The following is a 72,089-nucleotide window of genomic DNA, read 5'->3' on the forward strand; positions in this document are numbered from 1 at the left end:
ACAAGTAAGGAAGGCATTTCTTTCTTATAGGTACATTTATAGGTACTATTTATATAGGCACTATTACCTTAACAGATCAGGCCTCCAGATATCTATTTAGAAGTGATCTTTGCTTCAAGGGGACGTAATCCCAGGTATGTCTAGGAAGATTATCACACGGGCTGGATCCTGTACAAAAATGGGATTTAAACTGGAAAAAAACCGCAAAAGCGTATTGATTTTCAGGCGATGTGTGACATTAAACAGGGCAGAAAGTGTGTGTGTGTGGGGGGGGGGACCTGCAAAACTGGTTTGTTTTTCAGAGGAGGGGTTAATGAGCATTAACCTGACATTAACCTGGATGGAAAGTTGACAAAATGTGCCACTTTTTACTTTTGGAAAATCCCGAAAGTAAATAGCGGTGCATTTTGTTGACTTTTCATCTGGATTAATGTTGCGTTAACCCCAACATCATCTAAAAAAACCTACCCATTTTTACGGTGTGTGTGTGTGTGTGTGTGTGTGTGTGTGTGTGTCTGGATTGTAAATCCCATTTTCTATATGGGATTTGGGCAATCTGCCACAGTGAGACAAACTCCTATGTCTGCCTGCCAGGCAGCTGTTCTTCTGAGGAGGCAGGAGCTCTGCACAAAATGCCCCAAAATATCAGGTCTAGACTCAAGCTAGATGACTGCACTACACTCTTATATAGGGCTGCTATTCCACTTTTAGCTGCTCTCTCTGCCTCCTGTTGCATTCTGGGATATGCATTTAGAATCCTCAGCCAGAGAGCTCTTAGGCTCACTAGACTACAATCCCCAGAATGCAACAGGAGGCAGAGAGAGCCACTATAAGAATGTAGGCCTTTTTAGAGTGTAAGCCTGAGGGCAGGGAACCGTCTAATTAAAAAGACTGTATGTACAGCGCTGTGTAAATTTAGAGCGCTTTATAAATAAAGGATGATAATAATAATAATAATAATAATAATGGGGCGATAATGTAGTACCACTCACCTTAAAACCTGGCAAATGAAACTTCTCTCTTTTGTTTGGACCTGGGAACGATGCCCTCCTCCCCCAACAGAACCACACTGGAGAAATAACCCGGTTTGGCACCGCTTTAACTTGTTGTCTGGCTCAAGGCTATGGAATCCTGGGAGTTGGAGTTTGTTGTGGGCCTGGAGCAGAGCTTAAGGAAGGAAGGCCCCACAACATACTCCTGTCAGGGATGATGGGAGTTGTAGCTCTTCACCTCTGGCTCGAACTCACCACCTTGTTACGCACCGGCGCTGACCAGTTTTGGCCAGTGGTTAAAGCTTTGCTCTAAAGCAGCAGAGTTACAGAGAATAGGCTGAAGACCCTGACAAACTCTCCAAGCCTTCTCACTCTTGCTTCCACAGAAGTCTTCCCACTTCTTCAGGATCCAGCTGGCTCTTGTACCTTCACCCAAGACACCAGACAACTCAGTAGTCTTATATAAAAGATCTACTTTATTCTACTATATACAGCCCCAAAACTATCCAACACAACTCCAATACAACAATACTCTCCACTACTCACCGCTACTACCCACACAATACATCAGGATTCATAGTCATTATTATAGTCCTTGGATCATACCACCCACTCTTGTCAGTTTCCACCCAGTGGGCGTGTATATCCACTCTGATTGGTTCTCTTGTTTCTACCCACAATTAATGATTTCATCATTTCACCTTGACCACTTAACAATTCTCAGGTGTGTTCAATTATCCACTTTGCATTTCTGTCCTTGGCATTTAGGACTTGTTAATTGTATTACCTTATACACCTGTGTGGCTTCTAATTGCTTCTGCTGAGTCACCCTGACTCTCACATACAAGTTTTATTTCATTCACTGTATATCCCATGTTGCTTTTTCCTTAACAACTCCAACTCCCAGGATTCCATAGCCTTGAGCCAAGACACATTTAAATTGGCACCAAACTGGGTTACTTCTCCAGTGTGAATGCAGCCAAGGAATAAGTCATTCAATTCAATGATAGCATGAAAAGGCACAAAACACAAGAGGCCTGTTAATGGGTGTTATTTGCTTCTAGCAGCCACTTTTTGGTTCCTCCTCCTTGGGCTGGAGGCCGCCCAGGCCTGAGGTGGCTCCGCCTCGGGCCCAGCCCTGGACTCCTGGCCCAGCTCAGGCGGAGAAGCGGTGAGTGACTGCCGAGGGGCTGAGGGGGAACCAGGCCCCAGGAGGGCCTTGGGACGTGGGTCTCTGGGGGAACCGAGACCAGGCGCCGTGAAGTGGAGGGCTTTGGAGGAGAGATGGGGCACAGGGCCGAAGGGAAAGCTTTATATCTCACACAGAGCATAAAGCAGTGGCCTTTAATAAGCCCTGCTAAAACAACCGACAGCACTTGCCCAGAGCAGTGAGCCTCAAACTGTGCCCTTTCATAAGAGACTTTGGACTTCATCTCCCAGAAGCCTCAGCCACGGGGGCCAATCGCATGGGGTTCTGGGAGGTGGAGTCCAAAAGCCCCTAAAGGGCACAGTCTCAGGATCACTGCTCTGGGCAAGTGCTGTCGGTCCCAAATGGGGTGCCAAGCTTGAACCTACTGTGGCAATCCAAGCACTAAAGCTTGAGCTGGTCAAAAGCAGGGTCTGGGCCTGGCTGATGATGGTTCCGCAGCTGTGTCTGCCTGCTGCCAGCAACAGGGAAGATCAAGGGCAGCTGCCTCTCTAGCATTCCTTACTGTAGGACTCAAAGATACAGCCATCTTAGTCTGTGGAATCAGTATGGAGACAGATCTTGTAGCACCTTTGGGACTCACTGAAAGAAAGAAGTTGGCAGCAGGAGCTTTCCTAGACGACAGTCTACTTCCCCAGATGCATTTGCATTCCTCAGATGCTCCCTCAAATGCATCTGAGGCAGTAGAGTTTCATCTACAAAAGCTCCTGCTGCCAACTTCTTTTTTCCAGTGAGTCTCAAAATTGCTTGCTGTGGCCTGTTAGAGACTGCCAAAATAAAGCTGCTTGGGGTCTCTTTGGAGGTATGCTATTTAAATGATGCATGGGTCCTAAGAGTCCGGAGGTCGCGCCAAAGCCACACTCCATTCCTAAGCACTGGAGTGCAGCTTTGGTGCAGCTTCCAGATTCTTAGGATGCATGCATCATTTAAACAGCATACCTCCAAAGAGACCCGAAGCAGCTTTATTTTGGCAGTCTGTAACAGGCCTGTGTTTGGGGGTGAACAGCAAAACGAAGAGCAAACCATTCTGCCTTACCAACTATCTCCAGCATGTTAAAAATAAATACAAATCTAGATGTTCAACCATCAGAATGGAAATAAGGACAGTGGAGGCTGGTGAAAATAAAAATCATCCCAGATGCATTTTGAAGAAGCTTTTTTATGATCTCCAGAAGTTAAAAATGATTTTCTTTATTTATGCAAGGTTTACCTGACCTGATTGTTTCATTTCAAAAGTGCATATTGTTAGTTTAGAATAAAAAGTGTTGAATGCCTTTTCTCTTTTGTGGCAATGGAGCCTATCCCATCCTATTTCTACATCTACTACCAAATTTTCTGTGAAAGATGTTATGCCAGGAACTCATCTGTGTCGCCCGCTGAGGCACACCTGTGCTTCCACAGCCAGTATCTGTGATCACACAAGTTCACCATGTGAATGAATTCTGCCACAAATACATGAGGATCCTTGGTGCATGCTCTCTTCAGTGGCTTTGGTTTGGGGGTTAACTGAGAGTTTGGACAGAATGCCCAGTAGGCAGGCCTTTACTGGGCCATCAGGCCAGAAATTGTCTATACTGCTGGCTTATGGCTTTGACTGGCTCCTGTTAGCTGGGGAAAGGGCTTGCTGAAAAGCCCATTGCATAAGTGAATGATTGTGGCTGGATTCATTTTCTTATGTATATACTAAACAGATATGAGCTTAATTTGGGAAAGAAGAGATGCTTGTGCACAGTCTGGTCAGAGAACCTTGCTCTTTATGGACTGCCTTTGGTTTTTCAGTAGTGAAAACATATTATAAATGTTCAGAGAGGTGACAGAGTTGTTGCATATTTGCTTTGGGATGGAAACAAGTTCTGGGGCACAGAGACAAGGTTCAAGTTAAGTCTTGTGATGGGTAAGAGGAAGGGATAGAAGAAAAATATCAAGGCAGTAAACCACTTGATTCATTTCCTGCATGTAACAACCCCTGGCTTTAAACATTCAGGATAGTATGTGCATATACTTCCAGGTAACACAAAGGGCAGCCATACCCTTCTGTATGTCCAATGTCCCCTTTATGCTCTTTGGGTTCATGATTCTAGGGCGACTGCCACACTGCAGAATGAGTGCATTCTGACACAGCTTTTACTGTCCTGGGCTCCATCCTTTAAATCCAGGGATTTGTAGTTCGTTGTGGCACCACTGCTCCCTGCAAGAGAAGGCTAAATATCTCACAAAACTACAAATACCAGAATTAGATAGCATTGAGCCATACCGGTTAAAGTGGTGTCAAACTTCATTAATTCTTCAGTGCAGATGCAACCTTTACCTGGAGGCCACAGGCCACTGAATGAACTAGTCCTCAGCTATGTTTTTCCATTTATTTTAGTAAATAAGTGCAATTCAAACATCACTCTTTATTACTCTACTAAAAAGGCAAACCATGCATGGGTGGCACTGTGCAGGATTAATTGCATAGTTTTACCCATTTTTAATCTTGTCAAGAAAATGACTTGTTTGGGGTGATTTTTAGCACAATTAAAATCCTTCCAAATCACATAATTGCCCAAATGAGCAACTGTAAAATTGTATCCACACGGTTTGACTTCTTGGTCTCCAGTCATGCTCTTCCCAAAGTTTTAGTTGGACCTATCATTTTATTACTGACATGGTGACTGAAAATCTGTACAACATTGGGGAGAGGCAGCTTGTAGTTGTTAAGGGAGGCAAATGTAAAAATAGTAGTAGAGTTTGAAGTTCAACTGCAGAGGTAAAAGGAGATAGCAGAAGGGGAGGTGCACACTATAGCTTTGTGTTTGAGATTCCTACTGGAACAGCTCTTAGTGAACCTTCCTTCTTAGCTGGGTGCTCTGCACCTGGACTTTGCTTGTAAACCAAGTTGGCACAAGAGTCAAAGTACAATGCTCTTGGTTGCTGGGAGAAAGGTCACTGCAGGTACATGGGGCCTGTCCCAGAGCAGTATTTCAAGTACTGTATTCCAGTATTTCAAGTTCAGGCATTTCCTTTTGCCATATTGCTGAAATTTTCAGCAATTGCTGACTGGATTACAGCAGCCAGGGCCTTGAAGTAAAGGTTTGTGTATGAGAAACTCCCACCTCAGCATAGGGTAGAGTTTAGTGGTCCCAATTCAATAGCTAATTCTAATTTAAATAATTTGTTGTGTGATAGATCAGCTTTTATGCAGATCCCACTGACTCAGTGCATCTCTGTTCCGATTAGTACTAGCAACTTGATTTATACCTAGTCAAGATGGAGTACAAAAGAGACACATCTTATGTTGATACCTGATGGTGTAGCAAGTATGCATCCAACTGTGACCCTAAAACACAGTGCTAATTTTGTTTTCTAGCAAAAGTTAAAATCTGGATTATTTCATAATCCCTGCTCACTTCAGTACTTTCATCATTTATGTTGGTGAATGGAAAAACAAGTACCATTCAAGATTTGATTCTGGATGAGCATACCAACTTGGCTTGCATTACAGAAGCCAGTGGATGAGACTGGGCAGGGGTGTGTGTGTGTAAACTTTGTCCACCAGGATTCTGTGTGCAGCAGCAGACGAGGAAGTGGAGTTTCAGTCGTCTATCATGAATCCATCCACATGACCAGGTGCCATATCCCGGTGCGCAGGTTTTGAGTGTGTATACCTAAAGGTGATTAGCTGGGACAGAACAGGGATTCTGTTGGTTTATTATCCACCTTGCTGCTCAGCAGTCTCCCTTCCTGAGCTAGCTGAGGTGGCCTCAGGGCTGGTGTCGGAGTCTCAACAGCTAGTAGTGTTGAGAGACTTCATTGTCCACACTGAGACTGCCCTCTTGGGAGTGGCTCAAGACTTCATGTCCTCCATGACAACCATGTATCTGTCCCAAGTGGTATCTGCTGGGCACACTCTGGACCTTGTTTTCTGTGCTGCATGGGGTGATGGTGATCTTGTTATGGAGGAACTCTCCACAATTCTGTTGTAATGGACAGATCGTATCTGCTCAGGCTTAGCTTCAAGATGTCTTCATCTTCAAAAAGAAAAAGAAAAAAGGCCTGAGTAACCACTGACCAGTCAGCTTGATGCTGATACCAGAAAGGGTTCTAGAACAGATAATTAAACAGACTGTGTGCACTTGGAAAGCAATGCTGTAATTACTAAGTGCCAGTTTGAGTTCCTCAAAAACGTGTCATGCCAAACTAATCTTACATATTTTTTTTGGTCAGAGTTATAAACTTGGTAGATCAGGGGGATGCTGTGGATGTGGTATATGTTGATCACAGTAAGGCTTTTGACAATGGCCCCCTGATATTCTTGCAAGACAGCTGTGGGCTAGACAGTGTTATAGTTAAATGAATTTGCAATTTGCTGACATATCAAATACAGAGAGTATGTACCAACCAGGGTGCTCTTCATCCTGGAGAGAAATGACTAGTGGGCCCCCAGTGTTGTTTAACATCTTTATCAATAACTGAGATGATGGAATAGGAGGTATGCTTATCAAATTTGCAGTTGACACCAAACTAGCAGCCATTGCTAATATCCCATAGGATATGATCGGAATTCACAGTGGCCTTAACAGATTAGAAAGTTGGGCCAAAACTAACAAAATGAATTTCAATGGAATAAGGTACTATGCTTAAGCAGGGGAAAAAAATGAAAGGCTCAGATATGGCTTGAAAACACTATGTGTGAAAGGGGTCTAGGAGTCTTAGCAGACCACAAGCTAAACATGAGTCAATAGTGTGCCAAAAAAGCCAAAGCAGTTCAGGGTTGCATGAACAGGAGTATAGTATTCAGATCAAGGGAAATAATAGTATCACTCTATTCTGCTTTGGTCAGACCTCACCTTGAATATTGTGTCCAGTTCTGGACACCACAATTCAAGAGTGATATTGACATGCTGGAACATACCCATAGGAGAGTGACCAAAATGGTGAAAGGTCTAGAAACCATGCTGTATAAAGAACTTAGGGAGCTGGTTATGTTTAGCCTGGAGAAGAAAAGGTTAAGAGGAGGCATCATATCATGTTTACATTTTTGAAAGATGGAGCAAGCTTGTTTTCTGCTGCTCTGGAGACTAAAACACAAACCATTGAATTGAAATTACAAGAAAAGAGATTGCACCTAAACTTTAAGTGTAAGAGCTTTTAACAGTTGAACAGATTGCCTTGGAGATGGTGGACTCTCCATCTTTGGAGGTTTTAAAGGAGAGGTTGGATAGTGATCTTTAAGGAATGCAGTAATTGTGTATTCCTGCATAGCAGGGAATTAGATTAGATGTCCCTTGTGGTCTCTCCCAGTTCTAAGATTCTATGATTCTGTGACTATAGGGTCAGCCTCCGCTGTGGTCTTGCTTCTCCTTTTGTATTACAGTTAGCATCTTTTTCCCCTTGTCTTCAGGAAAGCAAGCTCCAGAATGTAACTTTTACCAGTCTCTTGTTTCCAGAGTAAGCAATGCTTGTATATGTTTGTATTTGCAATTTTGGAGCAAAGACTGACCTTTCCCTTTTAATCTCTTTGCAGTGCCAAGATGGTAGTTCTCTCTAAGGAATACGGTTACGTAGTTCTCACTGGTGCTGCCAGTTTTGTCTTGGTAATGCACCTTGCAGTAAATGTTGGGAAAGCACGGAAGAAATATCGAGTGGAGGTGAGCATGGAAGTGTGGATATCTCGGTGGCTATCTTTAGAGACATAAAATAGAGCTAATGAAAAAAAATAATTTCTCCAAAATTTCATGGAATTTAAGCAGAAGTGTTTCAGAAGATTTATCACACCTACCTTTATTCTGCGGGGGGGGGGGGGGCATTCACAATGGGAAAGAAATGGTAACTGTTGTGCTCCTTAACACACAAGGATATGATTATATTTGTTATGTTTATATCCTTCCTTTCCTCCATTGAGCCCAAGGCAGTATATTTGGCTCTCCACCTCCATACTTTATCATCACAACAATCCTATGTAATAAATCAGGTTGCGACAGTAATATAAAGGTCCCCCAAATGATCTATATAGCTCATTGGGGACTTGAACCCAGATCTCCAAAGTCCCTGTCCAGTGCTCTTCCCACTAACTACATGGGTTCTGGTAAGGGGAGGATTTTAAAATACTGAGTGAGCATATGCAAATTTTGTTTCATTTATTAACTTTGAAAATAACGAGTAGATAAATATAGGGCTGTGGCTCACAAGAGTTTTCCTTACAAATGAGAGGATGTTAAAATATGTCAGTAATGTTGTTACAATTCTGCCATTTTTGAAACAATTCAAATGGAGAGAGGGGGCTGAAAAATGCCTTTGGAGTCAGGGAGAGAGAGGCAGGCTGACTAGTACACCCTCTGGTCAGCATCATGTTAGTGACTTATGCATGTCTAAATCCTTTTTTGAATGGGGCTCAGAGGGCTGTTCTCTTGCCCTTGTGATCCATCCAGAAACGTTCTATACCTGGCAGCTGCCAAGCCCTAGGAAGGGTGTTACTGCTCCTCCATGAAGATCCACCTGCTCTGGGCTGGGGACAATGGAAAGAGAGCTGCACTTCATTTGAAACTGATTTTTTCATTTCTTCTTCCATGACTGAACTGAGACCAGCTGTACCTCTACAGCTATGGTTCCAAAAATGGGTGACATGCCCCCTTGGGGGCAGTGGAAAGATCCAGGGAGGAGGTGAGGGAAAAGGTTGTAGCAGGGGGGCCTTCAGTTAAAGTATTTGTGCACAAGAAAGACAGGGAGAGCCAGCAGCCTTTATGACCATGGTGGGGATGAGGAATTAGAGCACATGACAATGGAGGAGAAGCAGTGGCAAAAAGGAGCTTCACATTTGGGACTCTGCTTAAGCTTCATGAGCTTCACTAGGACTTGTCTGGCAGGTTGAAGCTGTACCACTGCTCCTGCTTTATTTCATCACACAGACCAAGGGAAGAGGTAGCAGAAGAAATAATTTGGGGGGGGGTGCAGACTTGAAGCTGTTTGGGGAAGGCCCATCTCTGGGGAAGGAGTGTCTGGGCCCGATTTTTCAAAAGAGTCCTTCACCTCTGTCAGATTGCGAGTCCTTCCTTGCCAGGGAGAAAGCCAGCTGCACCCCCTCCTCCCCGGCAAAGGTTTGAGAGTCTTTCCTCAATGGGTAAAGCTTCTCCCTTTGCACCTGGTTACCGTGGAAGCAGCAACCAAGCAGCTGGTCAAGCAGCAACCAAGAAGGCTCTTATCTTCTGTGGCAAGTGAAAGGCTTCTTGATTGTTGTTCAACTGGCTGCACACTTGCTGCTCCTTTTGCACCTGGTGACCCTGGAAACAGCAACTGAGCAGTGACTGAGAAGCCCCTTGAATTCCGCCTGGAAATGGACTGGTAGATGAAGTCAGACAGCATGTAGAACCCAGAACTTGCAAAAATATTTTGTAAATTGAAACAAATATTTCAACTAATTATTATAAATCATTAAAATAATAATTGAAACTAATTACAAAGCTAATAAAGGGATAACCTGCTATTGTTAATGTTGTGCAGAGAGATTTTGTTCTTCATGTTGCTCAGTACTTTTCATTTCCTTTAAAAAATCTATCTAAAAATGTAAGAATAGCATGCAGTTTGAAAACGAATCCCCTCAAAATGCTTCTGAAGACATTACCTTCCTATCGGTAGTGGGTAAACATTGCTAATTACATGTGAAAAGGTTAAAACATTGTTGTTTAATATGTTGTTTGCAAAATGAATGTCATGCCCTCATAAGCTCTTAAAGTAACACGTAATGCACTGTTTTCAAGTTCTGCCAGATCCCACAGAAGGGCCACCCATTATTAACTGAAAGGGACTGGTAGCAGTTGTAGGGGATGAGGCAGTCTCCCAGATAACCTGTGAACCAGATTAGCTATTCCTTCCTAGATACTCTGAAAAAATTGGCTGAGAAAGAGCCTGGGCTGGCCCTTAGTTTCTTTGTTTCCTCTATTCTGGAGTATTAGAAATATAATGTTATTCACTAACCTAGTGAGTATCTTAAGGTTCTTGCTCTCAGCCTTCCTTCTTGCCAAATTAAATTATAAAAAACTTTCACTCACATTTCAGGAAGATTTTGTGCACTGTTTCTTTGACACAGAAGTATCAATTTTAATATTTTTACATTTGTAATGGACTTTCTAGCCTTAAAAAATGATTAAGGTGGTGGTGGATAACTATGTATATACTTGTCCATGTCATCTCCTCAGATGAGATAATGTTTGAAAGTGAGGATTCGTTTCTTGGGGAGGGGGGAATATGCTATAACAGTTTTCACCATGGAGTGTAAAACTTCCCTGTGGTGTTCAGTGGTGAAAGACACACACTTTTTTGTGCTCAAGGCTATTTGTGCCCATTGGTACTTGATATCCCCTTGAAATAAACAGTGAGGGCTCTGCCTAAGCACAAATTCTACTCTAATCTGAACCAGGCCTGAAACAGAGGGAGGCAACGCCTTGTCGGGTCATCAGATATTGCTTTCAGACATATGGCTTGTGGCTCCAGGGATTTTTGTCATGGAAAAGACTTGGAAAAACAAAGGAAAAAAAGAATAAAATGGTCTTGGCTACTTTTGGAAAGCTTTAATACTGCAGTTGGGAAGACAGCCAAAGGTTATGTCTGCTCAGCTCTCACTGGTGAGTCAGAAGCCTGACTCAAAGCCTTAACTGCAAACAGTTGGTGTTGGAAAAGTGGCCGCTTTCTTCTTTTTCTTCTTCCTTTTTTTTCTTTTGAAGAGAGCAACTAAATCACCAAGAAAGAGGCCACACAAAAGAAGGCAAAAGTACACGAAGCCCATTTTGGGTAGAGAGGCAAGGAACAAATAAATAAATAAATAAATAAATAATGCTTATTTGAACATATAGCTCCAATTTACCAATAATTATTTCCACCTGAGGTTGTCCTGATTTAATTGTTTTCATCACACTAAAATTAAAGCCAGTCCAGAATCCCTTTGTTGACTTGCAGATGGATTTTAGGTATAAATATTGGTCCCTAAAACTAGTTTCTGCACATTCACAGTACTCATACAGTTGTCCTAGGCTACACTCTATGTATAAAAATATGCTGCCCTCAGACCTCCCCAGTCTGAGCCACTCCAGCTTTCCATTGGATAGGTAATATAGCCCCCCTGCAAACTCCTCAACTCCAATTTCCATATTTCTATTTTGGTCAGCTCTGAATGCTGTGTCTGAATTAATTTCTTGTGTGTGTGTGTGTTTGTGTGTGATTGCACTCTACATTTTTCTAAATAAAATTCTTAATTCACTCCAGACTTGGAGTTCTTCTCAGTTATTACTGGTATATACAGGTGCAAATGGTCCTAAAGGTTTCCCAGCCTCTTGCAAAAGCTAATTTCCCCAACAATTAAAGTAATATTATTGTATCTGGTGGGGACTGCCCAGCATCTCACATTTCTTTGGGTAACACTTTACCTTCTTCTGAAGTTGAGAGTGACTTGTCCAAGGTTATCTAGTGGGTTTCCATGGCCATCCAGGGACTGGTCTCCAGCATTTTAGTCCCTTGTTCAAACCCCTACACCACACTGGATCTCACATGGTTTATGCAAGTGTGAAATATTAACCTGACAATAAAAGCACAGTAGGGTGTTCATGGTAGCAACAACTTATTTCCACGTGCGCATATTGGTGAGATTATGATTGTTGCTGTCTACATTTGAAGTATCCTTCAGTCTCCTAATTCTACCATACTCACCAGTTGAAGGGGTGTCAGCATTTGCTAATTTATTTTCCCCTCAACAGTACCCAAACATGTACAGTACAGACCCTGAAAATGGACACATCTTCAACTGTATCCAGAGGGCACACCAGAACACGTAAGTATTGCCTGTTGCATTTATTCTTGGTTTCTTCGTTCAGTGCTGGCCCAAGCCTCCCATTGCACTGCCCACCCTGGTGAGACAATATAGAAATGGCACCCAACTACCACATGAAAAGAAAATGCAATGGCAGTGAATTCCCTACTTTCCATTTCCCCAATAAACCCCCTGCTCATCTAGAAGAAACGAAGATGCTGGTGTGGTGGCAAGAACATGAAGGTGCAGTGACATCCTACACTGCTATCAGTAGCTATCTCTGCATGGAGCAAGGCCTCCATGGCTGTGTAGTGTCTTTGGCTGTTGTTTATATCTTGAGGAAGGGAAGAGTACTACACCATTGTCATCCTCATTGCCCTTCTCTCTTGATGGATCAAAGGTTGCTCAGGTAGGCAATTGCTCATTGGATGAGAAGAGAACCAACTGCAGCTGGGTTTTTTCCCCTTCGGCAGCTGGGCACCCCTTCTGCATCTCCTCCTCCTCTTTGCTCTGTGGAATAGTGTCCAGTTCTGGGCATCACAATTCAAGAATATCAACAAGCTAGAATGTCTGCAGAAATGGGCAACCAAGATGATCAAAGGTGTGGAATGACTTAGGTAGTTGGGCAAGTTTATCTTGGAGAAGGAACGACTGAGAGGTGGCAAGACTGCTATCTTTAAATATATTAAGGGATGCCATGCAGAAGATGGAGTGAGCTTGATTTTTGCTGTTCTAGAGACTAGAATATGAACCAGTGTATTGAAATTTCAAGAGATTCAATCTAAATATAGGAATAACTTCTTTACTGTAAGAAGTATTTGACAACGGAATATACTGCCTTGGAAAGATGGTGGACTCTCTTTCTTTGGAAATCTTTAAACAGAGGTTGAATGGGCATCTTTTAGGAGAAAAAGAAGTCCCCAATAATTTGTGTTTGCATTTTCAGGCTAGAAGTGTACCCTCCCTTTTTGTTCTTCCTTGGAATAGGTGGGATCTACCATCCGGTAAGTAGACACTTTAGGCCTTGTTCTTCATTCTTACAGATGGATGTGACCTTTCTGCATGGCTGATCTTTGTTATAAATATCAAAGATGGACTATTCAAATTAGCAAAAATATTGTTTAGTTGGATAATTGTACACAGAGGTGGTGCTCATGACTACTAAAGAGATTCCAGCTATTTGGTGGTTTCATCTTCCTTTTAATGTTTGTAGGACCACAATAAAGCATGGACGAGGAGTGGGAGTTGAATCATTTACCATTTTTGAACACCTGCTGTAGTGTTTCAGCCCCTGAGTCATGCCTGTGGAGAATCCCTAGATTAACATTTGAAGGACTAGCATTGCTTAGTTCCTCTTCTCTCAGTTTCACATCCATTTATTTATGAAACTCTTAGGCCCCATTCCCACTGGCTTATAACGCAGATCAAGACTTGAATTATGGGGGCATCGTTCCCATTTGAGCGCGCATTCGATCCTCATTTCGTTGATTTTGTTCCCATTGGAATTCGGATCTGATCCCCATGTAATCAGTTTTTCCTGGAAAAACCCAAATCAGTGGCAGATAAATCGGATTAATTTGACTGTACTTTTTTGGAGTTTTTTTTTTTTTGCACCTCCTGAGTCTGAGTCGGGGCAAATGAATGGGAATGACAAGGGTGTCTGATTCGGGAACTTGGGGATGGGAGGAGCAATGCTCAAGGGGCTGGCCTGAGGGTGTCATCCGTTTGTTCTCTTTCCTGCATTATCAGCGCCATTTCCCCCCGTTCACATAGCCTTTCCTCCAGTGGAGTGGGAAGCAGGGTAAGGCGATGGCATGTGTAGAAAAAAAATTTTTAATTAAGCTTTCAATCGCCTAGGCACTCTGTTGGGTGTCGCAGCATAGCAAATTGCTACATTGACCTCCAAACACAGTAAACACATTACGCCCCCCTGCAACCTCCTCCCTGCTCCACATTCATAGATCGACATGTGAGGAGAGCCATTGAACACCAGTTTAACTATTTTTCCCTTTTTTTTTACATGCCTGCTCGATCGCAGATAGCCCAGGGAGCAATGGGGGAGGCAAAGGGACTTGGGGGGGGGGGGATGGAGGCTCCCTTTGCCCTTTCCCAGAGGGACTCTGGGAAGACACAGGAGAGCCTGGGAGGGAAAGGGACTTGGGGGAATAGAGGTTCCTTTCCGCTTTCCCAGAGGGAAAAAGCACCTAAGCGCTTGATTGGCTGTGACATCAAGCGCCTAGGTACTTGATTGACAGCTGCTTTAAAAAAAGAGGTTCCAGAAGGGCAATGGGAACGAGGAGCAAAAAAGTCTGCTTCAAATTACAACCAAGAAAATTTCAGTGGGAACGATGAGAACATGGGTAGAAAAACACCCGAGTCCATTTGCACCCTTTTGTAATGGGAACAAGGGACCAGATTCGAATACGACTCAGGGAAAAAATCCGAGTCAGAATCACAGCAATATAAGCCGCTTTTATTGCCCAGTGGGAATGGGGCCTTCGTGTATATTTATTCTGGTTTTCTTCCAGCGTGCCACTACAGGACTTGGTATAGCATGGATCATTGGAAGACTGCTCTATGCCTATGGCTACTATACAGGGGGTAAGAATCTGGATTGGGAACTGCAGTCCACTCATTTGGTGCAAATTTGGTGCACTTTACTGATCCTTTTGGATCCAAGTTGGTTCTTCTCTGAATTGTGCATACCCTAATCCTCCTCATGTCTATACAGTATGCAGCAGCTAAAAATTACAGAAAGCATTTGGAGTTGGAAATGGTTCCTGTATTAAGATTCTCATCTGTTTTCCATTTTGAAAATAATATCTAATTATGTCCAGAAAAAAAATCAAGTCAGCCTTATCGGATTACCTGTAGCTTAATTCTTATCACATCTCACCCAAGAAACCTGTTTATTCTCTTAAACACAAACTAAAGCTGCTTTAGTGATCTGGTGGTGATGGCTGAGCTTTGGTGTTAGTTGCAAGCTAGTTGTACTTGTGTGTTCTGTGGAAAGTGGGAGGAGAGACAGTCCTGCAATCAGTGGCTAACAAAGCGAAAATGGTGGTTCTGTGAACCTGGCTGCTCAGGGTCCTGAGTTGCAAAAGAGGGCCCTGTGCATACCTTCTGTGATATTTGGTAGGATGTATGTTGAGAGTGAGACTGCAGTAATATGCAGAACAAAAATATGTTAGAATTGCAAACTAATTTGTGACAGGCACTGGAAAACTGCCCGCTAATAAGTGTACCCTAAATAGATTGCAAATGACTGAGATCATGTTGGAGTGAGAGCTGCACTTCTGTTGTACAGAGGTGACATAATTTTGCTTTAAAGTTTTGGGAGCTCTTGCTGGACAACAGAGAGGTTCTTTGCAGCAAAGCAATAAAAGTTTGTTGTAATAGCAAGTTATGTGACTATTGTATCTTTGCCTTACAGATCCCAAAAAACGAAGCCGCGGAGCTCTTGGTTCAGTTGCACTCCTTGGTTTGGCAGGGACCACTATTTACTCAGCTTTCCAGCACCTTGGTTGGGTCTGCAGAGAATAGACAGCCTGTTCTCTCTGGCTCCTGAGAAGTCTTTAAATCTTTCAGTAATGTAATTTTTATCTTAAAAATAAACTGATATTAAAACTCCATCTGACCATTTTCCTCACCTACTTACTGTTCTTGATAGAACTTCACTTACGAGCTTTCATATTCATGGCATCATAAATGTTCTGTGACAGACAGCATTAGTACCTCAACTCTCCTGCTCTTTTACCTATCCACTGTCTAGTAAGACTCATGGCATTTGGAGATGTATAGTCAGACAATGTGAAGGCTTTCATGGCCAGCATCCATAGTTTTTTGTGGGGTTTTCAGGCTATGTGGCCATGTTCTAGAAGAGTTTCTTCCTGACATTTCACCAGCATCTGGGGCTGGCATCTTCAGAGAATGCTTGCCTGGAAAGGACTTGGGTATATATACTGTGTGACCTGGAAAGGCAGGAGTGATTTGCATATGTATTGTTTTGTTGCTAATGGGAGGCCTCAGGGTGGGAGGGTCTGCAAAAGAGGATTAGTGTCTGCTTGATAGTGCTCATTGTCTGCTGGTTTCCCATTAGAGGCAGGAATGAAAATTTACATACTCTAAAACAACTGGGCTTTCTAATTAAGTTCTTTTGAGTAACACAGGTGTGTTACAGATGCGCCTATAGTGTGTGTTAGGTTCCTGACGCCCCAACCCTAGTATGGACTGAGTCCGTACAAAATGGTGGCGCCCTATGCACACGGGCGCCGCCATGGGGACGTCACCACTGCGCCACCACCAAACGGGGCAGCACGGAAGTGACTTCCTCGCACCGTGCGAGGGCGCCTGGGGTGCTCTTTCGGCGGCCCCAGGAGATCCATTTCGGAGCTCCTTCCACAATTTGCGTTGCTGGCGCAGCCTCTACACGGCTGCCCAAGCAACGCAAATGAGAATGGGGCCGAGTGGCCCCTTTCTCCGCGTCCCCGCCGCCGTTGGGTGTCCTTGGGGCATGAAGCCCCAAGAACACCCCTTTCCAGGCCGCAGGGAAGCGGCCTGGAAAGCGGCGGATCGGGGCCTCAGAGGCTGCCGCTGTGGCAGCTGAGGCTCCGATCCGGCAGGGAAAGGGCCGGATACAGGCCACCCCAAACGGGCGGTCTGTAACGCACCACAGTTTACTCTTTTTGCACTGGTAAACATTTATGCATGCCTAATCAGAAACATACACATCAAGTTCAGTAGGATTTGCTCTCTGGGAAATCTGTGTACTACATGTACTAAACGTCAGTCCATGCAATCTGAGGCTTTAGCATACAACTGAATGCTAAATACATTGGGCTGGGAGGAAGTCTGAGAGAAAAAGTGACTTTAATCCAACTGAGTCTTGCAACTGAAAAGGGAAGTTGGCTGGGAATTCAAGCCCATGTTAGACCTGCAGAGTGCAGTCTTCTCTATCTCAACCCAAACCCCTGCACGGGATATAAGCAGAACTCCAGGGGATGCAAGAGCCAACCTGGCTAGTGGTTTGAGTGTTGGAACTACAACTCTGGAGAGCAGGGTTCGAATCCTGGCTGCACCATGCAAACCTACTGGGTGACACTGGGAAAGTCGCACTCTCTCAGCCTCAGAGGAAAGCACAGGTAAAGCCACTCTGACCAAACCTTGCCAAGAACACCAGATGACAGGGCCACCCCGAGGTTGCCCTAAGTGGGAAAGGATTTGAAAGGGCCACTTGGAAGGCATTTTGGCAAGGAGGAGGAGGAGGAGCAGCCCTCAAGCCCAACCTGAGCTGGTTCTGTTTAAGTTCTGTACCCCACCATGTTGTTGAAGCCCATCCTTACAGCCGGTAATGAAAAGCTCAAAGTAAACTCAGACACTGAAAAGTGATTTTAACAAACCTTTCCCAGGCTACATTTCTCAGAGACCCCAAAACATCCCCACCCCTCAAGATCTATATTTCCATTGTGAACTGGGAGGGCTTTTTTGCAAATATCGGAAACTATGGCGCGTTACAGACCACCCGTTTGGGGCGGCCTGTAACCGGCCCTTTCCCCGCCGGATCAGGGCCTCAGCTGCCACAACGGCAGCCCCCGAGGCCCCGATCCACCGCTTTCCAGGCTGCGGGGAAGCTGCAAAAGGCCGCTTCCCTGCGGCCTGGAAAGGGGTGTCCTTGGGGCTTCAAGCTCCAAGGACACCCGGCGGCGGCGGGGAGGAGGAGAAAGGGGCTGCTTGGCCCCTTTCTCCTCTGCGTCGCTGGTGCAGCCATGTAAAGGCTGCACCCAGCGACGCAAAGCAGGAAGGAGCTCCAAACCGGAGTTCCTTCCGGGGCCACAGAAAGGGTGCCCTAGGCGCCCTCGCGCGGCCCCACTACGTCACAACCGCGCCGCCCCATTTAAAGGCAGCGCGGTTCTGACGTAGTCATGGCAGCGCCCGTGTGCATAGGGCACCGCCATTTTGTACAGACTTGGTCCGTACTAGGGTTAGCGGCGTCAAGCAGTGACGCCCCTTCCTAACCCTAGTACGGACCCAGTCCGTACTTTTATGCCCATTTGTAATGGGCCAATGCAAGATCTACGACTCAAGACCAGGGCTGGATTCTCAGGTTGGCTATGGAAACCCACTTGGAAACCATGGCCAAGTCACACTCTCTCATCTTGAGAGAAAGATAAAGTCTTACCCAAAGAAAGGTGAGGCACTGGGGAGTCCCCGCCAAATATGACAGCATTACTTTAATTGTCGAGGAAATTAGCTTTTCCCCAACAATCTTGCACAGAAAACCCCATAATTTTGCCTTAGGGTCGCCTTAAGTCACAAATGACTTGAAGGCACCCTATAACGATAAAAAGGGTTCCTTATTGCTAAAACTGGATCCCTGGATTCTCTCTACATAGAATCATAGAGTTGGAAGAGACTGTAAGGGCCATCCAGTCCAACCCCCTGCCATGCAGGAAATCTCAATCAAAACATCCCTGACAGATGGCCATCCAGCCTCTGCTTAAAGACCTCTAAGGAAGGAGACTCCCGCACTCTCCGGGGGAGTTTGTTCCACTGTCGAACTGCCCTTACTGTCAGGAAGTTCTTCCTAATGTTGAGCTGGAGTCTCTTTTCCTGGAGCTTGCATCCATTGTTCTGGGTCCTGTTGTCTGGAGCAGCAGAAAACAAGCTTGCTCCTTCCTCAATGTGACATCCTTTCAAATATTTAAACAGGGCTATCATATCACCTCTTAACCTTCTCTTCTCCAGGCTAAACATCCCCAGCTCCCTAAGTTGTTCCTCATAGGACATGGTTTCCAGACCCTTCACCATTTTAGTTGCTCTCCTTTGGACACGCTCCAATTTCTCAACATACTTTTTAAATTGTGGTGCCCAGAACTGGACACAATATTGCAAGTCACACTCTCTCAGCCTTAGTGGAAGACAATGGCAAACCCTTTCTGAACAGAGATCTTGTATCACCTTTGTGACTCACTGAAAGAAAGAAATTGGCAGCAGAGCTTTCATAGACTTCAGTCTACTTCCTCAGATGCATTTGGCCGAAGAAGCAGACTGAAGTCTACGAAAGCTCATGCTGCCAAATTCTTTCTTTCAGTGAGTCTTAAAGGTGCAGGAAGAGCTCTCTACAGACTAACACGGCTATATCTTTATAAAATAGTAATAATAATATGCATCCGAGGAAGCAGACTTTGGGCCTGAACAGACAAGCCAAAATAAAGCTGCTACAGGTAACTTTGGAGGCATGCTATTTAAATGACACATGCGTCTTAAGAGGCCAGAAGCTGCACCAATGCAGCGCTCCTGACCTTAGGACTGGAGCATGGCTTCTGGCCTCTTAGGACACACGCATAGTTTAAATAGTATACCTCCAAAGTGACCGGAAGCAGCTTTATTTTGACCTGTCTGTTTGGGCCCTTAGTCTAGAGAAATCTCAGCTGCCAACTTCTTTCTTCAGTGAGTCTCAAAAGTGCGACAAGATCTCTCTGCGCACTGATTCCAGACTAAAAGGGCTATTATTTTTATTCTACCCTTCTGAAGAGATCTTGCCAAGAAAACCCCATGATAGGTTTGCCTCAGGGTTGCCATAAGTCTGAAAGGACTTAGAGGCCCACAATAACAAACGAAAAGGAAATACCATCTTTTTCTCTGTGGTGCTGCGTCCACACTGGAGAAATAACCCGGTTTGGCACCGCTTTAACTTGTTGTCTGGCTCAAGGCTATGGGATTCTGGGAGTTGTAGTTTGTTGTGGGGCCTTCCTTCCTTAAGCTCCGCTCTGGGCCCACAAGAAACTCCAACTCCCAGAATTCCATAGCCTTGGGCCAGACAACAAGTTAAAGCGGTGCCAAACCGGGTTATTTCTCCAGTGTGGGTGCAGCCTGAACCTTGGGGCCAGGAAGGGAGGGGAAGGCCTCTGCTCCGCCTCCTCCTTCCCTGCGCAGAGAGGGCCGCGCCTCCCTTGGACCGAAGGGCGCCAATGCTCTCGTCCATGGCGGCCTCCTCCTCCTCCGCCTCCTCCTCCCCGCGGCTCCCTGCCGCCATCGGGGCTCTGAGCCGGAGCCTCCCCGCCGCCGGCCTCTCTCCGGAGCTCTTCCGCCTGGCCAAGTTCGACCGGCCCGAAGCGGTGGGTGGATGCCAAGGCTTGCCCTCCTCTCGAAGGCCCTACTGGGCCTGGAGGCAGCGGGAAGCGCTTCAGCCCAAGGCCTTTCGCGAGACAGGTGCAAGATGTGGCCGAAGGAAAAGCTAAAAGCCCTCCTAAACCCATGCTGCTTAGCCCTGCGCAAAATGGAGGGCTTGTTGAAAGCCCTCCTGGACGTGTCCTGGGAAAGAAAGGGCGCCTGTTCCCCCTGCCTCAGGGGCTTACTCCTGGAGAGGACTGCCAAGGGAAAGGCCCCTCCAGCCCAGTCAGTTGTGGCCCAGAGTTTTGGGGGGGGGGGGGGTGGTTAATAGATTATCGCACTACACTCATAAAGCCTTGCTATTCCACTTTTAACCGCTCTATCTGCCTCCTGTTGCATTCTGGGGCTTGTAGTCCAGTGAGGCCTAAGAGCTCTCTGGCTGAGGATTCTAAATGCTCCCTCCTTAAACTGCGAATCCCAGAATGCAACAGGAGGCAGCCAGAGTAGTAAAAGTGGAATAGCAAGGCTTCAAGAGTCTTGGCCCTGGCAGGGCTCTTCCTCCCTTATTCCCTCTGCATCTGAGTGGGGCTTCCTTGGCTGCCCTGGCAGGGCCTTGGCTTTAGTGCCACTCTATTCTGCCTTGGTCAGGCCTCATCTAGAATAATACTGTGTCTATTTCTGGGCAACACAATTTAAAAAAGGATGTTGAGAAACTGGAGCGTGTCCAAAGGAGGGGGACTAAAATGGTGAAAGGTCTGGAAACCATGTCCTATGAGGAATGACTCAGGGAGCTAGGGATGTTTAGCCTGGAGAAGAGAAGGTTAAGAGGTGATATGATAACCCTGTTTAAATACTTGAAGGGATGTCGTATTGAGGAGGGAGCAAGCTTGTTTTCTGCTGCTCCAGAGACTAGGACCTGGAGCAATGGATGCAAGCTCCAGGAAAAGAGATTTCAGCTCAACTTTAGGAGGAACTTCCTGACAGTAAGGGCTGTTTGACAGTGGAACAAACTCCCTCGGAGGGTAGTGGAGTCTCCTTCCTTAAAGGTCTTCAAACAGAGGTTGGATGGCCATCTGTCAGTGGGGATGCTTTGATTGGGAGTTCCTGCATGGCAGAATGGGGTTGGACTGGATGGCTCTTGTGGTCTCTTCCAACTCTAGGATTCTCCTTCATCCTCCGCTGCCCTGAAGCCAGGCTGGGGCCAGGAGAGAAGAAGGAGGCCTGAGGGAAGAGGCAGCATCTCATACATAAAGGCCAAGGCATATCATGTGGCCCAGAGGGCAAAAACAGCTGCAAACTGAGCTAAAATGTTAACTCAGAAGAGAGGCATTCAGGTATTCTTGCCCTTCCCAGTAGGCTGGGGCAAAAGCAAACTGCTGCAGCTTCTCTTAGTTTAGCAGTTCTTCCTTAAAAAGGAGGCATCAGCAGCTTGCTTTCCCCATGCCTTCCCCCCTACCTTCTGAGTTATTTCTTATTTCACTGTTTATGCTTTGCTTTGAATGTCTTGTTTCAGGAGATTACCACACTACACTCTTACAAAACTGCTATTCTACTCTAACTGCTCTGGTTGCCTCCTGTTGCATCCTGGGATTTTCAGTTTAAGGAGGAGCATTTAGAATTCTCAGCCAGAGAGGCTTCACTGAACTACAGTGCCCAGAATGCAACAGGAGGCAGCCAGAACAGTAAAAGTGGAATCACAGCAGTATAAGAGGGTAGTTTGTGGTAATGTGGTTAGAGGCAGGTTTCCAGTATCATATCTAGGCATATGACACTTAGATATTGCAGACCTTTGACTCAATTGATGCTACTTTATGGAAGTCTGTGTTTTTCTGTGGATGTCCACTTGCCTCTTAAACTGAACAAGGATCAAACAGAGATCCTGCTGTTTTAGCCTGACCACCCAGTAGCCCCACTTCCATGCCTGCCACTGTGTTTTCAGGCTACACACTGGCCCCTGGCTTGGATGCAATGAGCCTTGGAGTCCTGCTGGATGATTTTTGTCCCTGTGTCCCTTTTTTCAGGGCAACTGCTAAGGCATGCAATTTCCACCATTTAAACATCCATAGGATCTATGGGTTTTTGAATGTTAAGATTGCCCATTTGCTTGTCCAGGCCTTGGTTATTTCACACCTGGACTAGCCACCCTCAAGTTGATCTCAACTCATGGCAAACCTGTAGATGAGACATCTTCAAAAAACCCTGTCCTCCACTACTTTCCTTAGTTCTTGGAGATTCATACTCATGACCTCCTTAATGGAGCCCATCTATCTAGCATGTGATCATCCTCTTTTTCTCTTTCTTCCCACCTTTCCTACTATTATAGTCTTTTCTGGTGAGTCATGTCTTCTCACGATGTGGCCAAAGTATGACAGTTCTTACTCCTCTGGTTGTGTTAAGTCTCTCCAAATATTTGCATGTCCCCTCCACTGGCTGCACTCTAGGGATTGTAGTGTCTTTTTCGCTATGTTTTTAAGCTCAGGAGAAGTATTTTTTCAAAAGAGGAAGTGACAGAAGTCACTTCAAATTTACTTGCAGCTTTAAAATGCACCTTTTCTGGGCTTAAAAAGGCTGAGTCGGGGCAGAAGGTGATTAAAATTTCCCGACATTCCCTAGAGGGGATTTTGGAGCAAAAAAAAAAAATTGGGGGGCCCCCTAGGCAAGCTTGGGAGCCACAAAACAGTTATTGGAAGCCACATGCTGCCTATGAGTCACATTTTACCCACCCCTGCTCTGGCGCCATCAAAGATGTGGGTAGATTTCTATAAGATACAGTTCTAAGTACCTCCAAGAAGTAAGCCCCACTGAACTCAATAGAACTTTTTTCTGAAGAAATACAGTGAAGCTGAAACTCCACAATTCCCAAAGTCATTCCTATTCATCATGGGCAAATATTACAACCACGCTACTTGAAGAAAGTTCCTAGCTTTCTAAACAAGAGTTGCTGAATCTCCATCCTATTATCTGTGTTCTGTGCCATGTAGTCTAGTTTTAAGAGTCTGAGGGAAGTCAGACTATGCATCCTGATTTTTAATAAGGTGTTGCATTTTGAAAGTATTATTTCTTACTTCTGCAGAGTTGCTAAAAAGGGAACTGAACTAACCACTGTATAGCACTTAACAGGGTTTTTTTTGGGGGGTGAGGTACATATCAAAGTTATAATTTAACATATTCTGAGTGTTGTCATTTTTCTAAACAGAGTGTCACTTTTTGGAAACTACTGTACGCTTTGCTGAAGCAGATCCAAGGTGGAGGACGGATGGAGTCTTCTGACATAGGTTGCATATTGCTACTAATCTTAGAGCATACATAATTTGTGGAGCAATATTATTTATTGTTGTTGTTGTGAATAGTATTAAGTCCCTACTTCTTGTCAAATGCAAAGTGACAGGTGACCCCACCCCTTTGGGGAGAGTATATACTTTTAGTCCACTTCCCTGATTTTGGAGTTCCCTTTGAGGGAATTTTTGGGAACCTGGTCTCCCCTAGATTCTGAGGATTCTAGGGGTTCCCTGCAAACTTCCCACAAGTCTGTAGAACCCCATCCTGAACCCCAAATCTCCCCAAGAGGGTGGCCATCTTTTGCACATATTTTGAAGAAGTCTCTTTTGGAGGTCCCACTCCTGGTCTCCCCTAGATTCTGAGGATACTGGGGGTTCCCTAGGAATCTCCCACAAATCTGTTGGGCCCATTCCTGAACTCCTTATCCCCCAAGAAGGCAGCCATTTTTGTTGTGCAAAATCTGGCTTTTGGGCATGGGATATTATACCTCTCTGACCTGGTCTAAGCACCCCCAAGAGAGAAAAGGAAAGGTATCCATGCTGGCAGAACTCGGCAGAGGGAGCAGATCTTTCACTCTTTAGCAGAATGCTTAAATCTGAGCTTCACAACTCTGAAGTGTGGGAAGGATAATAAGAGGCAGGATAATTTTTCTCCTCCCCTACGAGTGTGTTTTCCAGAGCAGAGCCAGTATTGAACAACACTGATTGGCCTAACCTCCTCCACCCCAATGAATGAAAGAATGAATGTGTGAGTTAGGAGCATGTTCCTCTGCAGTGTTAGGTGTATGAGCCTGCCTAGGGCCTTTACTCTCACCCATATGTTGCATTTTCCCTAGGCTCTTAGGGCCCTCTCTTCTCTCCCTCCCCATAGAGTGGCCATTTGGAAATGAGGAAACACAGACAATCTAAGGTATTCAAAACTGCACCATTCTGCCCCATCCCTGGGAAGAGGGAGTTGAATGCCTTATTATTTTGTCTTCAGAGCTGTGAGATACATATAAAATTGTATTACTCTAAAAATACGTGCAAAAAATGGCGGAGGGGCTGGGATTCAGGAAGGGGTTTAACAGACTTGTGGGAGGTTCCCAGGGTAACCACTGAAACCTCAGAACCTGGGGGAGAGCAGGAGTGGAACCCCAAAAGTCCTTCAGAGGAAACCCCAAAACCAAGGAGGTGGGACTTAAAGTGTACCCCCCAAAAAGGTGACAGGGCTACTTGCCACTTTTAGTTTGATGAGAAGTAGGTACTTAATACTACTTCGTGTCCCTTCTAGCCTTTTCTGACTTATGGTAACCCTAAGGCAATCCTATGACAGGGTTTTCTTGGCAAGATTCAAAGGAGATTTGCCATTGCCTTCATCTGAGGCTGAAAGAATGTGACTTGCCCAAATTCACCTTGTGGGTTTCCATAGCCAAGTGAGGATTTGAACCGTGGTCTCCAGAACCACAGTTCAGTGTTCAAACCACTATACCACAGTGGCTTATTGATAGACACACACACAAATACTGTACATACAGTATTTTTATTTGCTTATTTCATATTTCTGAGGCAGTTCATGTGAGAAAGGAAATAAAACAATAAAACCATGTTAATCCACAATAAAAATCACAGTTAATCAAATGGCAGCATTTTCTCTCCTTATAAAATACACTGTCTCCTTGGATGTCAATTGGGACATTCTAGCTTGTCATCAAATGGGCTTTAACACAGGAGAAATGCAGACAGTGACAGACTGATGTGACCCTAGCTCTAGCTCTTTTTTAGGTGCCCAGGACCTAAACTGTATACAGTATACAGTATATGGGGCCCCCATATATACATAACATAAACAAGTTTATTTAATAGCCCGAGGGCCGTTTCAAAATACTCAAAACATAGTAATACAATATACACAAATTCCAACTACAAATTTATGATCCTGTGTTATTAAATGGTGACATGAATGAAGACGTGCTGGTGTGTCTGTGTTCACGGTGCTGCCATTTAATAATGTGGGACTTAAACACAACATATTTTTTCATATTCACATGGGGTCCTGGACACAGATATGCCAGGCCCACTGTACAAGGGTGAGAAACCATGGGGTGGATATTCTGCCAAAGGACATGTCTCCATCTAGACATCATATGTGAGTTGCTCCTCATTGCTCAAGTAGGCAGGGAGTAGACTTTGAGAGCTTCTGCAGGGGAAGCAACCCCCAAAGGTCTCCAGACTAGTTCCTGCCTCTGCTCCAAGTAGGCTCAGATCGAGCTCTGGTTTTCACTCTCTTTTCTTCTAGACTCTTTTTTCAACCTTTGTACCTTTTAAAGGAAATCTTTTGTTCTTATTCTTTCCTTTTCCTGTATCTTCAGGAGGAACTACTCTAGTGTTTGATTGGAATGGCAGAACATCTTTGACAGAAAGCCCTGAGCTGTTAGGGGAATCATGCTCACTTATGTCCTCCTCTGGGCTTGGGGTTACCGAGTCCCTTGTGGCTGTTTTTTAAAATCTAAGAAAAATGTGAAGTGGCTGGAGGAGGGGGACCCCTCTAACCAAGACCATGCAAGGCAGCGCCAGAAGTTCCAGAACCAGGAAAGGCCCAGTGACATAGCAAGGGATCAGGATGGGCAGGAGGTGAGTAGACAAATCAATCCGCCTCCCATCTCGGCTGGTCAACAATTATTTATTTATTTATTTATTTATTTATTTTTATATCCTGCTCTTCAGCTAAAAGGCTATCAGAGCGGCTTACATTTTTTAAAAACTAGACATTTCCCTGCCCTCAGGCTTACAGTCTAAAGAGACAAGACACAAAAGGAGAAGGGAATGGCAGTGGGGAAGGGGAAAAGTCCAGCAGATCCTCTCTGCCTCTGATGCCTGGACCACGGCGAGCGAGGGCCCTTTTTCTTTTTCAGGCAAAGCCTGGGGTTGGCCTGTCCATCTCTCCCTCTGGATGATGGTGGATAGAGGGAGGGCCCTTCTTCTTTTCAGGCAAGGCCTGGAGTTGGATTACACTCCAACATTTTACTTAAAGTGGTATTGGTGCAAGAACAGTGGGCACAGCAGCACAAGTAGCTTGCTGCCAAATGGCCAAAACAGCCCCACCAGTCAGAGAATATGTGCTGCGCCACTGCAGCCAGCAAGACATGGGGCAAAAGAGGCCAAATATGAGTAGGGGATAATTAATATCCCTTGCCTATCATCCTTGGAGAGTAGGGACTCAGTCTCACACACACACCCATCTGGGGAAATTCTGACTACACTATTTTGGACTAGCCACCATTTCCATAAGGGTGAAAATGGTGGCCAGTCATGAAATAGTGGTCACAGAAAGACGAGGAAGAAGGAGGGGGTTAAAGACCTGCTGATAAAAACACCTTGCTTCAGGAAATGAAAAGTAAAAAGGCCAAGGGCGAGGGCACATTCCTCAAATGAGGACAGTGACAACGTTTCATTCTCACCCTTACTATCAGATGGAAGAAGAGGAATTATCTGAGGAGCAGGATCTTGAAGTTGGAACACAAGCCTCAACTTTTGTTGTTGTTAACTGCCCTCAAGTGGATGAGACATCTCCATGACTCTCTGTCCTCCAATGCCTTGCTTAGTTCCTGTAAAGTGTAAACCCATACCTATGATCTCCCTAATAGAGTCCCACCCTGGAAAAAGACATCTGTCCCACCCTGAATAGAGGAGAAATAAACTCATGGAGGAGATGGGAGAAATTAGTGTACCTGACCAGTTTTTACAATTAGATGCAGTTTAGGTCATTATTTTTTTTCTGTGTTTCTCTACTTGCATAAAGTAGAGGGACGCAGTGGCTCAGTGGTTAAGACTCTGACTCTGTCAACTGCAACAACAGCAGGTCAGCAATTTGAGACCCAAGTGCCATGGCACAGAGTGAGCTCTTGTCACTAGTCCCAGTTTCTGCCAACCTAGCAGTTTGAAAGCATGTAAAAGTGCAAGTAGATAAATAGGTACCACTTCGATGGGAAGGTAACAGTGTTCTGTGCAGTCATGCAGGTTACATGACCATGGAGTTGTCTTTGACAACACTTGATCTTTGGCTTAGTAACGGAAATTAGCACCACCCCCTGCAGCTGGATATGACTAGACAATCTTGTCAAAGGGGAAACCTTTACCTTTGCATTCTCTAATTACTTCTTATCATTGGAAGGGTGTATGTTTTATTCTTGTTATATTCAGCTGTATCATGGACTGAGGGCTTTTGGGGGTTGCTGCCTCTGCTGGTAGCTCTCAAAGTGTACTTCCTGCCTACTGGAGCAGTGAGGAGGAGCAACCCACATCAGAATGGCTCATGGATAAAGCCAATGTTCCTTTTATCCAGGGACGTAGCCAGGATTTTAGGAAGGGGGTTCCAGACTAAGTGCCACCATTATAATGGGGCTTGGGAGCAGTGGCACAGCGGCACACACCATTCATTGTATCTAACGGAACGAGGGGTCCGGACCCCACGTCCCTGTTTTAACATCAAAATTGGATTAGCAAACAAAAAGACCAATGTTTAATTTTTAACTAGGTAGGATAGAATTAACTAGGCAGAATTGGCCATAAGTTGATGTGTGCCACAGTATTTCATTTCCCTAGGTCTCAGAAGTTGATCATCCTGCTTTAAGATTTAGAATTTTATCATATTTCCTAGACTAACATTTGGCAATTTTATGTTTTTCTGGTAAGCCAGATGTAGGTGGTCAGAGGAGAAAGCTATCTTGCTCTTCTTTTGTGGTCCACAAATGTGCATTTGGTGTTTTGTTATATTGGACACAGCGTTTGAACTTTGGAAAGTAACTACCGTATGTCTGCCTTACTTCCTATTTAGGCACCCAGGTCAGATTTGTTAAATGTGTAGTTTTCACCCATGGCTACAGAAGACTGACATTTTATCAGCTTCCTTCTGATGGTTCACTGGGGAGCAAAGAACTGCTGTTGGTTTTTTCCTGGCTTCTCTGCAGAGTGAGCTTAGTGAAACAGTCACTGACACTAAATAGACTTAAACTTTGGGATGAAATAGTTGTCTGCATGGTAAGTTTTACAGTATTTAAATATTTCTCAATTATCCTTTTTGCTAGCAGCTAGATGTTGGTGATGAGGGGTGGTTGAATGTGTTTGCTGATTTTTTTCTTGTTCAGTTTGGTGTAGGTGACAAAGTCAGTGAGAAAACTCCTCAGTTAGCAATAGCTAGTTTAGGGGATACTTGATATCATACCAGTTTACGTGATTAAACAGCCTAAACATGGAGAAGATATATGAATTCATGTTCTACCTGTACCCTTCATCCTTTCACGTCATCAGGGATGATTGAGGAATAACTACCATATATACTTATTAAATTAAATTGAGGGCAGATTTGGGAGCTAAAATTAAGGATTTTGATATGACCTGTGGATAAGTCAAAGGCAAAACGTAGGGGTATGTGACAAAGACAAATAATGTGAAGGACAAAGCAAAGGAAAATGATGGCAAAGAACTTATAGTAGGCCCTTGGTATCCACAGGTGTTTGGCTCCAGGACCCTGCACAGACCAAAAAAATGTGAATGATCAAGTCTCTGTTAATAAAATGGAGTAGAGCAGCAGCAGAGGCAGTGGCAAGCCCTGGCCGTCAGGCGTGCATTTTTTTGCCAAGGCGACATAAATAGTGCTTATAGGGCCACAACACCCTTTTTCTTCAGATTTTTGTCTAGCACACAAACTAAAACCAACTTCTGCAAACTTCCCTTCACCATTATCTTACTTTAGGGCAGTGGTTCACAACCTTTTCTATGCCCCACACTCCTAGTAAATGTTTGATTAATGTTTGCACTCACTATAAAAATAATATCACATTTAAATAAATTTTGAACCACATACTTTGAGTGTTCAAACTGAACTTTATAAAAAGCTTTTAACGCAGTACATGAAGTGCAAATTTAAACTGAGCAATTAGATTCTAAGAATTCAATGATGACTACTGACTCGTCATTCAGGAATACAAACCCCTCTGTCTCACCCCCTGAAATTCCATCTCGCACCTTCCAGGGCTTACAGACACCTCAGGTTGGGAACACCTGCTTTAGGAGGTAAAATTCAGAGACATAGTCGTGTTAGTCTCAATATCAGTATGCAAAAGGATCTTGCAGCACCTTGAGACTAACTGTATGAAAGAAGTTGTAGCCTGAGCTTTTGTATACTTGGTCTCCTTCCTCAGATGTATGATGTGAATTGATGCACAGGAATGACCTTTATAGTCTGTATGAATACCCATAGAAATGCAAAACTTGTGGGTAGGGTGATGAAGTGACAAGTTCAATTTTAACTATGGTTGTTGAAGGACAAAGGCAGGAGTAAAGATGCTGCCTAAGGCCAAGGTGGATGACTGTGAAAATTCCAAAATTCCATCCATTATTCATGTGGTCATCCATCCATTCTGGCCTTGGGCAACATCTTTCCTCATGCCTTTGTCCCCAAACAACCATAGTTAAAATGAATTTGTCACTTCATCACTATCCCCACAAGTTTTGCATTTCTGTGGATATTCATACAGTCTATAGAGGTCCTTTCTAGGCATCATTTCATTCTGTGCATCTGAGGATGTAGAGTGAATCTACAAAAGCTCATGCTACAACTTCTTTCATACCCTTAATCGCAAGGTGCTCTAGGAGATAGGTCTACCTATAGCACAGTGAAACAACTCTTAAAGAGAAAATAAATACTGTCTTGGGCTGTTGAAAGCAAGACTTTCTACCTCATACTGTGATATGGATTCACCAGTCAGGCCATCACAACAGCTATCATAGCACTTAACACCATGTTCAGCTGGAAGCCAGATTCTCCCATCCACTGTCATTCAGGTATCCTTCAATCAGAGGGTTTAACTACAATAATAGCCATTCTAAATTTTGTTTATGTGTTTTCTTGATCATTCAATATACTTCTGATAATTACTGATAGAACTAAATTACACAGTAGTCTTGGTGGTGCAATTCTGCCTGATCTTTTCAGGGGAGGCTTATCCTTATCCCAGGGGGCCTTGATACTGCTCCTTTCTGAATATTGGTTTCAGCTTGAGTTTTTCCAGTAGGAATGCCTATTCAGACATACATTAAAACCACAGTAACGTCTGAAGAGGAAATTAATATGTCTGTAAAGAGAATTTATGTTTGCTGGATTGCATACTTTGCTCCATGGTGCATTGGTGTGAAGGTGGCATTTTTCCAGCAGGTGGCAGTTCAGTTACAACATAATGTCTTAGTAAGTAACTTGCTCAAGTGAACATTGAAATTATACTTGCAGCAATGCAGAAACATCTCATATTTCTTTTCTCATGTGAAACTAGTTCTTCAACAGAAATCAAGAATGCTAATTCAGTTAAATATGAAGGAAACAATGCTATTTGGATATCTTTAAATTAGAAAAGGGTTTCAAATGCCCAAAGGGTATGATTGTACAAGTGTAACAAGATGCTTGTGTTTATATGTGTACACACACACACACACACGTGGTGTCATTTGTTCTGAAGATACATGTCTTAAAGGAAAATGCATTTTAAAAGATTTTTTTCTTGTCTCCTAATATTAGTGTGATACTCCTGTGAAAAGCCAGCAGATTGAGAGAAACCTAGATCCAGCAACTGATGTGAAAGACCACAGAGATGTTCGATACTTGCAGTGGTTAAATGGTCAACTGGAATTCCAGTGGCGAAATTGCCATACTGAGCAACAAGAACAGTGTAAGCTCCTGCATGAGGTAATTGTCAGGGTTTTAAATTTTATACTTCTACACATTCTCATTTTCTCTAATTTTAAGCAGAGTTAAAATACAACTGATTTGAATGGGATGGGCAAATTGTAGGCCCTTTAGATGTTGTTGGACTGCAAGTCGTGTGACTTCTTATGTGCTAGCTAGGACTGATGGGAGTTGCAGTTGAAGAGCATCTAGACTTTGAATTCTAGAGGGTCACAAATCTATGATATATTGAGATATTAGCAAAAAGATTCAGCTGACAGATCAAGTTGTTGTTGATTGTACATCCCTTAATTATAAATTTCGCTGACTATGGTCTTCTGATTTCCCACAATTATGGGTCATTGAGCTAATTTCTGACAAAGATGTCCAGTAATTGACTTGACAGTTACCTATATTTTATCAACTATTCAGAAATTTATATTTCAAGGCATAGGCAACAGTGCAACGCAGCAGCTAAAAAGGCCAATGCAATTTTAGGCTGCATCAATAAAAGTATAGTGTCTAGATCAAGGGAAGTAATAGTGCCACTATATTTTGCTCTGGTCAGGCCCCACCTGGAATATTGCGTCCAGTTCTGGGCACCACAATTTAAAAAAGATGTGGAGAAACTGGAGCATGTCCAAAGGAGAGCGACTGAAATGGTGAAGGGTCTGGAAGTTATGCCCTACGAGGAACGACTTGGGGAGCTGGGGATGTTTAGCCTGGAGAAGAGAAGGTTAAGAGGTGATATGATAGCCCTGTTTAAATATTTGAAAGGATGTCATATTGAGGAGGGAGCAAGCTTGTTTTCTGCTGCTCCAGAGACTAGGCCCCAGAACAATGGATGCAAGCTACAGCAAAAGAGATTCCACCTCAACATTAGGAAGAACTTCCTGACAGTAAGGGCTGTCCAACAGTGGAATAAACTCCCTCGGAATGTAGTGGAATCTCCCTCCTTGGAGGTCTTTAAACAGAGGCTGGATGGCCATCTGTTGGGGATGCTTTGATTTGGATTTCCTGCATGGCAGGGGGTTGGACTGGATAGCCCTTGTGATCTCTTCCAACTCTATTATTCTATGATTCTAAGAGTAGAGGGGGTTGATACTTTTTTTAGGTTCTCCTGGTATGGATTAAGCTCTCTCCTTTTGCCACTCTACTCAGAGAAGAGGACCACTTGTATGTTTGTTTTATAAGAGTTAAGGAACAGTACCACCAAATTGTGGGTCAATTTTTTTGACTTAAGATTTCTAGACGTATACATGAGTATATACAATATTTGTAACCCATATATTTCTGTTCCAGGTACATTTATACACTTTTGGCTCTCATGTTAATGCCATCATTGATCATTTTTCAGTCACAGAAGTAGATGTTGTGAGACAACCTGATAGTTACAAACAGGTAATCTTCTGCTGATATAATGCTGTGTTAGAAATTTAGTGGAGAAATGGCATTGCTAAATTTGTGTGCCTGAATTTAAGAACTACCTTTCCACAGAATATGAAACCATATTCTACCTGAAATACAAGACTTTCTAGCTTAATGATTCCAAAGGTGATCTGGCTGGTCCTTTGATGTACTAGATTTTGGAGAGTCTACCTGATATTATTTCATTGTTACTAACTAGATCTTAAAGCTATTTTGTTCCTAATTGCAGTTCAACACCTTTTTACCTTAGTCTTCTCACAAAAGGAAAACAGTGTTCAGCCTGGGGGAAATGGAGCAGATGATGCAGAAAGGGAAATGCAGCATAGAATAGGTAAAGAGGTAGTGTAGGAATACCTGGCTACTTTAAATAAATTCAAATGTCCAGGGCTAGATGAACCTCATCAAAGAGTACTGAAAGAACTGCCAGAGGTAATCTCAAGTGCAGTGCCACAGGGTTCTGTCCTGGGGCCATTGCTGTTCAGCATCTCTATACATGACTTCAATGATGGAATAGGAGAGGTAGCTAATAACTGAGCAGACAGGATCAGAATTCAAAATGACCATAACAGATTGGAGAACTGGGAAAATGCTAAAAAGAAAAAAGAATTTCAATAGAAATAAATATACAGTTCTACTCTTAGGGAAGAAAATAAAGCACACAGATATAGGATAGGTGACACCTGGCTTATGAAAGGAATTTAAGGGTTTTAGTAGGCCACAGGTTGAGCATGAACAAATTGCTTCTGAACATCTAACTTATGCGGTTAGATTTCAGAAAAGGGAAGACTAGACTTTTCCATTTCAGTTAAAATATAGGTTTTTGTGGTCTCTGTGATTCACAGAATTGGTTTCTTCTTCATGGTCTCTATGCTTCACACATTAGGGTTTTGTGACTGCGCAGAGACTCCATTTGGAAAGTCCCAAGTTGAGTAGATTAGTGGGAAGACGCCACCCGTTCCTATGCACTGAGCATGCCCAAGCCCCTCCTCAGTTCTCTTTTGTCCACTATTAGAGACACTTCACTTACAGAAACTTATCTGCTGAGTAGCCCCCCATTTTCCTCTATTTTTTCTGTTTCTGTAATTCACTTCTTTCCTTGTTTTTTTTTCAACTATTCTTATTAAAAATATAAAATCTTTCATTGTGCCCCCTCCTCTATCCTGTGTCCTCTATTTCTCTTTTCAAACTTTGTTCTACCTGTGGGAGAAAAATTTCTCGGAAATGGGCATGTCGTGGAATGTTGTACCATCTGTAAAGCTTTCACCACTCAGGCCTTAAGAAATCAGGCCCAGAGACTGAAGATTAATTGCTGGGAAAAGTCCCTTTCAGTTGCAGACCACATGCTAAGAATCCCTTGTCATCAGTTTTGATTTCAAACACTACTGAAAATACCAAAAATTACGCTGATTGTTACCTCAGTACTGACTGGCACCAAGCCCACTACTCTATTACCGATCAATCCCGGGCTCAATATGGAAACCACTTTGACTCTGACAGATGCTCCACTGCCCAACTCTATGTCTGCCCAAGAGGTACCCTTGGTCTCCCAGTCTCCTCCTAAGAAGTCCCAGTGTTCCAAACCAAAGAAATGGTCTGCCTCTTCAAGGGTCTGCCTCTGATTCACATGTAGATGGCCACAAGACAAAGGAAAATAAGAAGTACAAACACCCAAAGACACCTAACAACTACTGCATTGATAGCAACAACAGTATCGATAACGATGACTCAACCTTAAACACTGGTATCCCTGCTACCTCTGGTACTGACTTTTGTTCCTCTGCAAATACTTTCCTCTGCTATCAGAACACTGACCCCCTCAATTCCTCCACCCCTTTTGACCTTGCCACTTCAGCTCCATCGGTCCTCTCATCAGTCTGTACCAATGATGACACCATTCTGGCTTGATTGATTGCCTTTACGTAGAGATTGTTCTCGATCTTCTTCTAGGGCACCACAATTCAAAAAGGATGTTGAGAAACTGAAGCGTGTCTAAAGGAGGGCGACTAAAATGGTGAAGGGTCTGGAAACCATGTCCTATGAAGAACGACTTAGGAAGCTGGGGATGTTTAGCCTGGAGAAAAGAAGGTTAAGAGGTGATATGATAGCCCTGTTTAAATATTTGAAGGGATGTCATATTGAGGAGGGAGCAAGCTTGTTTTCTGCTGCTCCAGAGAACAGGACCTGGAACAATGTATGCAAGCTACAGGAAAAGAGATTCCACCTCAACATTAGGAGGAACTTCCTAACAGTGAAACAGACAGTGATACACTACTCACCTTCGTACTAGGACAGGTACCATAGAAGAGAAGTTCCTTTCCATTCACCTCCATGATCAATCTCAATCTCCTGCTCACCACCATTTCTTCCGGGCTGATTGCTACCTATCTGCCTGTTTATCTCGTCGCTTTGGCACTGAAAAGTCCCAGGAAATTGGGTCCAAAGAAAATCTGATGGACAGAGTTCTTTTATGAGTTGAACTTCCAACTAAAAGATTGTGAGAGGAGATTTCTTAGCAGACACTTTGTCTAAATTACCACAGCAGTCAAAGGAAAGAGATGGTTGACACCATATTCACACCATGGCAATTGGGGTTGGCAGTAGTTACACAAAGCCAATCAAAAGCACAAAACCAGAAAAACTCCTTGAAGCCAAGTTTGCAGAAGAGCATGATTGACATGGTGGAAGGAGATGCTTAGGAACTGGGAATAGTTGTGTGTGATGACATCCTTTGCAAGGGGGAAAAAGTTTATGCACCCAAGGCGTTAAGAAGTTAAATTCTCAGTCAGTGACATGATGCTAAGACTTTTGGTTATGTCAAAGCATTGCATTTAGTCAGATACCAGTTCTGGTGGACCAGGTTGAGACAAGGTATACAGGAGTATATCACAAGCTGTCCAGTGTGTGTGGTGACCAAGTGGGCAGGAGGAAAACCCCATGGACTGTTACAATCTGTCCCCACAGTTTTCCACCCTTTTGGCTGAAATCAGTATGGACTTCATTGTTGATCTACCCGAAAGTCACAAAAAGACAGTGATTTGGGTAGTGACAGTCTTGTTTTCAAAGCAGGTTAATTTCATGACTGATTGCAAAACAGAAATTTGACAAAACAGAAACAACTAAGCAGTCAATTTATTTGATGGTCTGCTCCTCTGAACACAAGCATTTGTCAAAGTTGCTCTCCTTAGAAGAATTACAAGTTCATATCCTATGTTTAGTCCAATTAACATGGTTCATTGCACTGCAACAGCCCAGATCAACATGTGTACGTGCATGAATAATGTGGAAAATTTTCCACCTACATCTCAGCTTGCAGTTGGAATACAAATGTGTTAATGCAAAATATTCTGTTCTAGACTAAGATTTTTATTTCAGTTTACTATATTTCAAATGGAATAGTATTCATCATTTCTGGCTCTACCTTCAATCTGATATCCTGTAGAACACAAGACACAGATTGGCTCTTTCAGCGGGAATTTGGTTCTGATATGCCAGTTAAGACTATTTATTTTATTTATATTCTGCCTTTCTCCCAATATGGGCCCAAAAGCATAACTGAGCTTTGAACTATAGATCTTCAGTTCAACTATAACCTCAGCTGGAAACACACTTTCACAAATTAGATATGTGACCTATTCTAAACGTTGGCTGTTAGAATAACATGTGAGGCAAAAACTGAGAAAATGCTACATAAATACAAAATACAAAATGTGGTTAGTATTAATATGTAGTTGTTTGTGAAGAATATGGCATCAAAACTTTGAAACTGATGGTCAGAATTTAGACTACTGTAGTGCAGAATAATATCATGCTGAAAGACCATATCACTTCTAATCACATTGCAATAATCACATTGGAGAAATACATTGTATTTCTGGTTGAAATTGTCTGCTCTGAGTGTTATGTAAACAGTAGAAGAGAAATTACAAGTTTTTCTATGAATGAATAAATAAATAAATAATAAAATACAGTTTTGTTCTGTTCCCCACCCCCAGTTGTTGCATTTCATAGAATGTGATAATTCTCGACTGGAAGCCTTTCTGAAATGGAAACCTATGGAACCAGTATATTGGCATTGGATGGTATGTCTTAATTTATACTTGGGCTGCAGTTCTTACATATTTTATTTCATTTTATTTCAGTTTGCAAAAGTTGTGAAGATTTTGCTGGCTAAAAAATGATAGAGGAGTTAATTATGAATAATATGACCTGTTATTATGAGCCCAACAACAATTAATGTACAATTAATCTTAGCAACGTATTTGGTCAAAGGGAATCCTTTCTTCTATCAGTGGGTGATTTGTAATCTCTGTTGATGAGCAAATGAAGGCCATGATGCAAACTTCTTTCTTGTAAGTCCCAAGTCCAAGGCATGCCCTGCTTTGGTCCTACAAACATATCCTGTTTTACTGAGTCTGCTCACTTGAGTGATATAAAATCATAGAATCGTAGAGTTGGAAGAGACCGCACGGACCATCCAGTCCAACCCCCTGCCATGCAGGAAATCCAATCAAAGCATCCCCAGTAGATGGCCATCTAGCCTCTGCTTAAAGACATCCAAGGAAGGAGACTCCACTACATTCCACTGTCGAACAGCCCTTACTGTCAGGAAGTTCTTCCTAATGTTGAGGTGGAATCCCTTTTCCTGTAGCTTGCATCCATTGTTCCGGATCCTGTTCTCTGGATCAGCAGAAAAGAAGCTTGCTCCCTCCTCAATATGACATCCTTTCAAATATTTAAACAGGGCTATCATATCACCTCTTAACTTTCTCTTCTCCAGGCTAAACATCCCCAGCTCCCTGAGTCGTTCCTCATAGGGCAAGGTTTCCAGGCCTTTCACCATTTTAGTCGCCCTCCTTTGGACACGCTCCAGTTTCTCAGTGTCCTTTTTGAATCATTATGGCATTGCCTTCTAGATGTTCACAGGCTCTCTGTTTAATGATCTGCTCCAGAATCTTTCCTGGTATTGATGTCAGACTAACGGGACGATAATTGTTGGGATCTTCTTTTTTCCCCTTTTTGAAGATGGGGACAACGTTTGCCCTCCTCCAGTCTGCTGGGATTTCTCCTGTTTTCCAGGAGTTTTCAAATATGATTGCCAAAGGCTCTGATATTACATTTGCCAGTTCTTTTAGTACCCTTGGATGTAGTTCATCTGGTCCTGGAGACTTAAATTCATTTAGATTAACAAGGTATTCATCTACTATCTGTTTACTTATTCTGTGCTGAAATTCCCCTATTCTGTCCTCTGCTCCATTATCCTCAGGTTGAGCACCCTTTTCCTTTTCTGAGAAGACTGAGGCAAAGAAGGTGTTGAGTAATTCTGCCTTTTCTCTGTCTCCTGTTAGCATTTTGCCATCTTCTCCACGCAGTGGCCCTACCATTTCCTTCTTCCTTTTGCTGCGGACATATCCAAAAAATCTCTTTTTATTCTTTTTAACCTCTCTAGCAAGCCTGAGCTCATGCTGCGCTTTAGCTTTTCTGACTTTACCACTACACATGCCTGCTATTTCTTTGAATTCCTTTTTTGTGATTTCCCCCTTTTTCCATTTCTTGTACATGTTCCGTTTCAAACCTTAGTCATCCATCCTGGTTTCTTGAGACACCTCCCATTTTTCTTTCTCACTGGAACTGTTTGAGATTGTGCCTTCAGTATCTCTTTTGAGAAACTCCCATCCGTCCTGAACTCCCTTCCCTTTTAGTATTTCTGACCACGGGATCACCCTCAATACTTCTCTAAGTTTACTGAAATCTGCTCTCCTAAAGTCTAGAATGCGTGTTTGACTATGCCTGGCTTCTCCTTTCCATTATATAACAAACTCCAGGAGAACATGGTCAGTTCCACCTAATGATCCCACCACTTGCACCCCATTAACCAAGTCATCCTTGGTTGTTCTACTCTCCTGCAATAGAATAAAGTAAACCCTCAGATTTTTGTTTTAATCTAAGACATCTACTGTTCATCCTTTTTGTAGATTATCTGCTTCTAGTAATAGGAAAAGATCTCAGATTTACTTTTGTTGCTTAACACTCTCTCCAATTTAGTGTGTGACATTGGCTGATTCCATAAAGCTAAAAGTAGTCTCTTGATATGAATATCTAGTTGTAACCAACTGAGAGGGAGCAGTGCTCATCTCCATTTATAAGACGAAGAGCCAGCATTATCCAAGGACTGCTCTGGTAGTCATGTGGCCAGCATGACTGCACCGAACACTGTTACCTTCCCATTTAAGTGGTATCTGTGTACTTGCATGTGCATGTCATCCACAAGTCATGGGCAACTCCCTCCTCTATTCTGGCTTCATCCTCCAAAATCGAGAACCTCTGCAGGGTTCAGGACACTGATATGCCCTGGGTAGGGTATCATCCAGAGCCCAATGCCATTATTGTAGACACTGCTCACTCCTGAGCTGGCTGACAATGGGAGGAAAAACTGGACTCAGTGAGCAGGGAATTTCATCTGCTTTAGTGTGCAAGATCTCAGACTACGTAGCCTGTATGGGTGCATACCTTCAGTTGTTGCGAGAGTGAGACTAACACTCACAATCAAGATGGGAGATGAAAACAGGGGAATAGCTTCCTTCATTCAATCTGGCCAGCAGATAATGACATCCAGACAGCCACACTGCCAACTGTGGTAGCAAAGCAAGGCTAATACCATGGCCCTTTGCAGGCATGCATGGCTACACTCGTCAGGGCTCTTCAAACAGACTCAGTCATTGATTGAGGACCTGCCATATGATGATGACACTGAAGCAGACATAAAGTTAGAACACATAAGGTCAACAGTAAAAAAAATGGCTTCAGCCGTCTAGTCCCGACATGTTTGAAACCCAGGCATTCCTGGTACCAGTATGGCATGACCTCAAAGGGATCTTTCAGTCCTCCACAATCTCAGAAGCACCATGCCCTTCCACTACCACCTTTTGCTGGTTGGAAGCAGGTTTCCCCCACACCGAAGTTCAAGTGTGGACAGTCAAAGAAACACCAAGGCGAGACATCCAAGTGTCAGCTTTGAATCTCTTTCAAATGACAGCTCTGCTGCCTCTGTACCACCAATGCCAAGGCTATCTTTCACCAGACACGAATACTGCCACTTTGTTCACCAGTACATACACCCCTGTCTTCAATCATGTTATCTCATCACAGTTTCTGCAAATTTCCAACTGTTGTTGTTGTTGTTGTTGTTGTTATTATTATTATTATTATTATTAACCTTTATTTCTAAAGTGCTGTAACACAGCGCAGTACATACAATCTTTTTAATTAGACGGTTCCCTGCCCTCAGGCTTACAATCTAAAAAGACACGACACAAAAGGAGAAGGGAGTGGTGGTAGGGAAGGGGATGATGTCCATCAGTTCTTCTCTCCCTCTGAGGCCTGGACCAAGGCAGATGGACTGGAGGGAGGGCTTGGCCTCTTCTCTCTGGCTTTACTTCGTGAACGAAGATTCTACAAGCGCGTTGATGACTAAAAAGGCCAATCTGAGATGAACAAGTCCAGTTGCAGAAAGCACAGCAGAAAGTCTCCTTGGGTGATGTTTCCGGGTTGAGGTTCTTTCTGCATTGTTGTTTCTCTTCGAGACTCGTTCGGCATGAGCTTTCAAAAAAGGCTGCAGCATCGTGGATAGTGCGTCTCCATATGTCCTGATGCGAGGCCAGGGCAGACCATTGTTGGTGATCAATTTGGCCAAGCCTGAGATGTTGTTTCAGGGAGTCCTTGTATCTCTTCTTTGGAGCGCCCCTCTTACACTGACCCATGGTGAGTTCACTGTAGAATACTATTTTTGGGAGGCAATGGTCCTTCATCCTAGAAACGTGTCCTGCCCAGTGCAGCTGCTTCCTCAATAGCATGGCCTCAATGCTGGTGATCCCTGGTTGCTCAAGGACAACAACAATTGTCACATAGTTCTTCCAGTGTACATTTAGAATTGTGCATAAACAGCACTGATGAAAGCGTTCGAGGAGTCGTAGGTATTGGCGATAGGTGACCCATGTTTCAGACCCATAAAGGAGAATAGACGGTACAATGGCTCTATACACACTGATTTTTGTGCTTCGCCTCAGGTGTTTGTTACTCCAGACTCTTTTGTGAAGCTTTCCGAATGCACTATATGCCTTTGCTAGTCTGTGATCGATCTCTTTATCAATCTTGGCATCTGAAGAGATGATGCTTCCCAGGTAGGTGAACTGCTGGATGGACTTAAGCACAGATTTGCCTACAGTGATGTGGGGATGGTAGTGTTCTTCCTGTGGTGCCGGCTGGTAGAGAACTTCCGGTTTTTTCAGGCTGACTTCCAGGCCAAAGAGCTCTGCAGCTGTAGCAAAGCAAGATGTTAGGCGCTGCAGAGCTGCTTCCGTATGACCAACGAGGGCAGCATCGTCAGCAAAAGCAGCTCACAGACTAGATAGTTTAGAGTCTTAGTGCGAGCCCTCAGACGGCTTAAGTTGAACAGGCTACCATCAGTATGGTAGCGTATATAAATGCCGTCTTCTTCTTCGAGATCTGCCATAGCCCTTTGGAGCATCATGCTGTAGAAGATTGTAAATAGGGTTGGAGTGAGAACACAATCTTGTTTCACACCATTACTTATTAGAAAGGGCTCCAAGAGAGCGTCGCCATATCTGACATGACCTTGTTGGCCTTCATGTAGCACGATAATCATTCTGAGGAATTTGGGGGGGCATCCTAGTCATTTCAGGATCTGCCACAGACCTTTTCTATTTGTAGGGTCGAAGGCTTTGGTGAGGTCGACAAATGTTACATAGAGTCCTTTGTTCTGCTCTCTACATTTCTCTTGCAGTTGTCTAAGGGCAAATACCATATCTCTAGTGCTCCTATTAGCTCTAAAGCTGCATTGGCTTTCAGAGAGAAGTTCTTCTGTAATAGCAGGAACTAATCTGTTCAGGAGTATCCTTCCAAGGATTTTCCAGTGATGGAGAGCAGTGTTATACCTCGATAGTTTGAGCAATTGGATTTTGCTCCTTTTTTTTCTTATACAGGGTGATGATGACTGCATCTCAGAGATCTGATGGCAGTTCACCTTTTTCCCAGCAACTCACAAGGAGCTCGTGGAATTTAGCATGGAGTACATGACCTCCATGTTTCCAAGCTTCAGGTGGAATTCCATCAATCCCAGCTGCCTTACCTTTTTTCATCTGCTGTATGGCCTTAAGGGTTTCTTCCAAAGTGAGAGCTATGTCCAATTCATTTTTCATCGGTTGTGTCATGTGTTGAATAGCTGAGTCTTGAACTACTCGGTTGGCACTAAAGAGGCTTTGGAAATGTTCAGCCCATTGATTCAGAATGGAAGCTTTATCTGTGATTAGTGTTTGACCATCTGTACTGTATAGGGAGCTTTGGACCTGATACGTAGGTCCAAACACTGCTTTAAGAGTTTCATAAAATCCTCTGGAATCACCCAGATCTGCACAACGTTGTGTCTTTTCTGCTAAGTTGATCCACCACTTGTTCTGAATGTCTTGGAGTTTTTGTTGGAGTTGACTACATGCAAGGTGAAAGGCTGCTTTTTTTACATGGCAAGATGGCTGAGCGAGGTGTGCCTGGTGAGCAGTTCTCTTCTTTGCCAACAGCTCCTGGATCTCTTAGTTGTTTTCATCAAACCAGTCTTGATTTTTCTTGAGGGAGAATCCTAAGGATTCTTCCTCAGATTGCAGGATGCTGGTTTTGATATGTTGCCAAAGCGCTGTAGGAGAAGAGTCTACAGGATGGTCTTCAAGTTGTCTCGCATGGCAGCTTGTTGAAGATTGTTGACTTGGAGTCTCCTCTTTAGGATGCCACCCCTCTTAGGTTTCAACTTAAAATGAAGATTTAGTTTACATCTTATGAGGCGATGATCTGTTTGACATTCTGCACTGGGCATCACTCAGGTATGACGAACATCGCGACTATTTCTCTGGCGCACTAGGATATAGTCAATAAGGTGCCAGTGTTTGGATCGGGGATGCACCCAGGTTGTCTTCAAGCTATTGCCGAACAAGACTGTCCTCCCCCGGGTCAGTCTCAAGCGACCAAAGTCCTGAACCGCCTGCATGCAGGGTTGGGTCTGCGGCTTCCTGTGCATCTTTACACCTGCCGTTTCGTCCCTCGCCTATCACTACAGAGCTTTTTTGGAAGTTGGATGTATCCTTCGAGCCTGTCCAGTGGGTTTTTCTGGTGGAGTGCAGCATGCACAGAACTGGCCTCACCCTTTAAACCAGAGGTTCGTCTGCTGAGGCCTTGACAAGCATGGACAGTGACAGCGAGGTCCTCGGGTTGTAGGTTTGATTAGAATTTCTATCTCTTAGATGGTTGACCTTACAGGGTTAGACGAGCACCATCTGCCCGGGTTTGGGATTAGAGTTTTCCTTCTAGGATGGTTGCCATAAGGCTAGAGAGCCCATCCTGCCCTTTGGCACTCTTGATCAGACCCTTCATTTGTGACCTGTCTGGCATGGGAGGCCGTACCGGTGGCTATTATACCACCGCCAGCATAGCTCACAATTTCATTAGGGTACGCAAAGCCTCTCCCCCCATGACAAGGGGGCTTCAATGGAGAGGCTTGACTTCTTAATGGATAGTTAAAATGAGGCATCCTGGGGCAGAGAGGGGCTCACCCCTGGGAAGACTTCACTAAAGAATATAGTCTTTAACTCAATTTTAAAACTGGGTAGAGAAGTGATGAGGTGTGCACATGGTGGAAGAAGGTTCCAGGAGTAAGCGGCAGCAAGTGAGAAGGGACGAATGCGGGAGGAAGCTCTCCAGCTTCCAGGGTCCACTAGATAAGAGGTTCTTAGAGGGCTACAAAAATCTTCTCCACCTGGGCCTGATGCCAAGGTGGAGCTTGTCATGAGACATACCTTGAGAAGCCCTTTGAGCCCATGGCCACTTGCATGACAGCTTGCATCACAAGCATGACAGCCAGATGTGATGAGCTATGTGAACATGGTTAATCACGCATACCTCTGTTAAGAGCCCTGGTGGTGCAGTGGTTAAATGCCAGTACTGCAACCACAACGTTGTGAGTTCGATCCTCTCATAGGCCAGTAAAATGAGTATTCATATTGTTGGGAGTGATTGGCTTACAGATTGTAAACCACTTAGAGAGTGCTGAGTTCACAATGAAATAGTATAGAAATGTAAATGCTATTGCTAAATTCTCCCCATCCCAATCAAGCCATCCTCAGATGCACCATCACTTTCTTGCTGAAAATGGTGTCAGCCTTTCATCTCAACCAGGACATTGTTCTTCCTGCTTTCCTTCTGAATCCAGATTCTGAAAGACATTGGCACTGTCTTGGCAAACAGAGGATTCTGGCCTTCAACATCAACAAGACTGTGGCCTTTCAAGCTCACAAATATTTTTGTATGCTATTCTTTATTGAACTGCCTGTATAGTTGCAGCACTTTGCAAAATGGGTGGCATCAACCATCCATCTAGCATAACTGGCTCAAAAGGACCATCCAGCTTGGATTTGAGCCCAGCCACAGCCACATCTTCAGCCTTCCTGGCTGGTATGATGCTCAAGGACATTGATTACACAACTTCCTGGTTGCAGCTATCATTCATTGCAAAATGGACTTAAGGTCAATATGTTTGTTGTTAGCCGCCCTTGATTCAACTTCAACTCACGGTGACCCCGTATGTAAGACATCACCAAGCCCCCTTATCTTCCACTGTTTTGCTTAGGTCTTTTAGATTCTTCATCACCATGTGTGGATGCAAGAGCTGCACAGTGAAGAAACCAAATAAAAAGAAAATATACTCATTTGAGATGTGGTGCTGGAGAAGAGTGCTGAGGAAACCATGGCCTGCCAAAAAGACAAATAGGTCCTTGGAATGGATCACTCATGAACTCTCCTTGCAAGCTAAAATAATTAAATTAAGGCTGTTATACTTTGGCCACATCATGAGAATTCAGGACTCATTGGAAAAGACAATAATGCTATGAAAGGTAGAAGGCAATAAAGAGAGGAAGACCCCACACTAGATGGATAGACTTAATCAGGGAGGTCATGGGCCTAAATCTACAAGACCTAATCAGAGCAATAGAAGATAGGGGGGCTTGGTGATGTCATACACAGGGTTGCCCATGGGTAGGGTCAACTCAAGGGCAGTTAACAACAATATGCATGCCCTTCCATTACAGGCCCTTAGGAGAGGGATAAAAAATAAAAATAAACAACCATGTGAGGATAAATAATTGTTATAATGGGAAAGCAGCTCTCTTGCTATAAGAATCCTTTTATGGTTTCAAGGATTATTAAGTCTAATTTCTAAAGATAACTTCTAGGCTACTTGGGGGCAGTTAAATTGGGTGTGCATGATGCTGTGATTGGCATGTGTAAGACACATTTGTTTTAAAATTGTGATAATTATAGTCAATGCATACTACTTAAGAAAGTTCTCTTGGGGAGAATAAGCTATGTTTCAATACCCTCTAAGAACAGGATCAGTGTTGTTCAAGTGCTACATATCATTTTACAAATTGAGATTGGATATAAAGTTAATTATCATGTTTTGTTATCTGGACATTTTTTATGATGACTATGATGACAAATCTTTGTCACAATGTGGAGTGTTATTACAGAAAAGTAAACTTTGGTATTTTCCCTTCTATCTTACAGAAGACTGTATTAGATCCTGAAACAAAAGAGACAAAAGAGCAAGATGTTTGTAACAAGGATCCTGTTTTGCTAAGTGAAGATCTGTGTTGCTCTGGCCTTAGCAAAACTGTTGAAGAACTTGACAGATGCAGGAATGACCTAGTGACTTTATGTGAAGAGCTGCATGAGCTTGTAATGTACAAGAAACATAACAGCTGTAGAAAGGTAACATGTTAATTTAGAGCCCTATTGGAAATCTAGAAATTTGATAGAATTAATAACTCTAACATTCATTTATGGTTTGTTTATGGTTATTGCCACTGTTTATTCCCACTCTCATTATGGGTAGAAAAGGTCCTCCACATGTTGTTGAAATGGAATTCCCATCAGTCCTAACCAAGATAGACAATATACTAATTATACTAAAAGCAAACTCATTTAGCCAAAATGGCACTGTACAGAAAAGAAAAAGTATCAGCATACATGCTGGAATCCTAAATCTTATAATATAATAATGATGATTTATTTATAGCCCATCCAATCACGTAGAATCAGGGCGGGTTACAACAATAAAGAAATACAATATAACAATAGGAAACTACAATACAATACAAATAAATTAAAGGTCAAATAAAGTACAAGATTGCAGAATAAATATAAAAAAATACAGCGAACATAATCCAAAATAAAAAACATAGCAATGAAAAGTACAAAATCCAAAATACATAACTTAATAATAAATCAAGTATAACATGACATATTAATCTAACTAACAATTTCTGACTCTTCCCCTGGTAGTCAAACAAGAAAATACAATACAGTTGTGAGACTTGGGATTGTTCTGACCAATAATCCACAACAAACTTCAGGTAAATCAGAAAGTTTATTGATAAGGTAGAAACATTCCTGGTCACGTTATTGAAGAATCTGAGGCACACAAAGGGGAAGCCTTAATTTAAAACGACCTGTGCCCCCCCCCTTTTTTTCCTTTCCCTCTCAGATGTCCTCCCCAAATCACCCCCCCTCTCTCAGCGGCGGCTTGGATCCCTACATCAAAGCAACCCAATGCGAGCATCATTTGGTCTCCGGACATCCTCTGTCTTGGGAAAGCTATTGATGCTTAATTGATGACTTGTATCTGTGGAACCTCTCTCAGTTGTAAATCTTTCTCAGGGTGTGAAAGATTCTTTGTCCTGTTAGCCTATGTTTTGCTTACGTGACACATTCGATTACAAATCATGGCCGCAGATGGGCATTTCCCACAATGCTTATTCAATTGAGTCCTACAGATACATACTTATACTTAATCCCTATATATATTGCTAGGACACTAAGATCTATATTTATATATAAGCATATATATATGTGTGTGTGTGTGGGTGGGCATATATATATATATATATATATATATATATATATATATATATAGTCCACTACTAAATATGATCAGCAACTTTAACTAGTCTGCCTTCAAACATTCCAACACGTCATACAACAAGGTGAAGGTTGTATGTCCCTATTATCAATGTGCATGTTACTAATTACTAACTTAGATGACTTAATCTAAACTCTTTATATCATCATGACAGAACCCCGAATGAATAAAGGAATGAAGGGGTTCTGACAACAGTATAAAATACAGGACAACAAAAATACAATAGCAACGGGAGACTAGTCCCTTATACTCCCACCACCATTAACTAATATTAACATCCTACTCGATTTAAAATAAATTAAACAATTAAAACAGTTCAAAACCCATTCAGATGCTGCACTCTGCCTCTGCCTCCTTCTCAGTAGACTTCCACGGGGCTGCAGATGTGCTGGGGTGATGGTAATTGGAGCCGGTGTTTGTAGAGCACCGCTCTCCATCTCTACCACCCTCTCAACAAGTTCCAGGGAGGCCAAGTTCCCTCAGCGTGACAAAGCTGCCCATTGTTAGTGCTGAGCGGGGGGCAAACTCCAGGTCTGACTCTCTCTCAAGCTGATGGAGGATGGTCTGGAGGAGAATGCCGAGGCTTTTAAGACCTGGCCTCGGCTTCCCTCACCGTCACACAGCTGGCCCATGTTGGTGCTTGGGGGGGCGTGAATTCCAGGTCTGACTTCCTCTCAAGCTGGTGGAAGAAGAGATAAATGTTGTTTTTTTAATTTAAAATAACAACAACAACAACATTTAGGCATAAAAAACTAAAGTATCAACCACCCCAATGAGGAATAAGCATGCTAATCAGTCATAGGAAGCTAAGTATTGGAAGCTTGGTGAGTAAAGTTTCCTGGAATTGGTCTTGAGTAGCTAACTGGAAATCTGAACAGGTACACTGTGGGAGAAGATGAAGACACATCTGGCCAAGACTGTCATCATCACAGTACCTTCAGCAGTTAAATGAGGAAAACAGACTAGAGAGACATTGGCAGAAAACCCAGAGAGTTCAACTGAAAATGGGCTAAAATTTATTTGAAGGCCTATGGTGGGACAATAAGGGATGTAAAAAAGACTGTATGGACTGCCACCATTGTATTCACACAGAACCATCTGTTGGAGCTTTTTTGAGTGGTCAGGTATATATTAATGTCTGACCCAAAAAACAATTTAAAGAACTCAACTTGCCGCTGTGAAGAATTTGCCCACCACTTCTTCACCCATATATCACAAGATTCTCTGATTTGGATGCTAGAGATAATACAGGAACAGTAGATATAACCATGCCCCACTCTCCAGTGTTGATTAATGCTTCAATTTGTGTAGTCTGAGGATGTGGAAAATATTTTTTGAGAGGGGATAACCACTACATGTGTACCAGACATTTGCTCCTCCTGCCTTTAATAAGGCAGAAGGTTACTGGTTGAATTGGTAGGGAGAGTGATTAATACCTTTTTATAACAAGGCAGGTACCCAAACATGCCTGAAGGAGGCTTCTGGGGAGGGGGAGGCTCCCCTGGATCCTACTACAGTCGCCCCTCTGTTTTCGTGGATTTGAAGTCTGCAGTCTCGATTATTCATGGAGGGGTGAGCCCATTGGCTAAAGTCTCGATTTCTGCAATGTACTCTACATGGGGCTGTTAGAAAAATCTCTTTGTTATGGGTGATGTCTCTTGCTGCCGGTGGTTCTGAACTGGTACCAACTGGAACAGATGCAGTCTTCTCTGGAACTCAGGAACTAAGTAACTTCAACACAGATTTTCACTCAAATGAGGGTTTATTGACTTTGTTGCTATTTACACACGCACAGCAGGCTACTATACATCTATTCTCTTTCAGAGTCCATGCTAGAAAAAAAAAACTTGAATATGACATCAGTCTTTGTTCTCTCAAAAGATCAACTTTCCCACCAAGTGGACACACCTCTTTCCCATGAAGTCACCATGTAACACAAAAGCATAACAATAACATAATTTTGTTTATATTTTGTCTCAGCCAATGTCCTTGAGCACGTGTTCTTCCAGGCTTAGGCTTTCTGGCCTTCAACAGGAACCATTTTAAACTTTAGTTAACCATTGACACATCTGAACATTTTCAATACAAATAGAAATATATTTTAACAGGGGCAACCCTTTTGCCATGTTCAGAAGCTGCAACTGGTCCAAAACATGGCAGCCAGATTGGTGACTGGGAGTTCCAAGTTTGATTCTATCACACCCATTCTAAAATCCCTTCACTGACTACCTATTAGCTTCTGGGCACAGTATAAGGTGTTGGTCATTATCTATAAAGCTGTCAGAACCTGGCCCACCAAAGTTTCATCCAAAAGTCAAGTTGTAGAACTAAGTCTAAACTAGAAACTTTATTGAATAAAAACAATGGTATAAGTGCACAGTACAAGACGTTATAGTCAAATCTAACATTAACAATTTGGCCATTTTATAATTATAATGAAAAACCCTCCCCACATCAACACCCATTGGCTAACAAATTCCCACAGAAAGCACAATTGACAACTTAATTACCCCCTGAGCCAACCTTCCCCCCAAATAGGATGTTTTGAGAACCACTGCATGGACAGTAAGTTCCCACCAAACATCCCCACAACAGCAAGATAGTAGTTTCTTTTTCCCACCAGTATACAACTTTGAATTAAACCACCAAAATGCTTATAACTTCAAAGGCCACATATTGATATCCATTCTAACAACCTTTCCCCATCTAGCTATCCCATCAGACTGGCCTAACATTGTGATTGACCAAAAAGGTTGCAGCTCTTTCAAGGCTGAGAACTGCCAAAGCTGTCCGTTGCCAAGGTTACCATTCCTCTCCACTACATTCCTTTCCCCGCTTATCTTCATGCCAAGGATTAACCCTTTAGCCAGCGTTAGTCGTCTTCTTCTCCATCTTCTCCATCTGTTACCTTTTCCTAAATATACCATTACATACATTCCAGATTAAATGTACCATTACATACATTCCAGATTCTTCCATATTTCCCAATCGCAAATATGGAAGAATCCAATCAACCAACAACAACTTATGGAAGAATCCCAATTTTACATCGCCTGGGTCCAGTTTACCTGAGGGCACGCCTCCTCCCATATAATCCTTCCTGCACTCTCAGATCCTCAGGGAAGAATCTACTACAGTCAGAGAGAACTAGACTGGTAATTACTTTCCAGAGGATGTTTTCTGCTGCCGCTCAAAAAATCTGGAACGATCTGCCGGACGAGATCCGCCAACTAACATCTTTGGAGGCCTTTAAGAAGGCAATAAAAACGGATGTCTTCCAGCAAGCCTTCCCAAACCGATCCCCTAATCTCACTCTCCACTTGCTTAAATTGTTCTCTTCGGACTGATTCGTTCTTGACTGATTTTATTGCCCGTTGTTTGGGAAATAAGATCTAAACCAGTCAAGAACAGAGTCCGAGAACCCACAGTCAGAAAGTATGTCAACTAGATGACCATAAGTCATCCAAAGGCCACAGACAAATCAAGAAGAATGAGAACAGAGTAAAGGTCATTAGCCTTGGCTCATAAAAGATCATCCGAGATCTTAGTGAGAGCCATCTGGAAACTGGATTGAAAGGGATCGAGAATGGAGTTAGCTTCAAAAACTCAAAACAGCTAAACAGGGGAAGAGAAACTGAACAGGGGAAGTGTGCCTTCACTGGTTCTGCTGTAACTCTCAATGTGTTTGCTTTCTGTATTGGGGCTTGGAGGTCCTGTTCTACAGAGGCTCCATTATTTCCTGGAGAAGCATTCTCAGGGTTATTCAATTCTACTGTTCTTCAGAATCCTAAAATTGCTATTTCCCCTTGCCTCATCAATCTGCTGCCTAAGTCTAATCAAATACAAGTAATTAATTTGTCTAACTCATTAAAATTATACAATTAAGTTAAACAATCTGGTTACAGCAAAATAATCATATCTTCACACAATCATCTATCACATTATTACTCTTTTTTTGTTATCATCTCTCTACCTTTTTCAAAATTCTTTGTTTACAAATCTTGCTTTGAACTTCAAAATCTCAAAACCCCGTACTTATTATTCCAAAACCATATAGAATCCTGTGCATAAAATCTCAAAATAATGTTTATTATTCCAAAACTGTATGAAATCCAACCAGTATTCTGACAGTTACAATTGTTTAAATTTCACATGATGTTTCTTTCCAATTACAACTTTTGCATAAGGTGAGCATAGCTACACCATGACTTGAAGTAGAGTTATTGCATCTCAAAAGTTTTAAAGTATGTAAAGCATATGTAAGGGAATGTATGATTAATTGGCCCACACATTTTAGTTATAACATAGAACTGGAAACCTGGTGGGAAATGAGGCAAAAAGTCTTGAAATTTACATTGGTGAACAATCTTAAAGAATCTTCTATAAAGATGATGTTTAGGTGGCATCTGATACTGGGAAAATTATCAAAAATGTGTAAAGGAATAGATAATTCCTGTTGGAAATGTACATCACAAATAGGAACATATCATTTATGATGGACATACTGAGAAGCAAAAACAACTGGAAACAGATTCATACTTAATTTAAAAACAGGGTGTACTTAATTTTTAAAAAATAGTGCTAAAGCCAGAATTTTACTTACCGGGAGGTACTGGAGAGGGCAGAACACTGAATCCATATGAAAGCTGTAACAACATCTGGTTACCCAAACCCAAACTTCTGAATGCCTTGCCCCAGTATTTGCATGGGGGAACAGACCCAAGCCTTGAGTACACTGCTGAACAGGAATCATCCAGCAAGGCATTCTGGCTTTTCAGCCTCTAGGAAAGGATGGAGCCACTATAAAAGAATGCCTCCAAATCCCATTTCTGCAAGTGAGACCAAAAGACTACCATGTTTGATACTACTGATACTACTGAAACCCATTCAAAGGTCCAGGAGAACCAACAATGGCATGTTCCTTTAATTGATTTCTGGAGAAGGTCATCATTAAGGCAACCAAAGCCATCTCTGTCTCATAACTAGGCCTGAAAACAGAGTAAAATGAGTATAGATTATCTGTTTAATCAAGGATTCCTTGAAACTGGGAGGCCACAACATGTTCCAGAATGTTTCTATTACCTTACTCAAAAATGGAATATTGGACATTGGCCAATAGTTATCCATTATACAGATAATGGAAAGGTTTTTTGAATGGAAACTTTGTGAAAGATACTTGAGAAGAGTTCTAAACATCTGCAGTCAGAGAAATGTGGGAAATAAGCTGGGAAGGGTCTGGAGGGAGGCGGTACTTGTAGTAATTATTATGTTGGTTATTTTGGATTTTTTACTATTAGTTTGTTTGTTTTTTCATCTTTTTGTATTCAATTTTAATTAAAAAGCAAATTTCATTTTTAAAAAAAGTTTGATTAATACAAAAAAGAAAAAACAATAACATAAACAAACAGCAAAAAAAATCAAAATGACAATCTTAGGTAGGTCTCTTACGTATCCATAAATGTATTGTTAAATTCCTTTGCCAGTTTTAATTGATGCAATGGATAAAAGAATTGGGATTGTCTGAAATAGGTGCATTAATTTTAATTATAGATATTCTACAAAATAGCGATAAACTCATATTTTGCCACTTATTTAGATTTTAAATAGTTTCCCAAGTTAATTATGAAATACTGTATATACTCATGTATAAGTTAAAAAACTGACCCCAAAAACCTGAGGCAACTCATCCAAAGGTGCACTTGAACTCTTATCAAAAAATGAACTATCCCCGATGAAAGGCAAGAGTGAAATCTGTCCTGGAATCACTGACCCTTCTCTACTTTCTCCTCCATTCAGGTGTTAGTGTGAGCACAAACAGTTATGCCTGCTGGAATCTTGTAAATTATTTGGCATTGTTTTCCTTGCTTCATCCTTCAAATCCTTTGTTAGATGCCCCTAAGTTTTACCCTTGACTTATCCATGGGTCAGATCAAAATCCATAATTTTGGCTTCAAAACCTGCCGTCAACTCATACATCAGATCAACTTATAGTCGAGTATATATGGTAGTTTATGAATTTCTTTCTCCTTAGTTATAATCCTATCTCTTTCCTTCAATTCCATTATCAACCTATTTGCCTTTTCTTTCCAAATTCTATAGGCCAGTACTTCTCAAATAGTGGGGCGGGCCCCCCAGGGGTGGCGCGAGGCTCTGTTATGCAGGGGTGTACTTATAACAATTTTATAGACAAATGATACTATTTACAGTCACGCGGGGGGCGCAAAATGTTTTCTTCTTCCTAGGGGGGCATGACAGAAAATAATTGAGAAGCACTGCTATAGGCTCACCATCTCCTTGACTTATTCAGGAATTCAAAATTCCTTTGCTTTACAAAATTCTATTTTTTTCTTCATTTCCAGTGTCATCAACAATGTTCCTTGCTTTTGTAATATTTTTATCAGTTTCACAATTGTATTTTAGATGGGAATTTCACTGTGGCGCCCCTTTTATCTCCAGGTTGGAGGCAGGGCAGCCTCACCGGCAACCCTGTGGCCCCAATCCACAGTTTTTCAGTGGCGCAGAAAAGGGGTGTCCTTGGGGCTTCATGCCCCTGGACACCCCGGGAGCCGCAGCCATGGGAGAAAGGGGCTGCCTGGCCCCTTTCTCCCTGGCATCGTTCCCGCAGCTGTTTAGTTGCTGCGGGAATGATGTGGCGCCTAAAAAGAGCTCCATTTCAGAGCTACTTCCTGCACTGCCTCCAAGCCGCCATAAGCGGCCTGGGCAGCATGGAGACGTCACGCACGTGTCGTTTGGACGCAGTGCTGTGTGACGTCATCATGGCAGCCCCCATGTGGATGGGAGGCCACTATGATGATGCCGCCACCACGTACTAATGTTGCGGGGCATGCGGATGCTCAGCCCCTATGCAACCCTAGTATATGGCCAGGCCGGCGCAAAGCCTATGTCTTCTTCCTTTAATTTTTTCCATCATTTTTTTCATATTCCTTGTATTTTTCTTTCTCATTAAGTTTTTTAAAATAAAAACATATCATGTCACATCTTTCCTAGCATCCCAGACTGAGTCTCCTCCCCCACCCCGCTTTATCTAAATTCAATTCAAAACATCCTTTAAACTTTTCCTTGTAATCCATAAGTACCTTTTCTTTTTTACAAAGTAGCTCATTCATTCCCTACCTAGGTGTACTAACATTCCCCTTTAATGACATCACCATTGCATTATGGTCAGATAAAGTCCTGTTCAAAATATCAACTTTCCCTATCTTAGTTGTTACTGATTTGGAAATCATGACTGATGCATATCAGAGGGGGAAATGAATCCTTTCTTATTCTCTTTTACTCTCCAGACATCTACTAGAAAATTATTTTGCCAATTTGCCCTGATTTTTCTTAATTTTCTTTCCCTTATTGTCTATCCAATTGTGGCTCTACTATCCCATTAAAATCTCCTGAAATACACCAATTCTCATATTGTAAATTTTTTTACTTTTAGGTTTTTATAAAATGTATTTTTTTCTTTCAGAGAAGCAGATACTTCAATTACCAACATCTTAAAATTGTTAATAGTAATTCCTACACATAGAATCATAGAGTTAGAAGAGACCAAAAGGGCCATCCAGTTCAACTCCCTGCCATGCAGTCATAGCATTCCTGAAAGATGGCCATCCAGTCTCTGTTTAAAAACCTCCAAAGAAGGAGATTCCACCATACTGTCAAAAACCTAATGTTTAGGTGGAATCTCTTTTCCTGTGGTTTGACTCCATTGTCCAATTCTCTGGAGCAGCAGAAAATAAGATTGCTGTATCTTCCATAAGCTTTTGATTGTGTCACTCACAATATTTGGATTATGGTTTAATTGAAGTATGAAGAATTACAGCAAAATAATCATCAGTTAGTAAGAGAGAAGTCATTAGTATGTTAGTTATATGTAGTTATATGTAGTATTATGATGTATACAGTGGATCCTTATCTTACGCGGGGATCCGTTCTGGACCCACTGCGTAAGGCGAAAAACGCATATGCTCGAGCCTCATTGAATATAATGGGGCTCGGGTGCAGCAGCACACACGTACCATGGGTACACTCGCTATTTATTGTAATGCCACGAGACTTCAACGTAAGCTGAAGGCCATGTATAGTGTGTATGGCACGGGCACACTGTATTTAATATTTTTATTTATGTTTGTTAATTTGACAGTGGTATGCTTTTTGTGGTTTATTTATTGAAATAGATAAAATATATTGTAATTGTTTATGTTTTTATGCATTAGTGTTTTAATAAAATGCATCTAAAATACATATATATAGAGAGAGTATAGTTCCTTATCAGTTTCTGAGTCCAGAAGTTAGAGTAGTTAAAAATTATTGGGGTGTATTTCTAAAGATTACAATTAGCAGGGTTTCCCATTGTCTACACATTATGTGAGTGCCATTAAAAATCACACAAGAGTGAGAGAGAATGAAATATATTGCACGGCATCCAGTCTCAAATCAGGTCTTTAAAATCATCACCTATTATACTGGGGTCTTTAAGCATATTAAATAGTTCTCATAGGAGGTTCTCTCACAGAGAGCATAATTTCATTGACAAATATTAGGAGGACATAATTTAATCCATGAAGCTTTGAAATGGGTGTAGAACATTTTTTTAAAGACCATCAGTGTCTTAAATGGGACAGTGTCATATGTCTATTGCAAAACGGGGAAGAAATGAAACTTGACAACTGGGCCACAACTTTCTATAGTCAAACAGAAATAAGTATGGGAATTCTGTTCCAAAAATAAAAGAGGCTTCAATGAATGTTGTCCGCAGATGCCATGAGGCTCCACTACCCTCTTGCTTTTTATATCATACATTGTCCACTTAATTGTTGGTTTTCTCTTCACAGGTCAGAGCAAGAGAGCAAGAACAGCTACAAGAAAAGGAGTTCAGCAGGACTATCAAAAGAATAGAAACAGCTGTGGACCTGAAACTATCTTATCTTAAATGCCATAATTATGCTTGCAGAATCAAGAAAATACATGGTCCATACAGACTTGTATTTAAAGGGAAATCTTTAAAGGGCCACAAAATGGCTTCCATCAAGTCAGCAGCAACCAATAAAACTATTACAAGAGGAATCACTGCAGAGGATGTGATAACTGATCTGAGGAAGCAAGAAGCAAGGCTGAAGGCAGAGCTGAAACAACAACAAGAAGAAAGCAGGAACAAGCTTCATGAAGCTGTGAAAAAGTTTAGTCACATGCTTTTCATTCCACCCATGAGAAGACAAAAGCAAGAGATAAAGATACTGTAGAATTGGTGGCACATTTTGCTAACTTTGAAAGTACCATTTGGAGCATCTTGATGTTCCCTTCTTTTGGGGATTGTTATTATATTTATATTATATTAATTTCTGTGCATCTTTTCATGTGAGTTTCCCATGTGCAGACTTGAACCATTTCGACCAGTTTGTGGCTGATTTTTAATTGGGGGGGGGGGGGGAGAGAATGAAGGAACAGTCTGCTTATTTTGGGTGTACTTAGGGTGGCTTGGGTGTACAAAAATCACCTGGAAAATGATGGAGGTCTGACGATGATAGGGGAGTGGCAGGAAGCTTCAGAGGAAACAAAAAAGTGGGGATCAGGATCTGAAGGCAGACTGAACTTTCCCCACCCTTTTAGAATATATTTTTAATATTCTGAACAGGGCTTTAAATGTAGCAGTAAATATAAATAAATGTTAGCAACTGTCTGTACTTGAAAGTCCTTCTCCCTTTAATTTTTTATCTGTTTTGATGTGTGGGTGCTATTATTGGGTTTCAGTTTAGCTAAAGTGAATGTGAAGCTATAGTAAATTAGCACGTTAACTGTAGAGAGAAGATGTAAATCTTCAAGTAGTGAGCAAGCTAGGTCGCGCTCTCTCTCTCTCTCTCTCTCTCTCTCCGTGTGTGTGTGTCTTTGTGGTCTCTGTAAATCATATAAATGGGTTTCTTCTGCGCCTGCGTTGTACAGCTCAGAACCTTCTGGAATCACTGGGCAAAGTTGACTGCAACTTTTAGCAACTTTTTGGCGGTAGCTCCGCCCACCTCCTCTAAATCCTCTAGCGTTCCCACTCTTCCCCAGTTCCTTTTTTCTGCTGTGTTAGCAGCTCAAAAGAATTTCGCTACTCTTGGAATCGCTCATTTGGCTTTTTGGAATCAATTGTTTTCTGACTATTCCAATGGTTTTCAACTTTGTGATTGGCATGCATCGGTTGGTTATTTGGCTTGTCCTTGGCTTCACTTCTGAATATCGATTTGGCTTTATTTGAAATGGCTTTGATTTAGATTTGCCTAAACAGTGTCTAAGCTAATTTAACTGTAAGCTAATTTGCCCCCAACAATCTGGGTACTCATTTTAGCGACCTTGGAAGGATGCAAGCCTGAGTCGAGCTTGGCCCCTTTTGCTGGTCTTGAACTCGCAACCTTGTGGTTTCGAGTGAATGGCTGCAGTACAGGCATTTAACAACTGCGCCACCAGGGCTCCTTCTCTAGACCTAGAGATTACTAGAGAATACTTCTCTACTAATCTCTAGGTCCTCCAGCACATGTCTGTGGTCAACATCCGCCATAAATTGACCATAGAATTGCACTGGAAGTCATACAAATGCCTAGAGAAGTGGGTTTTTTTAGGAACCTCTAGGTCTTCCAGCCCAATTATTGGTGGATGTTGACTACAGAGTCAAGCTGGAAGACCTAGAGATTCCTAGAGAGAACATATTAATAAAATCTGAATAATCAAATCCAGAAAAGTCAAAGCTACAAACATGGAGAGCTGAATGTATACAAATCCTCCTGGCACTAATGTATAAGAGTGCACCTTCACTTCTTGCTTTCCTCTTCAGTTTGAGATCAACATTTTATTATTTCTCTGTGTTTAAATTATATGTATCTCTTCTTTCAGTACAAGCAATTACAAAACAGCCTGTAAAACTGCCAATAAATAACTCATATAGCTCAAACACTAAAATAAGTTTGGAAATTGTGGTCAAAATCTGTGCAGTTACTTTAATATCTTTCCTTTCCTATCAAAGATCTCAGCAATTGACTAGATAGCATTATTTCTGTTCTAGCAAATCTCATTTTGAGGGGGGGAAACCTGCTGCATTTGCAATTTCAGGTGTGTGTGTGTTTCCTTCCCTCCCCCAGGTTCAAAAGTGAGCTAGCTTTATGCTAACTCTGAAACTGGAGTCAGCAACACACGATAATCCAATGTTAGACTGCAATTCCCATGATCCCTAACCAATAGTTAAACTCTGGATAATGGGATTTGCAATCCAGCAACACCTACATGGGCCACTATTTGGGGTGGACTGTGGAACTATACATACATACTGCTTTTAAAATGTCTTTCCAAGCTCTGAAAAATCCGGCTCATGAAGTAAAATGGGATATGATTTCAGGCAAGTGTGTGTAGCATAACAGCCCCAGTGTTCTAAACAGGAGGCAGAAGGAGGAAAAGGCTGGTGCATTCCCTCAAGTGTAATCTGGTAAACAGAGGTGACCTTACAGTTTGGCTATATGGACAGTTCAATATTTTGTGTTTGTGTGCCTATAAATGAATAACCAACCATCCATTCTGTTTGTAAAATGAGAATAAACCTGTCAAGTAGGGTTGTTGTGAAATACAAAAATTATGCAGGACTTAGAAAGGCTCAAGTACAAAATAGACATTAAATGATAGGAGGTTGATGACCGTGTCTGAATGAAGAAGCCCAGTCTGGGCATTTTTGCAGAGTCTGATTTGGGGCTAACAGTTCTCTCTGCACTTCCTCTCCTCATTTTCTGTATGCACATGGAAGCAGACTGTTGCCATGGTGATGACTGGATCACCACAAATTTGGTGAGGCCATTTATAAATGACTAATTGTTCTACATTTTAAACAGCAGGCAAAATGCCCAAGAAGCCCAAAATAGACCATTATGTCCAACAAATAAAAAGCAGATGGATTTCTTAAAAACTCATCCCACATACATTTCTTTATTGAAGATGAATTTCTTTTGTATCTGCTCACTGGCAGTGGGTGGGAGAAGCATGTTGTACTGTTTCTAGTAGAAAAAGCAACCTTTTCCTTGCTGTCTGCCAAGAACTGACACCTGTTCAGTGCCCAGAAGTTCAGCTATTGGGGGGGGGGGGGGGGTGATGCAATGAGGACATTGTAGCTCAAAATAAAAATTCATAGAATTGGAAGAGATCTCATGGACCATCCAGTCCAACCGCCTGCCATGCAGGAAATCATAATCAAAGCATCCCTGACAGATGGCCATCCAGCCTCTGTTTAAAGACCTCCAAGTAGGGAGACTCCACCACTCTCCAAGGGAGTGTGTTCCACTGTCAAACAGCCCTTACTGTCAGGAAATTCCCCCTAATGTTGAGGTGAAATCTCTTTTCCTGTACTTTGCATCTAATTGTTCTGGGTCCTATTCTCTGGAGCAGTCGAAAACAAGCTTGCTCCATCCTCAGTGTGACACACCTTCAAATACTTAAACGGGACTATCATATCACCTCTTAACCATCTCTTCTCTAAGTTGAATATACCCAGCTTTCTAAGTCTCTCCTCATAAGGTATGCTTTCCAGTTTGGTTCCCCTCCTTTGGACACGCTCCAGTTTCTCAACAACCTTTTTGAATTGTGGTGACCAGAACTGGACGCAGTATTCCAGGTGATACCTGACCAAAGCAGAATAGAGTGGTACTCAGGGCCAGCTCGTCCATATAGGCCAGCTAGGCAGTCGCCTAGGGGTGGCAAACAGTAGGGGACGCTGGCGCAGCAGGTGGCAAGGGAGCTGGGAAATCAGAGAGAGGGGGAGAGGGAGAGAGCGCCCGGAGTGGAGGACGAGGCGAGCGGAGCAGCAGCCCTTTCCTCTGTTTACTTCTCTCCTCTCTCTCTCTCTCCCCCTTCCCTTCCCTTTTTCCTCTTGCTCACTCTTTCCATGGCTGAGGAGGAGGGTAAGTCTCTTGGGGAGAGGAGGGGGGATCCCAGAGGAGGCACCTGTGGCAACACAACGGGTGGGCAGCCCTTTCCTCTCTCTTCTCCTCCCTTCCTCCTCTTTTTCCTTCCTTCTTGCCTTGGTCCAGGGTTGCCTACCCACTGCCCACCGCGTTGCCACAGGCACCTCCTCTGGGGTCGCCCTCCCCTCCCCCAAGAGACTTACCCACTTCCTCAGCCATGGAAGGAGCGAGCAAGAGGGTGTCTGAGATTGTGGAGAACGGCAGGTGGGCAGCCCTGGACCAAGGCAGGCAGGCAGGCAGGGAGGGAGAACTAGAGAATGAAGGAGGAGAGGAAGGAAAAGAAGGGAAGAGGAAGAGGAAGGAAGGAAGGAAGGAAGGGAAGAAGGTGGAGGAAAGAAAAAGGCAGGGTGAAGGAGAAAAGAGAGAGAAGGAGAAAGGGAGGAAAGGGAATCCCTGAGAGGCTGAGCGAATGTGACTTGCCCAAGGTCACCCAGTGGGTTTCCTTGGCAAAGCTGGGATTTGAACCCTGGTCTCCCATTGTCCATACTCAGACCACTACACCATGCTGGACCCTCCATCCAATGCACTTAAAGGTACAGTACTAAGTTATTCTTTGTTGTTGTGTACCTTCAAGTTATTTTCCACCTTATGGAAACCTATCCTGGGGTTTGCTTGGCAAAATTTGTTCAGAGGAGGTTTGCCGAGGCCTTCCCCTGAGGAGGCTGAGAGACTGTGACTCGCTTGAGGTCACCCAATATGAAAGGAATCGAATCCTGGTTTCCAGAGTCCTAGTCCAACGCACAAACTATACAAAGCTACATCCCAACCTTCTATCCAGGAAGAATGTCAAAATTTTGAGCATGACTGAGGAATATCAATTTATATTGTTGTTTATTAATGTTTTGGGCTTTTAGTTGGTCGTGTCCTCCATTTTTTGAACATCCTACAATATGTCCTACATTTTGTCCTACTTCATGTCCTACATTTTTCCTACACTCTGAGGGGCTATGGGGGGGCGCCAAAATATTTTTTTGCCTAGGGTGGCCAAATATCTAGAGCCAGCCCTGGTGGCACTAGTACTTCCCTCAATCTAGACTCCCGGCAGGATGGTGGGGGTGGGGGAGCCCAGGAAGGGACGAGTTTGACTGCCTGGTTCACAAAAAGCTATGGCTTGTACTTAGAGGAATGGGAGTGCCTAAACACCTGATCGTCTTGATGCGTATCCTATACTTAAGAGGATGTCGTTAAAACAGAAAATGGAGAAACAGAATGGTTTCCAGTTAGCAAGGGGTTGAGTAAGAGTGCTTCCTACCACCCTATTTATTCAGACTGTATGCAGAAAGTATTGTACACATGGCAGGGTTAGACTCAGAAGCAGGAAGAGTGAAAATCAGAGAAGGGACATTAGCAGTCTAAGATATGCAGATGACACACTACTACTAGCAGAAACCAACAAAGACTTGGAGCAATTGCTGAAGATGGTTAAGGAGGAAAGTGTCAAGGTTGGATTGATGCTGAACATTAAGAAAACAAAAATAACGACCATGGAAGATCTACAAGAATTCATCATAGATAATGAGAACATTGAAATAGTCAAAGAGTTCCCATACTGTTAGAATCCTGATGTATTCTCTCAGATGTATTGTAACTGTGGATGCTGGAGGGATGGGTTGCACTTTGGCTAGGCTTTAGAGATAGTGATATGTAGTGCTAGGCTGAACCAGGTGTGGGCTATCTGGTGTCCTTGAGGGTCTGGCTCGCAGAGGCTGGGAATGTAGTTTCGTTTCTGTGAGAAGAGCAGCTGAGGGAAAAGGAATGGTGGATGGGAACTAGTGAAAGGAAGGAGGGGTCCTGTTGCACGGGATTTTCTAGGGGTGGAGTAGTTTGGTTCAGGGGGGGATTTATGCATTGGTTTGGCTGGGAGGGATCAGTCTCAGCTAAGAAGCTGAGTGAAGTGGAATGGTTGATTCTGGAACTATCAATAAAGTGCTGTTGATTTATCAATCAAGCTGACTGGTTGATTGTCCAGGATTCTGGTCTCGCATTCTGACACATACCTTGGATCAAATATTGACCAGAACAAAGACTGCAGTCAAAAAATCAGAAAAAGACTAGGACGGGGATGGGCAGCTATGAAAGAACTGGAAAAGAACTTTGAATGCTAAAGTGAGGACAGTTCAAGCCATTATATTCCCCATCACCATGTACATATGTGAGAGCTGGACAGTGAAAAAAGCCAATAGAAAAAAAATCAACTCATTTGAGATGTACGGCTGGAGGAAAATGCTATGGGTATCACGAACAGCCAAGAAGACAAACAAATGGGTTCTAGAACAAATCAAGCCCAAACTCCTTGGAAGCCAGGATGACAAAACTGAGGCTGTCTTACTTTGGCCACATCAGAGAAGGCATGAGTCATTAAAAAAGACAATGGGATTGGGAAAGAAAGAGGGATGTAGAAAGAGAGGAAAACCACATGTCTGGGAGGCCTGCAGGGCCTGAACAGAGTGGTGGAAAACAAGAAATCTTCAAGATGTCTCATCCACAGGGTGACCCTGAGCCAAGGTTGACTCAAGGGCACTTAACAACAATGAATGGATACAGATCTTATTACCCAAAATGCTAGGATCCTGTGAAGGCACCCACAAATTAATATGATTTAAGGGTAGTTTTACTAGCTCAAGTAAAATAACATTTTGGCTGGGGCATCATCAGCCTTGGGACCAACCTTGTTTATAACAGTCCCAAATCACACAGAACTCCAGAGGCAAATCCAAATATCTTTCTGTATTTTTATTAATGAAATAACCAACACACATTCACAACACACACACTTGTGCACACACACAAGAACTAAGACGCAAAGGTGGGAGAAGTGGAATAGTGGAGGCTTTGCTAATGGTGATACACAGGACAGGGACGTTCTGGCAAGGAATGCAGATCCCTTTGTCTGAGGTATTCACACCAATGACCTGAACATTTATTGAAGCTCCTGACCATTTTTTTTCTTCCTAGGAAACCATTTAGTAAGAATCTAATCCTCTCATTCCTTCATTTCTGCCCCAAAGACAAGGTTTTTGGTATAAATATTTTGGTATAAATATTAGTGCTTAAGCAACAGTTTCTCGGTCCAGTTTACAAGCAGACAGACACTCTGCCAATTTGACTAGACCAGATTCCGCAATACACCTTCCACCCCACTTGCCTTGGTGGCTGTTGAGCCTTCTCTCTTCTGAACTCCCATTGATTTGAACCATGATCCACAATGGTGCACTCAAACCTCCAATTCTGTTTGCCACATGACCCACAGTAACCACCCATTGTCAGTCTGTCTCTAGTCTGAGAGGAGTGAGAATCTGGAAACTAATTTTGTGAGATGTTTAACCTTTTCTGTCAAAGAGCTCTGATGCCACAATAAACTACAATTCCCAGGATTCCCTAGCACTGAGCCAGGACAGTTAATGTAGTGTCAGACTGGATTATTCCTGCAGTGTGTTTTGGACCTTTGTGGCCATTGGCATCAAAGGCACTCTTTCTATTTGTGGGGAAAACCTTGGTACGGTAACTCTTGTTGAAGAGTTTGCTGCCAAAAATAAGTATCACTGCATTGTACATTGGCAAGTATAATGCAGCAAAGTTTTGTATTTCCACCATGCTTTCTATTGTAAACTATATTCATTCATGAGGACTAAAACATAGATCATTTTGAGCATTTCTTGAAGAGGCTGGTGCCACACGCAACAATGTACTCTATCACACAGAAGTTTGTTGGTTGAGCTGTGGAAGAGGATTGCAACATTTTGTTGCTCTCAAGGAAGAAATCTTTCAGTTCCTGGAGAATACTACAAAAATTTCCCCAACCTGCACAATGAAGTTTGGACTAATGACCTGTATTTTTTTATATGACATCACAGGTCATCTAAATGAACTGAATTTACAGCTTTAGGGGAAATGTCAACTTCGTTTTCAAATTATTGCTGCAGTAAAGGTTTTCAAAATGAAGCATAGGCCCATTACACACGGGCAGCTAGTACGTCCTGGGGACGTACTAGCTTTAGGGTAAGTGCGTGGCTTACGCACACACTTACCCCTATTACGGACTGAGTCTGTACAAGATGGCGGCGGCCGTTCCACACGGCTGCTGCCATCTTGACGTAGCAGACGCTCTGCATCCGCACGTCGCACCCTAGAAATGACTCAGTGAGTGCGCGCTTTGGCACTTGCAGCGTCTCTTCCAGGTTGCCGGAAGGAGCGCGATTTTCGTGCTCTTTCTTTGCAGCACGGAGGAGTCGTGTGGTTTGGCTGCTGCGACTCCTCCGCGCTGCAACCGGCAGCAGCCCAAGACCGCTCCATTGGGCGGTCTGTAACAGGCCTTTGGCTATTCAAAATAACTGTCTAAAAGAGAAATGTGCCACTTTATGAAACATATTCCATTGTGTGAACATGTCAGATTATTTGGAAAATATTCAAATGACACTGAACTTTTGATCCAAGAGTTTGACATAAGACTGACACTATCCAAAGAAGATGACATTAAATGTAAGTTAATTGGAGATCCTTTCTCTGGATCCACAGCTACAGGTCATTGAACAGTTTATTGAAATAAACACAGAGATACCAGCCTTCAGGAGTTCTGTAAGAGCAGTTCTGTAAGAGACAAGGGAAAGTTTAAAAATCTGTGAGGTGGTGCTTTACAGGTTTTCAGCACATTCAGGAGAATCTACATATGTGAGCAAACCTTCTTCATTATTTTTTAATTTATTTTTCTTTATTAACATTTTATTACCACATTTTTTAAAAAACACACAAAACATTACAACTTTACACACATTACATTACATATATCACACATATAACATCTTTTCTTGGTCTTTCATCTCAAACATTCTTTCTTACACACTAAAATTGACTTTCGTACAGTTGTAATTTTCCAGGTATCTTTAGTTCTAATGCAATTAATTATGTTCCTCATTTATTTTGTTTACCTCATTATATAACAATTTCAACTTAGGACCTTTCTTGCATTGTTTCACAAGATTTTTGTAACTATCTAAATTAACAGTTTTCTAAATTAAAGTACAATCTCTGATTGTATTTGGTTTTCATTAAATTTTGCTTATCCTTATAACTACTAAATTTTATATTTCACAATAATTTTTCAGTAATACCGGCACTCCTTCCAGTATATGTTGTATTGTTTAGTAAAAATAAAAACAATCATAATATCATTTAAATTTACAAAAATATTATAGCATAAAACAAGTCATAATGCTATCTTCCTTTAGATTAAATAGTATTTTATGTTCCATTCATCCTTAATATAACAAAAAACATTATTCCAGTCCTTCATAATTTTACTTGTATTTTGTTTGCGTAGAATTCTAGTCAGATTCAACTGTGGCGAGTAGTTTCTTCATCCAACCTTCTGTTCCTGGTATCTTTTGTTCTTTCCAAGACTCCACCAAAGTCATTCTAGCTGTTGATATTAAATGAACCAACACTCTACCATAAATTTTCTCCAATTCTTTCTCAACAATATTCAATAGGAACATTTCCAGAATTATTTTTAAATTTATCAGTAACATCTTATTTATTTCTTGTCTGATTTTTTGCCAGTATTTTTTAACTTTAGCAGAGGACCACCAAAGATTGAGAAAGGTACTTTTTTCTATGCCACATTTCCAAGATCTGTCAGAGTTTTTATTTGAGATTTTATGTAATTTTTCAGGAGTAATATACCACATATAGAACATTTTATAATAGTTTTCTCTTATTGCTTGGCTTACTGTATATTTTACTCTGAATTTCCAGGAATATTCCCATTGTTCTATATCAATATTATGTCCAAGATTCCTAGCCCATTTTATCATATTCTCTTTTATTATTTTGTTTTCCATTTCATATTTCAGTAAGATTTTATACAATTTAGATATCAATGAGCCTTTACCTGTACTTAATAAAGTACCTAGTTCTGAGTTGTTAGTATCTATTCCAGTTGTTTTGGTATCTAGTAGGTACCTTTCTCTCAACTGCCAAAACAAAAACAAACTACATTGTCTGCCATTTTTCCTAATTTCATTTTACGTTTTCAATTCAGTTTCTTTCCCTTTTTGTGTTAACAAATCTTTATATGTCCACCATTCTTCGTTTAACCATGGATCACTTCTGTAAAGCGCTTCATGGGGAAAAACCCAGGTTGGTATCTTTTCAGTTACATATATTTTTTCCATACATCAAGGAGAGGTTTCCTTATATAGTGATTGTTCACATCCTTATTGCTCTTTCTTTCTCATAAAAGAGAAAGGCGTGAAATCCAAATCTCAAATCAGCCCCCTCCAATCTCAGTATATCTTTATCATTTAGTTGTATCCAATCTTTTATACAATTTAGGCATGATGCCTCATAATAAAGTTTTAGGTTGGGTGCCGACAGTCCACCCCTTTCCTGAGTGTCCTGCAAATAGTTTAATCCTGGGTTTTTCCCCATTCCAGATAAATGCAGCAAGTTCCTTATTCCAGTCTATGAATATTTTAGCATTTGTTATTATTGGTAAATGTTGAAATTAAAATAAGATCTTAGGTAACAACATCATTTTAAAAGCAGAAATTCTACCTAATAATGACAACTGTAGATTTTTCCATTTTTCCATTTCAAGTTTCATTTTCTGCCAAATTTTTTGTAGTTATTTTGAAACAGTTCTGAATTTTTATTAGTAATTTCAACCCCTAAGTTTTTAGGTTTTTCCCCACTATTTTAAAGTTTGCCAATTTTTCTAAGTTCATCTTCTCTTCATGATTTAAAGTTTTTGTTATCATAACAGTCTTGTTCATGTTAATATTTAGACCAGTTAAATTTCCAAATGTTTTAATTTTTGTTAATAGTAACATTATATCTTCAATGGGTTTACTTAGTGAAATCGCAATATTACCTGCAAATGCTTTAATTTTGAATTCAGTACCTTTAATTTTAACCCCTCATTTTGTCTTCTCTTATTATGTTCAGAAGAAATTCCAAAATCATAATAAATAATAATGGGGAAAGGGGACAACCTTATCTGGTTCTTCTAGTTACATGTATTTGATCAGTTTTTTCTCTGTTAATAATTATCCATGCAGACTGCTTTGAATATATTGCCTTTACCCATTTACTAAAGTTTTCTCCTACATTAAAGTCTAAACTAGCAAACATAAAATCCCAGTTTACACTGTTAAAAGCTTTCTCAAAATCAACAAAAATTAAAGCCAATTTCTTATCAAAGTGTTTAACATGGTACTCTATAAGAATTATAATTTATCTTGTATTAGTTGCCATATATCTTTGTGGCAAAAAACCCGCATTGATCTTTGTGAATCTTATCCTTCAAGATTTTTTTTAGTCTTTCTGCTAAAATTGTAGCAAGTAATTTATAGTCTGAGGTCAAGAGTGCACTCAGCCTATAATTTTGGGGATTAGTCTGGATGTATTCGGGCGGCAGATTCGGCTGCTAAAAAACTTCCGATAAGAGCATAATGCAGCCCAAATTAAGACTTAAACTAGATAGTGGTAAAACGGATTATTAAACCATGCAATAAGCTCTTTTAGTTGAGCTTTGTTGCTCAGCCTTGTTACTACCAGGAACAGATAATCAGTAAAATGTAGCTTGAACATTATATAGTTCAAAATGCTTCCCCCAGAGATCCAGCAAACACGATTAGGCAGATTTAATAAATGAACAGAGTCTTATTGTAATTTGGGGTGTTATTTCTGAGCTTAAACTTCAACTTGGACCTTCAGTTGGCCACCAAAGTAATAACATTACTTATCAAGGCTTTAAAGCCTCATCTGAGAGACCTTGGTCTACAGTGTTCTCTTTAGTCGTTCTGGAAGGGGAGAGGTAATTCTCCAGCCCACAAACTGCTGCCTACACTACAGTCATGAAGGTGGTGATCCTGGAGCCACACATAGCCGCGTTAACTCATCACGGACTGTGCAACATGCTTCAAATGCATTTTAACAGTTGCATACTCTCAGCCTCAGGTGAAGGAAATGGCAAACCTCCTCTGAACCAATCTTGCCAAGAAACCCTCCATAAGCTGGAAATGTCTTGAAGGCACAAAACAGCAACAACAATATTTATAATAAACATGATAACAGGCTTAATGTTTTATCATTTTAAGTTGCAAGATCTATGGGTGCCTCAATACAGTGGACTTCTGAAGAAGGAGTGTGTGAAGGGAGGATGTGGGCAAGCCTGGCTGGAACAAGTCCACAGCTTATTTAAGTCACAGTTCAAGGAGTGCTATGAGAGGGGGGCTAGGAGGCAGTAAAGAAATAAAACTTGGGAAAAGATGTAATAGAGATAGGATAGTCAGTTGGGGGAAGAAATGAACTGGATTTGGGGGTGCTGCGATAGATAGTTAAATATTTATTGCTTTCACAGGCCAGTATAAGAACAGCAAAAAACAGCATACAAAATACAATCAAAAATTCATAAAAGAAGTAAAAATAGATATAAATTATGTAAGAAATACAGATACAGATAAGCATTATCTATCAAAGGACAGAGCCCATCTAATCCTGACAGAGACCACCTAGAAATTCAATTACTAATCCATGGTGCAGGTCAACTTCTAGTCCCTCCCCCCCCACACACATTTGGATATATTTAGCCATAGAAATACAGGTACCAGTTTAACTATAAGGGAGCCCCACACAAAGAGTTTGTGAATCTCAGGTTATGAACTACAGTGACATAAAATAATACAAGCATTTCTGCTTTCAGGACAAGCACATCTATTCACCCTGCCTTATCACTGCAAGAAAATCAGCGGGGGAGAAGGAAATGAGAGGGGTGATATGATAGCCATGTTCAAATATTTGAAGGGGTGTCATATTGATGCTTGTTTTCTGATGCTTCAGACTCTAGGACATTGTACAGTGGATTCAACTATAGGGAAAGAGATTCCACCTCAACATTAGGAAGAACCTCCTGACAGCAAAAGTTATTTGATAGTGGAACAAACTGCCTCAGAAAGTGGTGGGGTCTCCCTCCTTGGAAGTCTTTAAACAGAGGCTGGATGGCCATCCGTTAGGGATGCTTTGATTGGAGTTCCTGCATGGCAGGGGGTTGACCTGGATGGCCCTTGGGGTCTCTTCTGACTATCATTCTGTGACAGGGAAAGAATAAACAGAAAAGCAAAAGTGACTCGGTGAAAATGTCAATAAAGGACAAATACAACTCTGTGTAGTTGCCATGGAGATGCTCTATAAAAGGAAAGGAAGGTGTCATGGTAATCGTAATTAACTGTGGAGTAGAAACAATTGCAAACCTCTTTGTCTTGAATGATTTAGCAGGAGGCTGAAGCAAATGTATGAATCTCCTTTTCCAAGAAAAGCAAAACTGAAACTCACTGTAGCTTTCCTATATGATTATGTATGTACATATTTTCAAGTAATTTTCATGACAGCTATAAAACAAAAATAATGACCACCAGTTATTTAAATAACTTTAAAGTGAATGATGAAGATAATTATTAAAGATTTTTATAGATTATTAATGATTTTCAATACCTTGAGACTGTGTTCAAGAAATCAAGACTTGGAAGGGCAGCCATGAAAGAACTAGATAAAGTTCATAAGTAAAAGACATGTCATTAAATGCCAAGGCCAGAATCATCCATACTATAGTATTTCCAATTCCTATGTATGGTTGTTAATGTTGAACAATGAAGAAAACTGACAAAAAGACAATTAACTCATCTGATATGTGGTAATAGAAGACAGTTCTATGCATGTCATGGGCCACCAAAATGACAGATAAAAGGGCCTAACAGCATATTAAACCTGAATTCTCACTGGAAGCCAAAATGACTAAACTAAGGCTATTCTACTTTGGAGATAATTCATAGGAAACAGGTGGCCACTTCTCCCCAAACACCTGCCTTTTGGCAGAAAGAAGCTGTGGCATTTGCCTGCATCCCTTTAAAATGTTGAAGAGATGGTGTGAGTGGAGTGAGGCTCAATGGGAGGAGGAAGGACAGGCCCCAGGGTTTTTAAAAATGAATATTTAAAATTTTAGAAGATTTTAAAAATATATATTTTTTAAAATAAAAGAATTACTCTTTTATTTTTTTTCTTTAAAAACATCACAACTTACCAAATGTTCACTTTAACCACACGGAACTATGTACATGTGAATACATTCAGGTTGTGCATATGATATTGTAATTTAAATGTTTAATTTTGCTAGATGTTTACGCCACAACTATCATCATTACATTCAATAATATACAGAAATTATGATTTATGTGTAACATTAGTACAAAAAAATGACTAAGGATTCTGTATGGTGTGGTATGGGTGTGTGTGACGTCATGAGTTGCCACACCAAAAGATGTCATCCTTAGTGACACCACCGTTTGAAAAAAAGAATAATGCCCACTCAAATTGAAGACAGCTGGGAAAGAGGGAGGCTGCATTACAGATGGATTGATTCAAACAAGAAAGCCATGGCCTGAGGTTTGTGGAGCTATTTATAACTGGTGCTCTTGGAGGTATCTTATCCATAGGGTTATCATAATTAAAACCATCTTAATGGTAAATAACAACAATGAATAATATTCAACAGCAGCTCCATGTAAAATTAATTTTAAAACTCTATTTTATTGACAGGCACTTAATAAGAGTGTGAGTTTAAAGAAAATAAATAGTGTTTAAAGCGACGGCAAGAGGTATTCTTATTAAAAGAGATTTAAAATTAAAGAGAAATAAAATAGACAAATACATGAAAATTAAAAACCAATTGAAAGAAAAAGAACAAGAATGGAGAGGAAAACCACTTGATTCTACAGTCCAAAAGGAAATAAAAATGTTAACAGAATCAACTACAAGAACAGGTAATAGAAGAACTTGCCTAGAAATTAAAAAGATCAAAACAAGGTTATTTCGAACAAGCTAACAAACCGAGTAAACGGTTAGCAAACAAATTAAGAAAAGAAAAGGGAAAAAAATTAATTACAGAGTTGATAGATAATGGAATTAAAATTACAAAACAAAAAGAAATAATAAACTTATTCTTTCAAGAATATTTAAAACTATTCAAAGATGACAAAAATGTAGATAACTATGGTGCAATAATAACAGAGTTTTTGAAACAAAAAAACATTGGGAAATTAAATAAGGATCAAAAAGAACAATTGGAAGAACTACTGGCTATTCAGGAGTTAAAAGAGAATAAAGCACCAGGTGTTGATGGATTTACGGCAGTATTTTACAAAACACTCAAGATGGAACTGATAGATGAACTGTAAGAACTATTAAATAAAACCCCAACAGAAGGTATGCCTGACTCATGGTCTTATAGTGAAATTAGTTTGATTCCCAAAGAGGGTAAAGATACAAGAGATGCGTCAAACTACAGACCAATATCATTATTAAATCTCAATTATAAGGTATTTGCAGCAATTTTGGCAAATAGACTAAAAAAATATTAAAAACTATAATACATGAAGACCAGAATGGATTTCTGGTAGGCAGACAAATAAGATACAACATGAGAACAATTATAAATATCCTGGAATTCTATAAATTAAATGGAAAAAAGGGCGTTTGACAATGTGAAATGGCCCTTTCTATTTGAAATGCTTAAGCAAATGGGCCGTGAGGACAAATTTTTAGCTAATGTAAAAAATATCTATAAATTCCAAAAAGCCTATATTACAATAAATGGAGAAAGAACACCAGAGTTCACTATAGATAAAGGAACAAGACAAGGCTGCCCCTTGTCCCCTTTGCTCTTTACTTCTCTTCTGGGAGTTTTGTTAAATTCAATAAGGGAAAATATAGAAATTAGAGATGTAAGAGTTAAAAATAAAGAGGTAAAATTAAAAGCTTTTGCGGACAATTTAGTTTTAATACTAGATAACCCTATTAAAAGTATGGAAACATTGAAACAAGAAATGGAATTTTTCGGGAAATTGGCAGGATTTAAAGTGAACAAAAATAAAACTTGGTTATTAACAAAGAATATCAATAAAAAAGAAAAGAAGAAAAATTAAGCTGTAGAACCAAGGATAAAGTTAAATATTTAGGCATTTGGTTATCAAATAATACTGAGGAACTTTTTGTTTTAAATTATGTGCCAATGTGGGGAACAATTCAAAATGACTTGAAAAAATGGAAAGATTTAAAGCTTTCATTATCGGGTAGGAACACGACAATTAAAATGTGTATTCTCCCGAAATTGTTATTTTTATTTTTTAATCTGCCAATAATCCAGAATCAGAAAATATTTACGCAATGGGAAAAAGAATTAAAAGATTTTATTTGGGATGGTAAAAGGCCGAGAATTAAGTGAACAATGATGAAAGATACAATCAAAAGGGGGGGGATGGCGGTATCAGACATTCTATTATATTATAGGGCGGCATGTATAGTGTGGATGAAAGATTGGTGTAAAGTAAGCAAATCAAATTCTCTATGGTTAGAATGATACAATATACAATTTGGCTGGCACGCATATGTCTGGTACGATGGGCAAAAACAGGATAAAGTCTTTAACAAACATCTATTAAGGAAAACATTAATTAATAATTGGTTAGTTGTAAAAAAATTGTTTTATATCGGGCTTCCCCTTTGGGTTTCCCCACAG

At 41.8% G+C, this 72,089-nt stretch overlaps 2 protein-coding genes across 4 annotated transcripts; both read left to right on the forward strand.

Moving 5' to 3' along the window:
- Window positions 1-2,067: 2,067 nt before the first annotated feature.
- Window positions 2,068-15,607, forward strand: MGST3 (microsomal glutathione S-transferase 3). The gene is made up of 6 exons (XM_089516067.1): window positions 2,068-2,163; window positions 7,706-7,829; window positions 11,925-11,998; window positions 12,924-12,981; window positions 14,506-14,578; window positions 15,411-15,607. The coding sequence occupies exons 2-6, from the start codon at window positions 7,713-7,715 to the stop codon at window positions 15,518-15,520; spliced, it is 432 nt and encodes a 143-aa protein (XP_089372193.1). The 5' UTR covers window positions 2,068-2,163; window positions 7,706-7,712; the 3' UTR covers window positions 15,521-15,607.
- Window positions 15,608-19,938: 4,331 nt separating this feature from the next.
- Window positions 19,939-57,453, forward strand: TEDC1 (tubulin epsilon and delta complex 1). 3 transcript variants are annotated; one of them, XM_089516068.1, is made up of 8 exons: window positions 19,939-20,094; window positions 23,286-23,364; window positions 28,184-28,386; window positions 30,920-31,087; window positions 32,369-32,467; window positions 36,487-36,573; window positions 45,119-45,322; window positions 55,379-57,453. In XM_089516068.1, exons 1-8 carry the CDS (start codon window positions 19,948-19,950, stop codon window positions 55,784-55,786), a joined length of 1,395 nt encoding a protein of 464 aa, XP_089372194.1. In that variant the 5' UTR covers window positions 19,939-19,947; the 3' UTR covers window positions 55,787-57,453. The 3 variants fall into 3 exon arrangements, with proteins under 3 accessions (XP_089372194.1, XP_089372195.1, XP_089372196.1); XM_089516070.1 differs by lacking the exon at window positions 19,939-20,094 and adding an exon at window positions 21,191-21,423; XM_089516069.1 differs by lacking the exon at window positions 36,487-36,573.
- Window positions 57,454-72,089: the final 14,636 nt, after the last annotated feature.

Source organism: Sceloporus occidentalis, unplaced genomic scaffold (genome assembly GCF_023333645.1).
Source record: "Sceloporus occidentalis isolate IW3139 unplaced genomic scaffold, rSceOcc1.0.p SCAF_3, whole genome shotgun sequence".
NCBI classification, from domain to species: Eukaryota; Metazoa; Chordata; class Lepidosauria; order Squamata; family Phrynosomatidae; genus Sceloporus; species Sceloporus occidentalis.

Coding starts and splice junctions, on each gene's coding strand:
- MGST3 (XM_089516067.1), top strand. CDS start 7,713: ATGGTAGTTCTCTCTAAGGAATACGGTTACGTAGTTCTCACTGGTGCT. Junction 11,999..12,923: donor CAGAGGGCACACCAGAACAC/GTAAGTATTGCC, acceptor TTGCATTTTCAG/GCTAGAAGTGTACCCTCCCT. Junction 14,579..15,410: donor CTATGGCTACTATACAGGGG/GTAAGAATCTGG, acceptor TTTGCCTTACAG/ATCCCAAAAAACGAAGCCGC.
- TEDC1 (XM_089516068.1), top strand. CDS start 19,948: ATGCTCTCGTCCATGGCGGCCTCCTCCTCCTCCGCCTCCTCCTCCCCG. Junction 23,365..28,183: donor GATGGAGTCTTCTGACATAG/GTTGCATATTGC, acceptor CTTCCTATTTAG/GCACCCAGGTCAGATTTGTT. Junction 31,088..32,368: donor AGTGTAAGCTCCTGCATGAG/GTAATTGTCAGG, acceptor TTTCTGTTCCAG/GTACATTTATACACTTTTGG.